General features: G+C 35.9%; 2 protein-coding genes and 1 long non-coding RNA gene across 4 annotated transcripts; all 3 read left to right on the top strand.

Annotated features, from left to right (window-relative positions):
• Positions 1-3,601: 3,601 nt before the first annotated feature.
• On the top strand, positions 3,602-36,020 carry LOC125667552 (uncharacterized). Of its 2 annotated transcripts, XR_008797270.1 has the most exons (5): positions 3,602-3,958; positions 20,073-20,711; positions 23,544-23,591; positions 28,509-33,161; positions 33,234-36,020. XR_008797270.1 is itself a non-coding variant. In XM_056145264.1 (4 exons), the coding sequence occupies exons 2-4, from the start codon at positions 20,099-20,101 to the stop codon at positions 32,426-32,428; spliced, it is 4,581 nt and encodes a 1,526-aa protein (XP_056001239.1). In that variant the 5' UTR covers positions 3,814-3,958; positions 20,073-20,098; the 3' UTR covers positions 32,429-36,020. The 2 variants fall into 2 exon arrangements, 1 of the variants encoding a protein (XP_056001239.1); XM_056145264.1 differs by having other exon boundaries at positions 3,814-3,958; positions 28,509-36,020.
• An 883-nt stretch (positions 36,021-36,903) lies between these two features.
• LOC130048757 (uncharacterized) lies at positions 36,904-42,558 on the top strand. The gene is made up of 3 exons (XM_056145803.1): positions 36,904-37,976; positions 40,234-40,545; positions 42,518-42,558. The coding sequence occupies exons 1-3, from the start codon at positions 37,721-37,723 to the stop codon at positions 42,556-42,558; spliced, it is 609 nt and encodes a 202-aa protein (XP_056001778.1). The 5' UTR covers positions 36,904-37,720.
• A 3,262-nt stretch (positions 42,559-45,820) lies between these two features.
• Positions 45,821-52,074, top strand: LOC130048478 (uncharacterized). Its single transcript, XR_008797273.1, has 4 exons — positions 45,821-45,996; positions 48,458-48,535; positions 51,117-51,207; positions 51,954-52,074. It is a non-coding gene; the product is annotated as an uncharacterized LOC130048478 (long non-coding RNA).
• The last annotated feature ends 15,670 nt before the right edge of the window (positions 52,075-67,744 follow it).

Genomic DNA, 67,744 nt, shown 5'->3' on the forward strand with positions numbered 1-67,744 from the left:
AATGAACTTGAAAAAAAAAGCTTTGGAAATTGGACTGACCTCGCAATAAACAAAGTTTTATCAATATGGGTTTTTTAAATTGAATTCATTTCGATTTTTATTATATTTTATTTTTCCAAAATATTATAGTGAAGAAATGAAATGATGAGTCCCTTATAAATATAGTATGAGTAGGACAATATTAGAAAGATATTTCATTTAATAAAATCAATTTGAACTAGGTAATGGGTGACATTAATTTTTATTTGCAATCGCAAACCCAATGCATACAATGTCGCATTAAAGCATTCAGTGGTGGATGTAGAGAGGGATGGATTGCATCCCCCAGTTAAAGTTTTTATAATTAAAATATCTCTCTCCACTTGTTTTGTAGAATGCCCCGTTAATCATCACTTTGCACTTTGTTTGGGATCAAACAGGATGATGCGTCGGGGTTGATGGAAACCTGATCCTCGTTAATTAAAGTGTCACTCACTGATCATCGTGTCTTGTCACAAATCTCAGTGTCTCTTTTCAGTTTCAGTGTCCAAATTCTTCAAAATTTAGGGCCTTTTGGGAAAAGAAACATACTTAATCCCTGTCCCGATTTCACATTGCAGTTCAAAGCAGCGCATTGTACCATAAATGCAGGGATTTTATATGTAAACACTATAAAAGCCTATAGCAATGCAATGGAAAGTTCATAAGCTACGAGCGATAACTCACGTCACAACACATTTATCGATCGCTCAGGTAAAAGTTTGATAGCGCCGTGTAATTCACGCCAAATGATTTTTATCAAAATTGCCTTCGAAATTAATCCATAAGTGTACGACAGACATTTTTCTGTATAAAACTCAAGTTTTAGGAAAATCATCGTACTTGACCTTTAACCAATAGAATGCTTTCTTTGTTGTTTCATCGGGTAATGAAGGTAGCTAGCACTGCGTAAACGGTTTATGCAATTTTTTTCTGCAGTGATTGCTACCTTCATCACCCGATAAAACAACGAAGAAAGGCATTTTATTGTTTATATTCATTTTTCATGTATCAATTAAAGATATAAACTACAGTAGATATCATATGGTTGACGCATCTGTTACGTAAAATAGAACAGCAAATGCACCCTTTGACCTTGATGACACTCCATATTTGGTGATTTTGCAGACAGATGGTACACAGGCACTTGTTTCTGTAAATGACTTATGACCTCTTATAGTATACAGAGGTCATACGTCATTTACAGAAACAAGTGCCTGTGAGATGGTACTAGAAAACCAGATCTAATTAGTTTTAATTTTTTGGCATAGAATTGTGATATTGATTTATTTAAGGTGAAACATCAAACATACACACGCACACACAATACACAATGCGACGTCAAAGTGAGATTAGTTTGGTTAGGCTGTCAGACTCTCGATCGAAAGGTCGTGGGTTCGAATCCTGGCCGAGGCAGGGCCGACGTTGTGTCCTTGGGAAAGGCGCTTTACACGAATTTCCTCACTCCACCCAAGTGTAAAAGGGGTACCTGGCTATAGACAGTGAAAGATATTGTCAGAATGTTAGTGCTCCAGCACCTGTAACGGCACGGCAGTTTGCACTGTATGCTTCCCAGGAGGCTGAGAAAGTTCTAGATTGATATAAGGTCTGTTGGGGTAATAATGTATTGCAAACCGCTTTGAGCAGCACACGCTGGAAAAAGCGCTATATAAAACCAATCACGTTTATTTCCCATCCCCGGGTCTGACTTTTGAAACAGACCAGGCAGGCAGGTGCGCATTTTTTTTTTTTGAAAATTTTCTTTGGAAACGCCTATGAAAAAGCAGCTGAGAGCACCGATAGTCATTTGCAATACTGTACATCAGAAGAAGAGTATGCCATGTATTAGTCGAGCTTGTTTTTATGTTGGTCACTGGATTGACATGTCTGCTGGCATTTATAATTCATATCCTGGACATGTTAGTGTGAATGCACTCGGTGGATGCAATATTTTGGTTTACTTTATGAATACAATGTACTTAAATAGAAACATTACATCTTTTCAAAGAAAACATTAAAAACAAAAACATTTATTTTTGACTTAGCAGAATCAGAAATGTACTTATTAAAAAAATAACATTTGTTCATGAAAACCTAACTCGAAAGTCACGCCGTTTGTTAGCTTATCCGACACAGTGACAGAGACCTCGTCCTACTTATCTATGTTGTGATCATCATCTGCGGTTAAATCATTAGAATAACTGTACAGTCGATTTACCACAATCGGAACCACTTTTGATGTTTGTTTCTTATCCTTACAGTATACGACAATGCGATCTCCGTGTCGCTCATCTTTGAAATCTCCCGACAACATTGAAACTTCGAGAGATAAATCCCGGCGACTTCCAAAAATAGGGAAAGTAAAATTTGGAACGGACACGATTTTTATTCCAGAAATTAAAAAAAAACGCGATTTTTTGGTAAACATTTTTTTTACCCGTCCGGGGGAGGGGAAACAAACGTATTTTTATTTTTAGCCTTAGTCATTTGTACTACTTCCATCATTTTTTATGAGGTGAAATTAATAAAATGACGCAAATTGTTAAGGGTTTTTGGAAAAAAAAAAGTTCTCCCAATAAAGTAATTGAAGAAATCTAAAGATTCTGTCATTTATTTCTCCGGGAGTGGAAAAAAATTGTTGCTTCTTTTATCGCTTAGTACATTTTTTTAAACAAGATACCACGATTTACCTTAGATTTGAAAATTTTAGAGGGGCGTCGGCTGTAGTACACGCACTCTTTTTCAATATTTCAATCCACTTTGATATACACTATAAATAGTGTGCTTCTTTTTAAACTTCGGTTATTGAAGCATATTCGTTATATAATTAATTGAATAATTTTATAATTCAGTTATTTGATGATGCATACGTAGCAGTCCTTTGTAATTTATCGAAGAGAAACGACAATTTTTAACATTATCATTTCATCACCAAGACGATTAAAGACGGCATTTATCATAATTCCTTTTTTATAATCAAAATGTAAAAGCATACGTTTGGGGGTACATTATATACTTTATGGAGTATAGTTTCTTTATTTTCAGAGTTTAGATTTTTATTCAAAATTGTATGGCTCTTGGGTGGCCAGAGCTGGGCAACGGAATCAATGATTAATTTTATAATTATTACTAATTACCGACAGACATAATCAACTATAGTTTTACATGTACGCGTACGCTGTTTAGGTACGAATTTACCAAACTAAGGGGACCTACTTGTTCCGATTAAAACATCACGATCACAAAATGCAGCAGTTTTTCTTATTATGTGGGCATAATCGATGTTATTCGAGCCGCGGAATTTACGATAGCATTTATTCCGTATGTGTGACCTTTAAAAACGGAATACACATAACATGATTAGTTAACATGTGTAAAAATTTAAAAATATTAGTATCTAGTTAGTCTGTGTGCCGACTATATATAATTATATATCTTTATACATATAACCATGATAATGATATTGTTAAGTACGGGGATCGAAGAACATGATTATGCCACTTTTAAAACCCAGTATTTACAAAGGGGCTGTGGAAATAGGTCAGTGTCTTCGACCGTGTTTGGGTTCCGACATTTACAAAACGTACTAGGTTTTCCGTTTTTTGGCAGGTGAAAACTCTGGTACGTTTGTAGAAGAATTTTCAGAAAAGTTTATGTACCTAGGTGACGAACAGTAACTTCTGCAAATTATGTGTCATTAAGAGAGAAATCTCAAAAAATCGCTATCCGGGACTTTCGGGTTTCGGCCGTACTACATTTAACACTCAGCATACCACCCACCCGTGGAAAAACCCGAATGCGTAACATTTACATGACAACGACAGGGGTGGTTCAAACTAAAATACCTTAAGTTTCTTGACGATCAGAACTTTATGAAGAACGCAGGGAACTGACTGTTTATGGCAAAAGGATATGCAGTTATCAATGAACACACAATCAGGTAAATATATCAATGTATATATACAATTTTACTTTCGGTTAGGGGGATAGGAAAACCCGAATATAGATAACACCCTCGTTTCCACAGAAGTTAAGTTTGATTCTTATTCAGACACGGTTTTACGTACCCTCCTGTGTGGGGGTGTTGCTAAAACGTGGAACGGAAAATGAGACGGAACGGAAAACATTATATGCATTAATGTTATGAGGTCAACATTTTGTAAAATAAAAAGTTCATCATGAACAAGGAAAGCAGAAATTACACACAGAGAGCGGGAAGTCATTCACAAAATCCACCGTTTCATATACTTCATAGTAATAAATATGTATCTTAAAATCATTAACTTACCATGAAAAATATTAATAGAGAAAATATTTTTTTTTAAATCATACTGAAAAAGACTTGAATTTTCAAATTTCATATTGATAAAAGCCCCCCCCCCCCCCTTCCCTCCCGAAAACAACATTGTAAAAGATAAAATAAATCTTTCAACAATTTTCCCCAAAGATAGCCTTCTTAAATCGAACTTGCTTTTATTTTTAATTTAGTTCTACTTCGGGTATAATATATGACTGTATGTATTTATGTATCACATCAAGTTTTAAAGCGAACGAGTCCAGTGTGTATTTAATGGTTTGGCTCGTTTGGGATGAATTTATGTGAAAGTTCGTATATTTACCGATATCATGCGGATTAGTGTTGAACCCGAAGAGATACAGCGGAAAAGAAAGATTGAAACAGAACTAATAAAAACTAAGGTGAAGTTTACGATCCACAGTATGAGGAATTAACAGATATGAAATAGCCAAAAGACTAACTGACAATTTCTGCTTGAATGGAATTAAAAGGTTGTGTTATCATTAATCTAAATATTCAGATACAAGTATTTAGAATAGACATAAACTGCTAGAAGTCCTAAAAAACAATATATCAAACACAAGATGTGTAACTTAATGCTGACTTAATAAGATCACGAATTGTCGTTGTTATATCCTGTTGTAAGTATACACATAATATTATGTGTAAATTTACACGTAAATGTGCGTTAATGACGTTTTACCATCAGATGGGGGGGGGGGCATATAAAGTACATGTGTTCTTTCCATTCTCTAGCTATAGGTGGCATTGCTCGCTAGCACATCTGTCAATGCCGACATTTCGAAATTCTTGCAAAACGCTTTATAAATTCTTCTACAAACATTTCACTTCGCTTAATCGATTAATGATGTAGAATTTTAAGATAAAATTGTTTTATCTCTTGTATACTCTTGTATACAAATTCCTAGAATTTGGATTTTAATCATAATAATGTATTTATTAGTGTCCAGGAGTCCGTGTTTGCCCGAGTATCTATTTCGTATTGCTTATGCAAGGTGAAGATAACGAACAGTGATCAATCTCATAACTCCTATAAGCAATACAAAATAGATAGTTGGGCAAACACGGACCCCTGGACACACCAGAGGTGGGATCAGGTGCCTAGGAGGAGTAAGCATCCCCAGTTAACCGGTCACACCTGCCGTGAGCCCTATATCCTGATCAGGTAAACGGAGTTATCCGCAGTCACAATCAGTGTGCCAAGAACGGCTTAACAATCGGTATGAAGCACGTCAGACAGCATTTGACCCAATCAAGGTTGTACTGACGCACTAGATCGTTATAACGACCATAGAATTTGCGAAATGCTGACTTCAATCGAGACTGTTGAAACCCTGTGCCATCAACTTGTTTGTCAGTAGCTTACCTCGATTTAAAAACTGACTAAACGCTGAACAAGCTCTTGCATATCGAATCAGTTGAGATATATAAAAACCATATGCAGGTGATAATGGAATATTGCTACATAAATATGGGAAGTTGACGATGGAGAAGATGAAATCATCCCGTTTGTCATACAGTTGTGTTGTCAGTTTGCCGTTAATGTCTACTTTCAATAAAATATCTAAGTATGAAGCAGAAGTGGACGACTCTGTGGTGTTATGAGATTCATCACTGTTCGTTATCTTCGCCTTTCATGAAAGCTTCCTGACAAAGTGCAAATTTGAGTGTGTTCAAATCATGGCTCCTGTGGTAGGTTGGGGCCACAATAGGGAATCAAAGTTTGTTCAAGTCATGCCCCCCCCCCCCCCCCCAAGTGGAAGTTGGGGTCATAATAGGGGATCAAAGTTTTACATGGTGATAAATAGAAAAAAAAATCTTCAAAAATCTTGTCAAGAAACATTGGATCAGAAAACCTGACATTTACTACATGAAAGCTTCCTGATATAGTGCAGATTTAAGTTTGTTCAAATCATGGCTCCTGTGGTAAATTGCCCGGGGCCACAATAGGGGATCAAAGTTTTAAATAGAAATATATAGAGAACATGTTTAGAATTAAAGAACCATTGCGCCAAAGAAGTTCTTTTACATGAAAGCTTTCTGAGATAGTGCAAATTCAAGTTTGTAAAAACCATGGCCTCCAGGGTTAGGTTGCCCATATAGGGACTAAGTTTCTCTCTCTCTCTCTCTCTCTCTCTCTCTCTCTCTCTCTCTCTCTCTATATATATATATATATATATATATATAAGCACTGAGAAGGCCACGACACTGTTGGTATTTAAAACTCAAATTTTTTACGCAACCCGCGTCTTTATCAAGAGACATATATTACATAAACAAATAACACACCACGAAAAACGACAAGTATCAATAAACTACATTGGTAACAAGAATAATACACTGTTGTACTAGGTGATAAAAATGGTGGTTTTGTTGTAAAGCGTGTTTACTGACGTCAGATGGTGTAGAAAGTTTGTACCATGGTCGGGTCGGGATGAAAATAGAATTATTCTTGAAATTACAGAAATCAGATAAATTTAGAGGGAAAACTTCTAAAACAATGTGATTATGAAATAAAATAGTGGGGAGATAATGATATGGAGTGATTAAGTTCAAAACAATAGTTGGTAGTCCGTACCATTGATGCTTCAGATATGGTAAATAGTGCTGGCAACGAAAAATAATATGATTGCTAGAAGAACACGATTAAACAACAAAGTCAATCAAAAGACACAGATCTCACATTAAAATCAACAATCCAAGAGGTGAATGGGAGAGAAGTCTAAGGAAAAAGATACTGTATTATCTTTTTCAAGTTAAAATATTTTTCAAGGTCAGACAATTTAAAGCCCATTCTAGAAATTCTAATATCGCAACATAAAGATCTATGCGAATTCGAACTTATGTTAATTTGGAATAATGTTTTAACATTGTTTAGAGGTCTCAAGATGATAAATAAATAATATACTAATCTTCAAGGTCAATACCTTTTTTCTTATTGTCACCCCCCCCCCTTTTAAAAAAGAGAAAAAAGCCGCAATGTCAAGACTAGAATATGAGAGAGAGAGAGAGAGAGAGAGAGAGAGAGAGAGAGAGAGAGAGAGAGAGGGGGGCAATATAAATTCATGATTGTAGTGATTTCTATTGATGTTCTAACATAATAAGGACGTATTGAATGCCAAACAATAATTGCTATATTGGATATATATATATATATATATATATATATATATATATATATATAATGTCTTTTCACCTTGGAAAAACCGAAACAATTTTATTTGGACCACCCCAAAAATTGAAAAGTGTTACGAGTTTTAAAATTCTATGTAATGGTCATGAAATCAAAGCATCTGATAGTGTTAAATATTTAGGTGTATAGATAAATTTCTATCATGTGAAAATATTGTTTCAAGCATCATTCAAAAGGTAAATGCTAGACTTCATTTTTTTTTTACAGAAATGCATCTTGCCTAAATTTACAGCCAATAAAGATCTTATATTCTGCATTAATACAATGCTATTTTAATTATGCATGTTCTTCTTGGTATTGTGGTAATGGCAAACAACTTTAACAAAAATTGCAAGTAAACCAAAACAAAGTTTTATTTCATGGTAAAGCCCCACATTATCTCTATGATCAACTTGATCTAAACAATAACACTACTAGAAGTGCTACAAACAAAATTTTTTAGCATACCTATATAAGATAAAAGGCAAATAATCTTCTTGTTTTTTTTTTACAATGCTATCAAGGATTGGAATAACTTACCATTAGGTGCAAAAGAGTTGTCAACTAAGCAAAGTTTTAAAAAAGCTGTAAAGTCCTTATTAGACGGCAAGGCAAGGGGCATAACCAGATAACATGTCCAATTTTGTTTAATACTTCCTAGTATTTTTTTTTTACAACTAGTATTTTTTTTATCACTTTAGTATTCTAGTATAAAATATGTCTGGAGCTTGTCATTTTTCACTGCATTATGCAACTATTAATCAAAACCTGCCAACATTCCAACTGTTAGTAATGTAATGGTTATTCTTTTTGTCTGTTGATCATATATATTGTATAAATATAAGGACCCCATTGGAAATAAACTAATTTCAACTTTTATGGGTTATCCTTAGGTTAAGATATCATTTGTCATGTTATTCATAGTCACTTATTCTTTAACTGTTATACGTGCATGGTGCTATAGATTATGACAGGTTTCAATTTGTTAGGTCACCTGAGTAAACTCAGGTGACCTTTAGATTGCAATTGGTGTTCGTCCGTCGTCGTCCGTTGTGCGCCGTGCGTTAACAATTGAACATTTCTAACTTCTTAATATCTACCAGTCCGATTCTTTTCAAATTTAATATAAAGCAATATATCATTGGGACAAGGGCGATATGAATTGAAAATCGCGGGACTCCAGCACCCCTGGGGCCCTAGTGGCGGGGCAAAAACTGCCCAAAATTGACGAATTCCCCAAAATCTTCTCAAGAACCACACATATAAGAAAAACTAAATGCATGGTGATGTAGAGCAGGAAGACCTCTGCAAAAATGGTAAATTTCATGATCCCCAGAGTAGGAGTTGTGACCCCAGGGCGGTGTCAAACTTGTTATATAGTGTTTATGTGTAAGACTCTTAACTTACATCTTCTTTAATGCTATTGATTCTAAATTGAAAGTAAACAGATGTTTAAGAAGAACAGGTAGTCCTTTACCAGAATTGTAAATTGATTATTCCAGGGGTAGCGGTTTTGGTATCAGGGCGGGGCCAAAATTGTCAGTTATTAATGTGTGAACAATAGACATTTTTAACTTCTTCTTGATAACCATCTTTCCAATTCTTTTCAAATTTGGCATGAAACATATTTGGAACAAAGGGACTATTAATTGTAAATTTCAATATTCCTGCACCCCTGGGGTCTTCGGAGCAGGGCAAAAACTTCCCCAAAATAATTTTTTTTCAAAAATCTTCTCAACCACACACATATAAGAAGAATTAAATGCATAGTGATGTAGAGCAGGTAGGTTTCTATCAAAATTGTAAATTTCATGATCTCCTGGGTAGGGATTATGACCCCTAGGGTGGGACCAAATTTGTTATATAGTGTTTATGTGTAAACCACTTAAATAACATTTTCTTTAGTGCTTTTCATACTAACTTGAAACTAAATGGATAGAGGAGGTAGTCTTTTACCAAAATTGTAAATTTGATTTTCCCCAGAGTAAGGGTTTTGACCCAAAGGTGGGGTCAAACTTTGTATATATAGTATTTATGTGGAAGTTTGCTGATACTTTATAAAATCTAAATGCATACTTGGGAATAACAGACAAGGATATTTTTTTTTTCATATCAGTCTTTAATTCCAAAATGCATTACTATTTCGGGGTAAAGTCTCCACAGAGACCCCCTTATAATCTTTACCTAGGGTGCCAGGGGCTCCCTGGATTAGATGTATATAGGCATAGGTATACATATATATAAATTTATACATATAAATATCTACATATACAAAACACAAACATATATGCATACTCATTCAAACACAGACTCATATAGTATACTGTTATATAACAAAATTTATTAACATGTTATGGCTAAAAAATGTTGTTATTTTTACGGAAAAACAAACCAACAACACAACAATATAATAATGTACATAAAGAACCTGAAACTGCCATGTGCGGGGTTAGCAATTCAAAAGTTCATATCACAAATAGCAGACAAGGATATACAAAAAATGGTGAATTCCATTAAGACACGTTAAAGGAAAGTTAAATAGAACAATTTCAACAATGCTTAAGAAGTTACTTGAGGAAATCATGACAAAAGCCAAATATGCAACCAACTGGTGCACATTGTCTAAAAGGCGTAATGAACCACAGTTCTGTTCAAAAAACAAATCAAGTGTCTGTTTCTATCCCATTTGTATTTGCTGGGAAGTCTAACAACAAATGTGTGTTCTGTAACTGTAAAACCGGCCTCAGAGTTGTACCAAGAGAGGGGAGAGTTCATGCTTTTATCATATCCGATATATTAGTACCAGTAGGTTGTATAAATGCTGTTCAAAAACATTTGTTGGGGGAAAACGGAATCCAAATTAAAGCATTTATACAGCACCATACAGAAAACGCTATTCCAAATTTGATTTACACCACAAAACATGTGAGGTTTCTCATTCACATCAGTAAATATGTCAATGGAAATGTGGAGAACATACTGTTGGATGTTGCGAGCATATATGCAGTGTCATTTGGTACCTTATGTACTCCAGGCATCAGTGTAATTATGAGTTTGTTAAATACCGCGTAATGTCTGATAAACATGATGCTGGCTGTGAAACCAATTCTGATGATGATCTGGATTCAATATCATTCTTTGAAGTATGATCTATATATTTGTTTTGAATTCTAAATATTTTGGACAGCGTTTTAGTACGGTACTGTGTAACTACGGTTACCATCAATGTGGATTTTAAACTCCCGATTCGCAATAGGTTCCCAATCATGAAAAGGCTATATTGTTCATCCATCTTCTTTGTATGCAGTCATCCATGATTTCTGCTGCAGTTCTAACTGAAAGCACTATTTTAAAAAGCCACAAATAAAACAGTGAACGCATCCGAGTTGGTGATGGCTGGTGAAAGCCGAGAAGTCAAATATATGGAAAAAAAGATGTGCAGACTATTTTTGAAATACAAATAAGAAATATTTAACTGAATGAGAGTTGGATCCCATTAGCATAAGTGCCAGGGGTCTGCCCAGACTGTCTGCATACCCTTGAACCATTTAGATTGTGTAAGTACATTCAGAAGTAAATATTTTTGATATATCAATAAACTTAAACTATATAAATAATGTTGATATTTTGGTAATGATTTAATTTTTTTTTAAATCATCACACCATTTTCCTGTCAAAACATATTCAATAGTAGTGTTGCTCTGACAACCAATTTGATTATAGATACTTGTATAGCATAGTGTCAGAAAGGAGTGTGAAACTTGTGAATTGTGTTTTATGCTATATGTTTCATTGAATAAAAAAACACAATACATTAAAAATTGTTCATTAGGTATATACATACATACAAACAGAGATACCAAGGATAACCAATGAAAACTCGAAAGCTTACTTTCAATGGGTCCTTCATTGCACGGTTGTTGACGCTAGGGGGTCATTTATATGGGAGCTAGGAATCAGAAGTACTCGGGGGAAGCCCGCGTGTCCGAGCGGACGACCGTCATACCCTCTCACATACAACCACTGCTGATCACGGGGATCAAATTCGGGTCAACGCGGTGAGAAGCAAGAGCGTTACCCGGACACCCCGTTTCTTATAAAATATCTGGACATGATCCTCATCAACCAATGATAGGTGAAATACATGTCTGATGATTGAAAGTTTACTTGCAGTCCAATTTAAGCAGAACTGATATTGAAAGTATGAAATTCGATAGAGCATTTATCGTTATAGAAATAATAGGGGGCGAAGCCCTCTCACGACCCGAAGGGTCGTGAGGAAGCTCTCACTATAAGTAACACGTATATATACGTATTTAAAAGGAAAATATAGAAAATTAATGAAAAATTAAACCATGCCTATTGAACTTAATGTTGGTCCCAATGGTGTCGATTCTAATATCAGCTTGGGGACATTTATTTCTCCATTTTGAATCTCGTGTACCCAAGTTCACCTCGTTCTGATATGTTACATTTAACGCGATTGTACCATGTCACATATGTTTGTGAATTTGCTAAACACCGACGCTAGATATCATATGACGTCACAATCCACTGTTTACATCAGTTTCCCACATTCAATGAATAAGCACACGTTAGGTACTAACTTCGGGGTGTGTTTTGTCCATTGTGGATCTAGATACTAATGCCAATACTTTTTGCTTTGCCCTCAAACACGGCCACGCCGTCAGACATATTAGGTCATGATTGATTAATAGCGAGCGAAGTTTGCGTCGCGACGACCTTTCTCCAATGATTACACATAAAAGTCGCGCGATTTGCTCTTCATCGGCTGAAAAAAGATGAGTATTATCCGTAATGCTTCTGGCAAACTGTCGCCGTCACTGTGGTATTATACTTCATTGACAATCCTGTAATTAAAATGTATTGATTAGATTGTTTAGAAAGTACCAGAAACGTTTTTAAATCCAAGACATACTTTCTCATAGATTCGAACGTTTTGTTACTGTTTGGTTTGAAAGAAGAAAAACAAGCATCGCAGCTAATATGACGTCACAATGAAACTGTTAACATCCACCGCGTTATGTTCCCCATGTTAAATGAAGAGGCCGATATAATGCCTCTAAGTCAGGTTACAAGATGTTTATGAGATTTGCTCGGCCCAACGGTCACATCTTACATCATATTAGGTTTAAGTTAAACTTGTTAGAGTTTACAATCTTTTTGCATATTCTGAAAAAAATAATTCTTACCTACCTACCCTATTTTTTTCTGGATCATTAGCGGAAACTCAACAGTTTTGTCTTTGGCCGACAGCTGATAAAAGATAAGTACTACCCGTAATGCTTCTGAAAAAAATGTCGCCATCACTGTTGTATTCTTTATGGACAACCCCGTCATTAAAATAATTTGAGAAAGTACCATAACAGTTTTTTTAAATTCCAGACAAGCTTTCTCATAGCTTCGTGTGTTTTCTTTCGTGGTTTAAAAGAGGAAGAAAAAAACAACAACAATGTAGCTAATATGACATCAGAATATAACTGTTTACATCCACCCAAACTCCCCTTCTAGGCCTCATTAGGTCACCTACGTATAGACCTCTCCTATGTGACGCACTACAATACACAGATTTGTATTTTATGAATCAGTGTTTATCATGCGGGCAAATAACACGAAAGAAGTAGTTCGTAGTTAAAGCTTGAAAGTATTGACATTAAAGACCCAACTTTAAGTTAACGCCCCCAAATTTTACCTGTGTCGCGATCAATGATAAGACGCTGGTCAATCAAACTTTTAACAATAGAGCTTAGATTGATTGACGTTTGCAGAGACCGTGGTCTACAGCTACCTGAGAAAGATGTTTAGAATATTTTAATTTCTAACGTCCCCTATACAATGCAATTTATCATTGTATTTTCTCTCTCCATCTTTATACATGTATTATAGGTTAAACAATCAGAAATCAAACAATAATAATAAAAAAGAAAAAAAAACCAAACAAACATAAGTTATTGGAATATTTTTTATTAATGATTTATTGTGGCTTTATATTTATAAAAACATGAACAATTCTTTATTGGCGCAGCACATCAACATGTATAATGGTTATATTGCCCATGCGTAAAACTGTTACAGTAGTTTAAAAAATGCTTCTGTTTGAGATACCACATGGAGTATAAATTACACAATCAGAAATCAAACAACAGTAAAAAAGCATAAATAAGTTATTGAGATATTTCTATTTATAATTTATCACGGCTTTATATTGAGAGAGAGAGAGAGAGAGAGTTACTGAGATATTTCTATTTATAATTTATCACGGCTTTATATTTATAGAGAGAGAGAGAGAGAGAGAGAGAGAGAGAGAGAGAGAGAGAGAGTTGTTGAGCTATTTATAATTTATCACGGTTTTATGTTTATAAAGAGAGAGAGAGAGAGAGAGAGAGAGAGAGAGAGATGTGTAAAACTGTAGCAATACTATAGGTGAAATAATATGGCATGGCAATAGTGTTGCATACGTATGACAATAATTACTCATTTAGTCAATGATTGAGAGTAAGGGAGAGAGAGAGAGAGAGAAAGGGGGTAGACTAGCTATGTGCCAGCTTTTGTTTGGGATACCATCGTTACACAAACACTACGTCCACAGAAACCCTAAAGAGAGAGAGAGAGAGAGAGAGAGGAGGGGGGTATACTTCGTGTCAGCTTCTGTTTGGGATGCCATCGTTACACAAACACTACGTCCACAGAAACCAGAGAGAGAGAGAGAGAGAGAGAGAGAGAGAGAGAGAGAGAGAGAGAGAGAGAGAGGGGAGGGGGGACTTCGTGTCAGCTTCTGTTTGGGATACCACCATTACGCAAACACTACAGCTACAGAAACCCTACAGACAGCCCATATTAAGGGGTATCTTGACCATTCTTCATTTGGTTGTACATGTACACAGATCTACTTGGATTTATTCATTCTCTCGAAACATGGATATTTTACCTACTATACCCACGACACCGCGAACTCCCAGGACACGCCGGGTAATATTATATTTAGGAAATTATTTATATACGATATATAACAATTTAATTAGAAGTTTTAAAAAGCAAAGGTTTAGAAATGGGCTAAAGCTGTCATTTGCAATCCATAAATATGACCAAGTTTGAAGGTTTACGGGAAATAGAAATGCGGTATGCATGTAGGTAGAAATTTTAATTATTTTTTTTGGCACAAATGAAGACACTAAGCATAATTTGTAATAACCTGGGAAATTTCCTGTGTATATCATAAAAATATACACAACAACTGATCTCTTGGCCAGGTAAATTCCAGGTAAATAACATTGACCATGGATAAGCTCCACCCACATTCAGTCATCCGTGGAGCAACCGTACGGTGTTTTTTTTTTTTTTTTTTTTTGGTCTTTAAGCTCTTTAGAGCTCTATAAATCTGTGGATTTTATTTTAAACATAGAATGATCAAAATATCATTAAAAATGGGGAGACTGTTCAAATTATAATGTAAAGTAATGAACTTGATGTTCACGTTCTTGTTTTGAACTGTTTACGTTTGACGTTATGTATTTTCGTCATTCTATAGTGCCGTCACACAGTATACTCGGCGTAAGAAATCCTCATAATGCCTAACTGGAAGAGTTTGGTTTGTGAGCAAACGAACTCTAGCGGAAGTTTGTACATCCCCCCCATTGATCACTGTTGTTTACCAATCTCTCACCAGAGGGCGTTACGCTACGCTCCACAACACCTCTGTTATCGTCTGATTTACAAGAATTTTGTAAAACAGAACGTCTTTGAAAATAAAATAAATCTGCATCATTTTCATAAATGAAACATAAATTTATGAGTTAAAAACACATTGGTAGGTATCGAAACGCTGTATTACGTTAGTGTAACCTCCATATTTATGGAACTATTTTGTCTTGTCAAATGTATTAATTTCTCTTTCACTTCGTAACTATGGACTCTACATAAAAGTACATTAGAAAAACTATTAGATTATAATGATGAAAATCTGACATTACACAAAGAACAGAAACGTGTTTTTCTGTTGGAGTCAAAGACGCTATTTTGTCCGTGAGATCATGTGGTTAGCCGAACTATTTATCAGACGATAACAGAGGTGAAAGTGAAGCTTGCGTAGCGCGCCCTCTGGTGAGGGAATGTGTTGGTTACCTTCACCTTTCATCCATCACGTTATATTTCCCGCGTTAAATGAAGAGGCGGATAAATTGTCTATAAGTTCCTGTTGCAAGATGTGTTAATGGGCTTTGCTTGTCCTAACGCTCACACCTTATAACATATCAGGTTGGTGGCTTGAAAACCTGGTATAGTATGGAAGTCTTAAATATGGCTGCGACGTGACGAGTTCGCTCCAATGATTACACATTTGAGTGATGTGATTTGCTCTTCATCAGCTGAAAAATGATAGAATATCACTGTCACTACGGTACACTTCATGGACAACCCCGTCGATAAAACAAATAAATAATTTGGAAAGTACCACAGACGTCTTTGTTGATTAGCTTGAAATTAAGAAAAGAAAAAAAAAACCCAGGTAATATCGATGATATCACAATGCATTGTTTACATCAACGGTGCTATATATTTCCCGCGTTAAATGAATAGGCGGATTTTGAAATGCATAATGTCGGGTTGCAAGCTATATTATGTGTCTTCGCTCGTCTTAACGGTCACACGTAATACCGATATTTGCTGAAAATTGTGAAATTCAATTTTATTTGATATTCAAACCTATTTAAGCAATTATTCTTCAAACGATCTGGAATGATTTTATCCAAAATATTCAGCTAAAATATTTATGGGGATATAGAATAGATGTTTGTTCACATCGACATTTATTTATTGTTTTAAAATCTTTACAAGTATGGAAGTGAACGTGGTTCTATTTGATTGACTATACCTAACATGGCTACGCCAAGAAATGAAATCATTTGAAGCTGTCAGTTTTCGGGTCATATGGGGTTTTGATGAATGTTTGATTAGAGGGTATGTTTGATTAGAAGGTATGTTTGATTAGAAGGTATGTTTGATTAGAGGGTATGTTTGATTAGAAAGTATGTTTAATTAGAATTAGGTATGTTTGATTAGACGGTATGTTTGATTAGAAGGTATGTTTGATTAGAAGGTATGTTTAATTAGAGGATATGTTTGATTAGAAGGTATGTTTGATTAGAGGGTATGTTTGATTAGAAGGTATGTTTAATTAGAAGGTATGTTTGAACACCAGTATAGTGGGAAGATGTATTAAGAATTCTTTCCTATTAATTTTTGAGACGGTGATGTAAATATACTATGACATAGTTATGTCCTGGCTGTGCAAATTTTTGCTGCCGTAATGTTTTTATAAGGTGTGTCTCTGTACCTGTCTGGCCTTAAGGTAGCTGTCCCTAATTTCCCAGAGTGCTTCAGATCTGCAGCTATGTATATCATAAATGCTAGCTTTTGAAAATTCCCATGAGGGGTTTGTACAAATCATCATTTCAAAGCAATGCTCTAAATGTGCGACATTTTGTTGTGAGATATCTATCTTTTCTGTAATCTATGCATGGCCTCAATTAAATAAATAGTTGTTGATTTGGTGATGCTGACCCACACTTTAACCTGCTGGGTGGGTAGATAGGAATATTTTTAGCTCACCCGAGGTGAAAGCACAATTGAACTATATTCTGATAAACTTTTTCTGTCTGTAAACTTTTTCTTCTTCTCTCAAGCGACTCGGCCAATTTCAATCAAACGTGGCACAAGTTATATCCTTCGCTGAAGGGAATTCAGGTTTGTTGAAATGAAGGGCCATGTCCCCTTCAAAAGGGAGGTAATCACAAAAATAGGAAGGGGTCCTTTAAAAATCTTCGTGTCATTAGAACCACTGAGTCAGAAATGGAAGTTTCCTGACATAGAGAAGATTTATTAATAAGTTTCTTTTTTGCTGGGCCAAGGTGATTCAGGTGAGTGATGTGGCCGATGGGCTTCTTGTGGATTTGTGTGTGTGTGGAGATCGCAGGACTTACCTTAAAGAAAACTCTGAGATAATTAAAAACTTATAATACAATATTTTCTTTGCATTATCAGATTCTTTTATCGCAATTAATTTTACTCTGAAACAGAAAATTAAGTGAAAACTTGAATAGAAAAGGACCAATGCGCTTCAATTGATATGAAAATAGATATTTTGAAATGCTAAACATGTCATTAATGGAAAATATTCTAGATGAAACTGTAAATGATACATATATGTACATTTTTTCAGACAAGGATTTGGCATTCAAATGAACTTTTCTATATATATATCTAAACATGAATATTAAACACCTTAGGCTTCATTTATTCAGAACACAACTCCGGAAATCTGCCCTATTATGTGAAATATAAGGCCAATATATATATATATGTTGGTTTCCACTTTCCCAACCCTAACACATTTCTGTCGACCCTAACACATTTTTGTTTTTTTCATTCTCACACCTAAATATCAAACATTATATAGATATAGTAATCGGTATCTTACACACAAGTGCCATGAATATGGCTAATGATAATCATGGGGATCATTCGGCTCGGCGGAGTATTTGGAAAAAAAACCGTTGCCGAATATTGGCACAGTGAGTCCTTCATAATTCTTTATAAGTCAACTAAATTCAGCCAATTTAATGCAAACAATTATTGTGCACCTTCACAACAATGTTGTCTGCTTCAGTATAAAGCTATTTGTATAATGAACTAATTTTTCATAGCTATGTGCAATACATGTCTCACCGTTTAGTTAACTTAAAAATTAACACAACCAGTATTTCTTTTTCATTAAAAAATGGCAATATCCATGACAGTACATGCATATCAGGACGCACTAAATACCTGAAATTTTAAAAACCCTAATTTGCTCCAGCAACACAAATTTTGTCTCATATTTATTTTCAAAGTTTTATGTATGCAGTCAAGGAAGGCTATATATAAAATTCATGAACCCTGTCAAGCAAAATATGAAGCGTATATTGGTCAGGTATTAAATATTGGTCAGGTATTTTCATTCCTGGTTATTGGCATTTATTATCTTGTTGGTTTTTTTTTTTGTTTTTTTTTTTTGGTTTCTTCGGTGATTGTGTTTTTTTTTGGGTTTTTTTAATGATAGAATTTATACAATTTGATTAAATGTGTACATGGTACATGAGTTCCTTATAAAGTTAAAGAAATATACATTACCATTAAAATATTTCTTTAAAAATTCATCAATAAAACATCAAAAGTGTATCAATGACAAACTTTGTGCTTGGTAAAGTTGAGTCAGGGTCTTCGTAGTTCAGGTGATTAGTGCATCACGATATACGTCATGGAGACATTTTTTAATAGAAAAATTAAGTTATTGGCTTTATTTGGGGAGTTACATATCTATATGTTAAGTAGTGCATGACTAATAGTAATGGGAAGTTAGTTTAATAAACAAATATTAACTTATTGGAAGCAAATAGCATCCTTGCCAAGGTGTACAGTAATTGCTAGTACCGGCTGAAGTTGACTGGATTTCCAGACATGAAGGTTCATCGACAGAGTCAGTCCAAAGAATCTCAGCCGAGATTAGTCCAATGACGCCATGGAACTTTGTGCTGTCTATTAGATTTTACGAATGTCATGATACTACAACAACGGTATATATTTACTGACTTAAGAAGTCATTTAGTATGCACTAATACTAGATAGATTCCAAAACACAGAAACAGTTTTTGTTTACAGTACAGTGGAATATTTGTTTTGATTCATCATATAACTTTTATTTGATTACTAGATAATCACTGTATTTTATGCATATTAGAATACCGAATCATTAAAAAATAATTCAACGTATAGAATAAAAAAAACCAACTTTACATAACTACCGGTCCTTAAAAATGTGTAGGTAAAAGTGCATGAGAACCAACATACACACTTATTTGGCCTAAATGTAGATTGTAACCAAGAATTATTTACACATTCACTGATTTTGACTAAATGGTTAAAGGTCAAGGGTCAAACTGGACATAAGAATATACCATCCACTCGATATCTTGAGAACCCTTTGCTTGACAGGCATCAACCTTGGTACACTGGTACATCTTCGGAAGTAAATGGTTCCTATTTATTTTGAGGTCACATGGTCAAAGGTCAAACTGGACATAGGAAAATACTGTCCTCTTGATATCCTGAGAACACTTTGCTTGATATACATCAAACTTGATACACTGGTAGATGTTCAGAAGATGACCCCTATTGATTTCAAGGTCATATTGTCAAAGGTCAAGGGTCAAACTGGACATAGGAATATACTGTCCACTCAATATTTTGAGAACCCTTTGCTTGACAGACATCAAACTTGGTACACTGATACATCTTTCGGAAGCGATGACCCGTTTTGATTTTGATCTCATATGGTTAAAGGTCAAGGCTTTAACTGGACATAGTAATATATTGTCTCCTAAGGATTAGTTGCATTCTATGGGATAAATGATTGATTTTCTTTCAATAATCAGTGGTCATACCATATATATATATATAGATAGAAATCACATGTACATTACAATATTCATGTTTTCATTTCGCCCACAGATTAGTGCCTGACTTGGTAGAAGGTGATGGCTAGTGTATATGCATCGACGCTAGAGACAACAAATGCAAACAGAGCGTGTCGAGGCATACTCGGTTCCTGTACGGATGGTCTACGTGACTTACTGCGTCACCACGTCCCACTACACACATTCTCTAATGTCATAAAACAAAACAAACTCAATATTCCACATCTGACGGCTGTTCAGCGTGACCTAATTTTACCAAAGCATGGAGGTTATTCCGGAACATATGATGATATAGACATCTCATTATTGTATATCTTATTGAGAAACATAGCCAAGATATCTCCTCACTCCAAGGGCTGGGGCAAAGATCCCAACCCCCATGACAGGAGTCTCTCGGCCAACATAGAGAGGATTCGATTGGTCCGGAATCGTTGTGTTCACTCATGTGATCCATCCATGTCCATCACAGACTTTAACTCCATCTGGTCCACCATTAAATCGACAATGGTGGATCTTGATGCCTTCCTCATGAATGGAAACAAATATGAAAAGGCGGTGGATTTCCTATGTCACGAGTCGATGGACCCGCAAAACGACCTACATTACGAAGAAGAACTGAGGAAGCAGGTAGAGGAAGATAAGACAACCAGGGAAATGGTGGACAACCTTGAGAGTAAGTCAAGATTCTGTACTCAGTTTTGCAATACCAGAATATTACTGTATCATGTGATACTATATTGGTAAGTCATGATCAACAGTATATTTGACTCCACGTTTTTGGTACACTGTTTTTCCATATAATAGCTCTAAATCTTCAATGTTATTTCGGATTTCAAACATTTCGACTGAGCATCACTGAAGAGACATTATTTGTCGAAATGCACATCTGGTGCATCAAAATTGGTACCGTATAAGTTTTATATTAGTACTACCTATCATTGGGTCAAATGCTGCCTGATATATGTTTCATACCTATTGTTAGACCATTCTACACACGCCAACTTTGACTAAGGATTGCTTCGTTTATCTGATCAAAATATCTGGCTTACTCGTCCTAGGCACCTGCCTGATCCCACTTCTGGTATGTCCAGGGATCTGTGTTTTATCCTAATCTTAATTTTGTTTTCTTTATAGGAGTTTTGAGATTGATCATTGTTTGTACATTAGTATCAAAATCACTACTCAGCATATCATCAACTCAAAGGTACATGTATCAACATTATTATCTCGGCATATCATCAATCAATAAAGGTCACATCTGCATTATATCATGCATAGCTTTACAGCCGTACTGAATGAAATATGACATTTTCTCCAAGGTACAGAAACTGGGCATTGACACTTGACCTATTATAGGATCAAAAATGTATCATGGACAAAGTGCTGTGTACCTAGCATTCTTACATGTATTTACGTAGACCATCTGTCAAACTTCCTGTCAACATACTACATGTATTACAAATAGATTGTTGGTGAAGACACCCTGATGGTGTTTCCCTGGGTAATTTAACTCAGCATTTCACAAATTTATTTTACAAAAACAGCCTGTCTACAGGTTAAATGCTGTGTTTGACATATTTTATTCTATTTGTTAGGCCGTTCTTTCATATTAATTTTGACTACAGGTCACTCCATTTATCTGATCAAGACATAGGGCTCACGGTAGGGATGGCCGGTCGACAGGGGTTACTTATTACTCCTCTTAGGTACCTGATCCCATCTCTGACTTATGTCCAGGGTACATGCTTGTCCTAATCTTAAATTTTTATTAGTCCCCTACCGACGGAGTCGAAGGGGACTTTAGGTTTGTACTTTGTCTGTCTGTCAGTTTACGGATCAGTTTTCTGCACTGCAATATTTTCTCAGTTCTTGTAGATATTTATTTCATATAAAATTTGGTACATTACTTTGCCATTTCTGTAACAGAGCAAGCTTGAATTTGGTTTCGGTGCGTTGATTTTTACTACGTTAGGACCTTTGGACTTATAAAAATAGCATGGATTATCAGTTTTCCGTACTTTTGAGCTAACCTGAGCTAAAGGTTCAAGTAAGCTTTTCTGATCACTTACTGTCCGTCGTCTGTCTGTCCGTCTTTTTGTAAACTTTACACATTTTTGATTTCTTCTCCAGAACCGCTGGGCCAATTTCAACCAAACTTGGCCAAAAGCGTCATTGGGTGAAAGGTTTCAAGTTTCCTCAAATGAAGGGCCATGATAGGGTGGGGGTCATTTAAGAATCTTTTTAAGAACCACTGAGCCACAAGAGCTGAAATTTACATGAAAACTTCCTGACCTAGTGCAGATTCAAGTTGGTGAAAAATCATGACCCCGGGGGTAGGATGAGGCCACAACAGGGGATCAAAATTTTACATGCAGATAAACACTGTGTAGGTAAAAACTTTGAAAATCTTTTCAAGAACCACTGGGCTAGGAAAGTACAAGTTTACATGAAAATTTTCTGACATAGTGCAGATTCATTTTTGTTAAAATCATGGCCTCCGGGGGTAGGTTGGGGCAACCATAGGTAATCAAATTTTACATACAAATGCATAGAGAACATTTTTAAAGATCATTTTCTCATGAATCATGGGACCAAAGAAGTTAACATTTACATGAAAGCCTTTTGACATAGCGCAGAGTCAATTAAGTTTGTAAAAATCATGGCATATGGGGGTAGGTTGGGGCTACAGAAGGGATAAAAGTTTTACATATGAATATATAGGGAAACTATATTTACATATAGGCCAAGGTGACTCAGGTTAGCAATATAGCCCATGGATCTCTTATTCTTTGTGCCTGCAGATTTTCATTTGACATTTAGTATATTGCTTTTTCAATTAAATGTAGCATGTTGCACATCAAGTATGGATTTTGTGATTTAAAGGGTTATTACCCTTTGACTTAAAAAAAATAGTACGAATTATCAGTTTTTGGACTCCTTTTTGTACTGTTTGCAGATATTCATAATCATAATTTGTACACTTTTAGTTTGCCTCTACAAAGTTGATAAGAACTAGTGGAGTGGCATCTACACCAGCTTAAAGTTTACATGCAAATTTCTTATTTCTGTAGATTGATTGTATCTTGCTTAACCTCTCACTCGAGAATTTTCACTGATATGGAGACGTCACCAAGACCGACGAAGGGCTTCAATTTTAGGCCTATGCTCAGCACTTAAGGCCATTGAACAGTGAGGGTTCTTTAGCGTGCCACACCTACTGTGACACGTGACATTCATTTTTAAGGTCATCTCCGAGGAGCTGTGATATTCCCACTTGATACCGAGCATTTGGCGATGGAACTGTCACTACTTAGCCTGTTTTAACGACTTAGGTTTGTCGCAGCCAGGATTCGAACCCTGGTCTTCCGCATGCGGGGCGAACGCACTAACCTCTTGGCCACCGCTACTTGTTACATTCATCTTTTCATAAATAAGAGGACATGAATGTGTTTGATTAGATATATTGTGAATAATATAATTTCATTTTATTTTCTTTGTGTTCTAGATAAACTGGAGAAACTGATAAAGTCATCCATTCCCCAAAATGTGAGAGGTATGTCACTACAGAATAGCCACTCATTACTGAATGCATTAAGTTGGAATGTCATTTTATGTTAATGAGTTACAGATTAAGGCCATGACGCTTTCTCTGCATTTATTTACATCAACGTTTTGGTCCTTCAAAAAAAAAAACATTAGAATAATTGATTCAATGTTAATTTCATGATTAAAGACAAAAACATTTAGAAACTATGACATTATTTACAGTGTTTTAGAATGAATATTAGTTGCGTAATAGTGTTTTTAGCTCACCTTTGCTGGAGGCTCAAGTGAGCTTTTCTGATCAAAATCTGTCCTTTGTCGGCGTCGTAATTAAGCTTTGCACTTTTCATCTTTTTCTCCAGAACCACTCGACCAATTTCAACCAAACTTTGCACAAAGCATCTCTAGGTAATGGTAATTCAAGTTTGTTCAAATGAAGGGCCATGCTCCCTTCAAAGGGGAAAGGATCACAGAAATGTAAAATTAGAGTGGGGTCATTTTAAAATCTTCTCAAGAACCACTGGGCCAGAAAATCTGAAATAGGGGATCGAAGTTATTCGTGCAAATATATAAAGATAATCTTTTTAAAAAAGCCTTCTCAAGAACCAATGGGCCAGAAGAGTGGAGATTTACCTGGAAACTTTCATCCTGATTAGAAGTAGATTAAAATTGGCTCAGATCATGGCCCCCAGGGGTAGGGTGGGGCCACAATAGGGGATCAATGCCTGACATGCTGATATATATATATATATATATATATATATATATATATATATATATATACAACGGGGGATGCTTACTCCTCCTAGGCACCTGATCCCACCTCTGGTGTGTGTCCAGGGGTCCGTGTTTGCCCAACTATCTATTTTGTGTTGCTTATAGGAGTTATGAGATTGATCACTGTTCGTTATCTTCACCTTGCATATACAAAGCACTAAATTTACCAACGACACGAACAACCAGATTGCCAAATTTTCGGGACAACCCGTCCCTTCTTCAGGACAAACGAAGATAATTACATAATGTGGCCAATATTAACTGAGAATAATAACAAAAACTACATATAAATACATCTAGCACTACATAAAAACTAATCTACAAAGTTAACATATTTACAACACAGACTAGATGTTTTTGGGGGTTTTAGGCTTGCCAATCAATATTATAAGTGGATCGAATTAGGTCATGCATTATTCGTCCAAAGAGCTGATCCTGAATAATTATAATCTCAAGTGGAACGAGTTAACCATATTGTGTTGACAAGTAAAGCTAACTCGTACCCAGAGATTCTATTTTAACTATGCATTAAGAATAAACAATTTATAACAGATAAAATTAAGAAATAAATATCAGCAAAAAAAAACAAACTATATAAATGAATGAACACTATGAAAAAGAAATAAGAAATGAACAAACATTTAAGAGAAAAAAATAATGTAAATAACAAGTTTGAATGGGTAAGCAAAGTGAACCAACTCCAAACAAAAACAAAGAATAAGCAGCCTAGGAAATTGAATAAATATCAAACATTCCCGTACTGATCATGTCTAGGGTAGACGTGTAAGAAACATAGAATCACGGAAACTGATAAATGGGTACATGTAAGCAATTGGTTATGAAGGTCAAAGTAATTTAGAATGGGGGGGGGGGGATTGTAAACAGAGTTTTTTTGTATTTGACCTTGTATCCATATATATATATATATATATATATATATATATATATTTATATATATATATATATAAAGCACTACATAATCACAAGTAGGTACCGAAAATTTTCGCCCCAGCCCGGGGTCGAATCAGCGACGTACGGCACCCACCGCCTAGCAAGATTGACAAACCAGTGCGTAAGTCCACTCGGCCACAACGACTTCCCTAAAAAAGGAAGCTTTGTTATGCTCCTAAAGCGCTACTTACACACACTGATGCAATCCCACACAGTCGCTGTGTCATTCAGTGTTTAAGATATTTTATAAGGAGAGTGGATCTCTCGATGCAATTGTATAGAATATTTAATATAAAGCACAAACAAACAATTATAACACCCAACCTTACGTTTACCCCTAGGATCTAAACGATACATGTGAAAATCAATTAATTAATATATAAAGCACTAAATAATCACAACTAGGTACTATTGTAATATTGCTATATTTCATTCCAGCACATGTAATGTTCGACTATGTAGTTATTGGTATTCAGCTATGGGAGGCCAACAGAATCACGATTCTATCCCTGTAACTATGTGTTCATAAGTATACAATTACAGCATTTGTTCGTTGTGAGAATGTAAATGTAGAAAATAATGTTAACACTATTATTAGTGCAATGTCAGACCAGTAGGTTTGAACGACTGTAAATGTTGTTACACAATGCATTGATTTTTATATCTGTAGAATGTTAAAATGCGTACATAAAATACATCCTCAAGTATCAACAATCGCAAGCCAAAATAAAAAAGAAATGAAAAAAAAAATTGTCCAAATCATGCCCCCCCCCCCCCCCCCACACACACACCTGGAGGTAGGATGGGGCCGCAAGGGGGAATCAAAGTTTTACATACAAATATAGGGAAAATCTTTAAAAATCTTCTCAGAAACCCTGAGCCAGAAGAGCTGAGATTTACATGAAAGCTTTTTAACATAGTGCAGATTCGAGTTTGTTCAAATCATGGTCCCCGGGGGTAGGATGGAGCCACAATAGGGAATCAAAGTTTTACATACAAATATATAGAAAAAAATCTTCTCAAGAACCACTAAGCCAGAAAAGCTGAGATTAACATGAAAGCTTCCTGATATAGTGCAGATTCAAGTATGTTAAAATCATGGCCCCTAAAGTTCGGGTAGGGCCACAATAGGGAATCAAAGTTTTACATACAAGTATATAGGAAAAACTTTAAAAATCTTCTTCTCAAGTACCACTCGGCCAGAAAAGCTTATATTTACATGAAAGCTTTCTAACATACTGCAGATTCAAGTTTGTTAAAACATGCCTCCTCCCCCCGGGGGGGGGGGGGGTAGGATGAGGCCACAAAGGGGGATCAAAATTTTACATACAAATATAGGGAACATCTTTAAAAATCTTCTTCTCAAGAACCAATGAGCCAGAAGAGGTGAGATTTATGTGAAATCTTTCTGACACAGTGCTGATTTAAGTTTGTTCAAATCATTTCCCCCAAGGTTAGGTTGAGGCCACAATAGGGAATCAAAGTTTTACAGTGAAATATATAGGAAAAGTCTTTAAAAATCTTCTTCTCAAATACCAATGAGGTAGAAGAGCTGAGATTCACACGAACGCTTCCTGACATAATGCAGATTCAAGTTTGTTCAAAGTATGGCCCCGGGGATAGGTTGGGGTCAGAATAGGGGATGGAAGTTTTTTTTACATAGAAATATATACGGAAAATCTTTTCCTCAAGAACTATTGGACCCGAAAAGCTGATATTTACATTAAAGGTTTCTGATATAGTGTAGATTCAGGTTTGTAAAAATCATGACCTTCAGGGATAGGTTGGGCCCACAATAGGAACTAAGGTTTACATGCAAATATATATGGGGAAAGTCTTGAAATATGGGCCAAGGTTACTCAGGTGAGCGATGTGGTCCATGGACCTCTTGTTACTTTTGCGAAACCAAATCCTAAATCTTGGCATGGGGGGGGGGGGCACACACTCTATAGAATTTTCAAAGATTGATGTGATTATGTGACCCATAATAGAATACAATAATTATTTAACTCAATATTTATTATGGATTTAATGTATATAACAGACACTTGCCATCATTTTTCAAATGGGGGAGGGGGGGGGGGGGTGGTGACAGGATGTAAAAATTAAAATCACCAATGATTGCAAACTATTCCATTGTAAGCTTTTCAGAACAAATGACAGATTTACCCATACCCCAAAACATGTTTTAAAGAACAAGGTACGATTGTATACATGAAAAGGCCCAACAAATTTCTCTCTATAAAATGTGTCTGGAATTAACCTTAATCAGCGTTTTAAGAAAGTAAAATATATGCCAGGTATACTATGTCAACAAAATCATTATGGTATTCCTAATTGGATGACATTATGACATCATGAATATGACATTTTCCGCCTTTTTTTCAAAATAAGCCTGAATACTGTCAAATGTCATACATATTATTGCTCAGGAAAAGCTGTGTGCATTTGTCGAGCAAAATGAAGATGTTATATATATATATATATATATATATATATATATATATATATATATATATATATATATATATATATATATTGTGTATTATTTTAAGATGAAAAACATTCTTGAATATGAATTTGCTCGAGGCATGCGCTGAATGTTTTCGGAAAGGAAAACCACCTGAATTTATGAATATTTTCGTTGAAAATGGCATTTTTGCAATTTTATACCAACTTCTAGCTCTCGTCATATGATACAAATCATTTTGCTGATCAAACTGAGCGGATTTTGGGTTTGCTAATCCATTCCTTATTTCAATGTCAGGGTTTGAGCTCCAAGGGAAGTCATCGATATTTTGGGCCAAATGACTTTAGAAACTGTACCTACTTCTTTATATTTATGAAAAACCAAATTACACGTTGACATTAGTTACAATTTTTGTTCAAACATTCTACAGATGATGCATTTAGTAACAACATTTGTAGTCATTCAAACCCACTGGATTTACATTACATTGACAATAATTACTGCAGTTGTCTCGCTACATTTAACATTTTTACATTGATATTTAATATCTTTACATTGATATTTAACATTTCGACATTTACAATTAACATTTTCACATTTATATTTAACATTTCTGCATTTACATTGAACGAATGGTGCATTGTGTAGTTACAAATACACAGTTACAGGGATAGAATATTGACCCTGTTGGCTTTCCATACTTAGTTGCTTCTTCACATGTAATTTCAGAGCAATATGATATTGACGTTGAGAAATGGAGAGAGGAAGACAAGCTTTACTATGAAACCCACAGCTTTCCATCAATGGTGGAGAAAGTGAGGAACCAACCTTGCGTGACGTTTGTTGGTGTGCCTGGGTCCGGGAAGTCTGCAACGACTCACCACATCGCCCTCAAGCTCCAGGAGGAAGGTTACGAAGTTGTACCAGTTGATGAAATCAGAGAGATAAAGCAATACTGTGACACAAAGAATCCACAGGTTTTTGTTATTGATGATGTGGTGGGTGTCTTTGGCCTCCAGAAAAGTAAATTAGATGTGTTGACTGATTATGAAGAGAAAATAACACAGCCTTGCATGGCTAAGTCTAGAACTTTGATGACATGTAGAGAGGCTGTGTTCAATGAGACACTACCTTACAAACCATTCCTTACAAAAGAAGAGACTGTGATTAAGTTACACAGTTCTGATCATGCATTAGACAATCATGACATAAAACAGCTTCTCCAGAAGTATGGTTTGAATGTTAGTCTAATATCACCTGCATTGCTGACATCAACATCTCGCATGTTTCCTCTTCTCTGTAAATTGTTTTCAAAGGAACCAAAATTCCAAGCTCTTAGTTCAAAGTTTTTCCTGAATCCAGTCCAATGTATCATTGATGAACTTGATAATATGCAAAGGCATAACAAACTGAATTATGTAACACTTGTTTTGTGTATGCTAAATGAAAACAGTCTCTCCAAAGATAATCTTGAACATAAAAAGTTTATTGATAAGAAAAAGAAAACTTTGGAAAACTGCAGATTAGAGCTTAACACTGATACTTTCAAGTTTATGGATGCTTTGTCAGCAATGAAAGGGACCTACACAAAACAGTGTGGTGCACAATACATATTTATACATGACTCCATGTTTGAAATATGTGCTTATCAATATGGTAAACAGTTTCCTGACCAAATGTTGCAGTATATGAGTAGTAGTTATATTGCTAATAATGTCAAAACACAGACAAGTGAACCAGGAAATGTTAACAAAGTGAAAGAGAAACAGGGTGATTCTCAACCTATTGAGGGGCATGAGAGTAGTGAAGGTAAAGAGAAGGAAAGCGATGATAAAAACAGTGAGGGAGAGGAATCGTCTGATCTGTGCATAAGGTTATGTGAGGATCAGTACCCACTGTTAGCAGAGAGATTGTACAGAGACATACAGAACATGGAGCTGTATGATGTTTTCAGGAATCAGGTTTTAAAACATCCCCAGGTGTGTCAGGCTTTTATTGGTGTGTTAGAGACAAAGTCATACGCAGAATTAAAAGACTTGTTTCTGTCCAGCCAGGGAGAGGTAGATAAGATAGCGAGTAAACGAGAGCGTGTGGAAGATGAGGGTGAGAGGAGTGAGTGGCAGAGACAGGAGGTGCTGATAGGAAGGAATAAACGAAAGGGAGAAACAAATAGAGAATACAATGTGAGAGTGGTCAGCTGGGTGATTTACTATGGACATCATCAGATATTAGAGTACATAGTACAACAGACTGAACAACACGATGAAGTAAGTGAATTATTTGGGATAACAGAAAATTATCCACATGAATCTAGATGTGAGATGGAGAGATCTGGAATAGATACATGTAATAATCAGAACAATAGGCCTGTAAAACAATCTACATCTGGGATATATACATGTAATGCAAAGGGAAATGAAATCAATAGGCTTGTAGAACAATGTAGATTACTCTTATTGAGTTGTTATAGTGGTGATGTACAGACAGTCAGAGTTCTGCTTCCTCTCTGTAAAAAAGCAATCAATGGGATAGGTGGGATCTGTAGAGGTATTTATTGGAATCGTGATACACCTCTTACTACTGCATGTTATAGAGGACATGTGAGTATAGTGAAGGAGCTGGTGAAGGAAGGGGCTGGTGTCAATCTACAGGATATCAAGGGGAATACAGGACTGATATCTGCATGTAAGGGAGGACATGTGAGTATAGTGGAGGAGCTGGTGAAGGCAGGGGCTGATGTCAATCTACTAGGTAAGTACAGCAATACACCACTGATAGCTGCATGTAAAGAAGGACATGTGAGTATAGTGGAGGAGCTGGTGAAGGCGGGGGCTGATATCAATATACAGGGTCATTGCAGGAATACACCACTGATAGCTGCATGTGATGGAGGACATGTGAGTATAGTGGAGGAGCTGGTGAAGTCAGGGGCTAATGTCAATCTACAGGATACATGGAGGAATACACCACTGATAGTTGCATGTGAGGGAGGACATGTAAGTATAGTGGAGGAGCTGGTGAAGGCAGGGGCTAATGTCAATCTACAGGATGATGACGGGAATACACCACTGATAGCTGCATGTAATGGAGGTCATGCGAGTATAGTGGAGGAGCTGGTGAAGGCGGGGGCTGATATCAATCTACAGGATAGGGGAGGGAATACACCACTGGAAGCTTCATGTAAGGGAGGACATGTAAGTATAGTGGAGGAGCTGGTGAAGGCGGGAGCTGATGTCAATCTACAGGATAGGGGAGGGAATACACCATTAATAGCTGCATGTAACGAAGGACATTTGAGTATAGTGGAAGAGCTGGTGAAGGCGGGGGCTGATATCAATCTACAGGATATTAAGGGGAATACACCACTGATATCTGCATGTGAGAGAGGACATGTAACTATAGTGGAGGAGCTGGTGAAGGCAGGGGTTGATGTCAATCTACAAGATAACAGTATACAGGGGAAGACAGCACTGATATCTGCATGTGAGGGAGGACATGTAAGTATAGTGGAGGAGCTGGTGAAGACGGGGGCTGATGTCAATCTACAGGATAGGGGAGGGAATACACCACTGATAGCTGCATGTAACGAAGGACATGTGCGTATAGTGGAGGAGCTGGTGAAGGCGGGGGCTGATGTCAATCTACAGGATGATATCGGGATTACACCACTGATAGCTGCATGTAAGAGTGGACATGTGCGTATAGTGGAGGAGCTGGTGAAGGCGGGGGCTGATGTCAATCTACAGGATGATATCGGGATTACACCACTGATAGCTGCATGTAAGAGTGGACATGTGAGTTTAGTGGAGGAGCTGGTGAAGGCTGGGGCTGATGTCAATCTACAGGATAGGGGAGGGAATACACCACTGATAGCTGCATGTAACGAAGGACATGTGAGTATAGTCGAGGAGCTAGTGAAGGCGGGGGCTGATGTCAATATACAGGATAGGGGAGGGAATACACCACTGCTAGTTGCATGTGAAGGAGGACATGTAAGTACAGTGGAGGAGCTGGTGAAGGCGGGGGCTGATGTCAATATACAGGATATTAAGGGGAATACAGCACTGATATCTGCATGTGAGGGAGGACATGTAAGTATAGTGGAGGAGCTAATGAAGGCGGAGGCTGATATCAGTATACAGGATATTAAGGGCAATACAGCACTGATATCTGCATGTGAGGGAGGACATGTGCGTATAGTGGAGGAGCTGGTGAAGGCGGGGGCTGATATCAATCTACAGGATATTGAGGGGAATACACCACTGATATCTGCATGTGAGGGAGGACATGGAAGTATAGTGGAGGAGCTGGTGAAGGCGGGGGCTGATATCAATCTACAGGATATTGAGGGGAATACACCACTGATATCTGCATGTGAGGGAGGACATGTAAGTATAGTGGAAGAGGTGGTGAAGGCGGGGGCTGATGTCAATATACAGGGTAATTGCAGGAATACAGCATTGATAGCTGCATGTGAGAATGGACATGTGAGTATAGTGAAGGAGCTGGTGAAGGCGGGGGCTGATGTCAATTTACAGGATACATGGAAGAATACACCACTGAGAGCTGCATGTTGTAGAGGACATGCGAGTATAATGGAGGAGCTGGTGAAGGCGGGGGCTAAGGATAGACGGGGGATACACCACTGATAACTGGATGTGAGGGAGGACATGTGAGTATAGGGGAGGAGCTAGTGAAGGCGGGGGCTGATGTCAATCTACAGGATAGATGGGGGAATATACCACTGATAGCTGCATGTTATAGAGGACATGTGAGTATAGCGAAGGAGCTGGTGAAGGCGGGGAGTGATGTTAATCTACAGGATATTAAAGAGAATACACCACTGATATCTGCAGTAAGAAAATTCCCGTTATCAATGGTGAAATGTCTAGTGGAACATGGAGCTGACTGGGTAACTCAGGTTGTTGATATCGATGTGTCAGCAGTATATAAAGCATTAATACTGAACAAAACAGATATAATGAAATATCTCATACAGGAACAAAATAAAATCACTCCAAGTCAATGTAACGGAAATGTACACCTATTTAACTGTCTGGTGGACATCAGACATGCTGGAGTTAAAACAGACAGTAGGGATGATGTGGTGCTGACAGACAGATCAGTGTGGTGTATGGATAGATGGGGAGATATGTGGGAGACAATCAGTGAGAGAGACTGTGATGTACTGAGGCGTCTGTTGTGTGTGGGTCTGGATGTCAATCAGTCAATACAGTTATATGATATGTTCAATGATTACAAGCCTGGTGTGACACCTCTATTGTATACACTGATTGATGAGAATGGTATTAATGTTAGTCAAATAATGGAGAAGGTGGGGATCCTACTGGGGGCGGGGGCGGACGTCAATATCAGGGTGAGGTATAGAGAGTATAACACTGTGTTAGACTGGGAGGGGATTTGTGAGTATGATTATATGTTAGACAGGGCGAGGTATAGAGAGTATGACTCTGTGTTAGACAGGGAGGGTGTGTCTGTTCTAGAGAGGACGAGGCTACTGGTGTGTAAGTACAGTAATAGTGAAAAATAATTTGACAGAGAGTACAAAGTTTCAGAGTGCAAGAAAGTGATGCGTGAAATAAAGAAACATGTTAGAAGATACTTTGTATAGTTCCTGATAGAATTGTAGAGAGATGTTGTTACTGAGTACAAGAGATAAAGAAACATGTCAGAAGACACTCTGTATAATCCCTGATAGAATTGTAGAGAGATGTTGTTACTGAGTACAAGAGATAAAGAAACATGTCAGACGACACTCTGTATAGTCCCTGATAGAATTATAGAGAGGTGTTGTTCTGAGTACAAGAGAGTGATGTGTGAGATAAAGAAACATGTCAGAAGACACTCTGTATAATCCCACATAGAATTGTAGAGAGATGTTGTTACTAAGTACAAGAGATAAAGAAACATGTCGGAAGACACCCTGTTTTGTCCCTGATAGAAATTAAGAGAAATGTGTTACAGTACCTGCAACGTTATTCTTGACATTCCTATCGTGCTCTATCGTGCGTGTATCCTATCGTATCGTGCGTGTATCCTATCGTATCGTGCGTGTATCCTATCCTATCGTGTATCAGATTTTCCGTTTTCTATCGTGTTTTGCGTTTATCAGGTCTATCGTGTATCGTGTTTTGCGTGTATCAGGTTTTCCGTTTATCGTGAAAATCGTTTATCGTGTAGCTTCGGAAACTATCGGGATCGTATATAAAATATAATGAAAAAGTACGATACTTTCCGAAACCTTTATTCGTTTTGCTAAAGAAGCTATTTTTAGGAATCGAGGAAAGACGGTATATTTGAAGGAGAACATAAAGTTGTCGATTTTAAGGCAGAAGAAGAGCTATTTGTCTGTCCAGAGAGAGAGTGAAAATTTATCACAATTTAATTCTAAGTAGTCTGGAAAGTAGGACAGTAAACCGAGCACAGTAAATCTGAAAGCTCCTTCTGAAGTTCATAAACATTTGTTTGTCTAGAAACAGTTATTTGTAATTAACACTAACAGAAGAATAGGGAGTTCCGATTTGAAAGGAAAAATCAGTAAATTACATTGTTTATCACATACATGTATATTTTAATAATGGCTCTTTTTCTTCCGATTTTTTTTCACGTGTATGCTACTTATATAGCAACTGCTGAACTTGTGCGCGTCCTTATATCTGATTTTGTGTATCACCCGTGTTTTGACAGCTAACATTCTCAGGGACATTGTATTTCACACATTTAGAAGATTAAGTTTTAAAAGGGTGCAAGGGTGTTGCATCCCCCAAAATTCTGCTCAACTGGGCACGATTCCGCTGTCATCGTTGTTTTTTGTTTATACCTTGTACATGTACACATGTACCAATACTCGTACGTGTAGATACTGGAAATTTATGTTGGTTTTGATGATGATTTGAATTTTTTTGTACACACTAAGCGTTTCAAAATTGCGAATTTAAAACAAGCCGGGTTTTGTTTATGTTTTTTAAACAGTATATTTATGTTTTGTTAACAAAATATCAATTCAAATAAATATGTTCCAATTACTTATGACTATCAATTATCAATCATAGTGTAAAAATATCTAACAGGTGTAGTACGGTTGATTTTTTTTAAAGCGGTCGTTATGAAAATAACTTGAGATGTTGAATGAGCCGTGAACTTAGAGCTTGATGCAAAATAACCCCCTCCTCGCTACACGCACAATATTACTTGGTTTTATTTCATATTCAAGGTAATATACATTAGCATAAGAGAACTACTGAAGCATGATATCACTACATTATACTACATTTAGTTAATTCCCTGTATAATCTATATATTAAACATTAGGTGACAATATAAGTTTTAGAATCATTGGCTGATAAAGTTCATATAGATATCAAATAATGAATTCAATGCCGTATATATTTTATTTTTATTTTTTTTAGATTTTAGCTGTGATGGCATTAAAAAAAAAACAAAAAAAACGTACGACCGTGGATTAAAGAAATTATATGGTACAAAACCGATCAATGTTTTAAACAAATGTTACCGCGACGGGGACAGGTAGCTGATAGTCATCCCGCGATGAGAACGCGGTTTTCCTGAGTTACCTATAGATTACCGCGTTAGATTTTTTCCCATCGCGAGAACACGGGAAACAAGAAATCCGCTTTGTCCGTAATGTAGGTATATAATGAACATTGAAATCCTTCAATATTATTATCAACATAATGTAAACATAATGTAATTATGTTGTAGGTAACAAAATTTCGTTCCGTCTAAACCGTTTCTAAATTTACAACATTTCTATCAGGTTTTCCGTTTATCGTGAAGATCGTTTATCGTGTTTTGTGTTTATCAGGTCTATCGTGAAGATCGTTTATCAGGTTTTGCGTTTATCAGGTTTATCGTGTATCCTATCGTATCGTGCGTGTATCCTATCGTATCGTGCGTGTATCCTATCCTATCGTGCGTGTATCGTGTTCTATCGTTTATCATGTCAAGAATAACGTTGCGGGTACTGTACTTTGTCAGTAGATGTGGTGAGTATAAAACCCAGTAGGTTACCAGTATCTTTGTACATAATAAAATTTACTAGAGTGTACGCCCGCTCATCTCTCTCGTTGTTTCCATTTGTTTGTGTACAGTAATATAGTGTTTCACATGTATCTATTCTGTAAATATTGGAACCTTTCTGAAAATACCGGTATGCTGAATAAAATCTGTGATTAATATTAAATGTTCACAGCGACAGTTTATTGTCTTAGTCATTGATTATAATTAAGTGGACCGCCGTGGTGTTCTGGAGGTAGAGCAATTGCCCTGCATGCAAGAGGTCGGGGTTCAAATCCCGTCCGCGTGAGATTTAAGGTCGCTCACTACACTAAAGCTTATACTCTGTATGACATCACATCACAAGATGGCAATTATGTTTTGTGAAATTATTTGTATCGATCGATTTGTTTGTCTATCATCGAAGCTCAGTAGTTGAAAGAATTTGTTTTTAAAATCATGTTTTTATCTAAATTTGTATATATTTTGCCTTTTTGGCATATATACTTGTATATTATCATATTTTTATGCCCCCGAGATCGAAGATCGGGGGGCATGTTGTTTTTGTCCTGTCTGTCATTCTGTCACTGTCTGAAACTTTAACTTGCTAAGAACTTTTGAACAGTAAGTGATAGAGCTTTGATATTTCACATGAGTATTCCTTGTGACAAAAACCTTTCCGTGGGTACCAACGTGTTTGACCCTGTGACGTTGACCTTGGAATTTGACCTACTTTTTGAAAACTTTAACTTTGCTAATAACTTTTGAACAGTAAGTGATAGAGGTTTGATATTTCATATAATATTTCTTGTGACAAGACCTTTTCGTGGGTACCAACGTGTTTGACCCTGTGACGTTGACCTTGGAGTTTGACCTGCTTTTTGAAAACTTTAACCTTGCTAATAACTTCTGAACAATAAGTGATAGAGCTTTTATATTTTACATGAGTATTCCTTGTGTCAAGACCTTTCCGTGGGTACCAACATTTTTACCCTGTGATTTTGACCTTGGAATTAGATCTACTTTTTGAAAACTTTAACCTTGCTAATAACATTTGAACAGTAAGAGATAGAACTTTGATATTTCACATGAGTATTCCTTGTTACAAGATATTTCCGTTGGTATTGAACCTTTTGACCTTGACATTTGACCTACTTTTAATTTTTTTTTTTACATTGGTCATAACTTCTGAATGGTAAATATTAGAGCTTTCATATTGTATATGAGCATTTCTTTTGAGAAGATCTTTCTACTGGTACCAAAATATTTGCCCTTGTGACATTGGCCATCTTTGGAATTGGCCATTATCGGGGGTACATATTTGTGTTTCACAAACACATCTTATTTATAATTAATCAGAGTTAACTCCTTAGAGTTCACTCCTTTTATGCCGACCAGCAACTCATCATCAACATATATAAAGAAAGATAACTCTCATGTAATGAAAGTGACATGCACGTCTTCAGTACATGCTTACAAGAGCATGTGTAACGAGGAAGCTTCCTTTTCCAACTTGTAGCTGCTGCGATTAAGACGTGTTTAACATTCGAATCTGCAGGCAATCTCTAATGCGTATCCTTGTCGACACCAACAACGGTCTCACTTGTAGGTATACTGTAGGTAAAACTGGACAGTACGGTAGGTCCCTAATTTTCCTTTTTAGTTCGATGATGCTGCATTGAATTCCTGATGTTTGCTTAAGCCTGCGTCTGAGTTTCGGTCATGCCTCATGGCGTCGCCATTTTGAAAAAACGTGCGAATTCAATTTCATTTACAATTTAGCTATTAGTTATCAATTAATAAGTATTAATTACAATTTCCTTTATGATTACTGGAGTTAGATATAATTATAAATATAAACAGATACATGTATATATAATTTATAAAAGTTACTGTAGTTCATCATGATCCGAGTTAAACGGAGGGCCAGGAACGCTCCATATATTGGTCCAGTGGCTGGGACTAGAGGAGCCGCATCCAGGACTACGACGGCTCACGCCTCAGCCAGACCTACAACGGTGACAACTCACATGGCCACTGACCTCCCTACTCAGCCTAGCCTGCCAGTTATCCCTCTAAGCACTCCGCCAGTTGTGGACCCTCATCAACAGGTTATGGCTAACTTCCCAATTAATGAAAACAGGGGAGAACAAATTTCAGGTGAAAATGTTACCAATACCATGCACTCTTATCATGAGCCTGCCATAGCACCACTAGTTAGTGTTGGCGACGAGTTGGCCGTTCACATTGAACAATCAAGGAAAAAATTTGGAACCGAGATTACATTGAATTATGTAAGTTAATACAGTCTGAATTTGAAATTTCCAATGAACAACGGGTTTCAGTTGTCAATGGCCAGCTTGTCATCCAACCAAAAAATCCACCTAAACGAATTACATCAATACATACTTGGACAGATGCATTTTTAATCTTCGCAAGTATATACTTAACGAGGCACCCTGTTGATCTCCAGGGCATCCTCAAGTATATGCACATAGTTAGACTGGCAGCAAACAGATCAGTTAGTGGGTGGATCGAATATGATAGGCAATTCAGGCTACGCCTGTCAATGAATCCCAACATTTCCTGGGGTTCCGTTGATGCTGAGCTATGGCTCTTGTTTATTTCTAACCAAAGCCAGTCACCCCCACTCAACCGACCCATAAATGTTTCGACTTTAACTTTAAGGGTTCATGCCTTCGCCAGCCCTGTAATTACCTCCACTTGTGCATGTATTGTAATAAGTCGCATCCTAGACTACATTGTTGGGTCAATCAAAGTAATCCATCTCCTCAGGCTAACATCCCAAACCCAACATCCAACCCTCAACCCAGGCAACCGTTAAGTCAGCACAATTTTCGTCCCTTCAACCCCCGAGCACAATCCAATTCCCATCAACGTCAAAGAAATATGGGACCTAGGTTTAACACCCATTAATCATTCCATTTTGAAAAATTACCTTCGTGATCATCCTGATACTCAGTTAGTCCAGCACGTTGTGAATGGTTTTAGACACGGTTTCAGTTTAAATTACACAGGATTAAGACTCTTGGTTTCGGCAAAAAATTTGAAATCTGCAACTCAGCATCAGGTAGAATTACTCCAGATAATTCGTAAAGAAATTAGTTTAGGTCGTATGGCTGGTCCTTTTCATCATCGTCCTTTGTCAAATTTAAGGTGCAACCCAGTTGGGGTTTTGCCTAAAAAAGATGGGAGTTGGCGACTAATCACCAACTTGTCTGCTCCAATTGGAAATAGTGTAAATGAGTTTATCGACCCGAAATTGTGTTCAGTTGCTTATGCATCATTTGATCAGGCTATCCAAATGATTCAAAGGTTAGGGCAGGGGGCATTATTGTGCAAAATGGATTTATCTAGTGCCTTTAGGTTGTTACCAGTACATCCTGCTGATTTTTCTTTGTTGGGTATTTGTGTAGGTGATCAATTCTTCATTGATAAATGCATGTCATTCGGTTGCTCTATTGCTTGCGCAACTTTTGAGAAGTTTTCCTCATTACTACATTGGATAGTAGCTACCCAATCACACAACAGTAATATTATTCATTACCTCGACGATTTCTTGTTTGTTGGTAAGCCATTGTCTGATCATTGTTATAACCTCTCTCTAGTTTTCAGACAAACTTGTAGAGCAATCGGGGTTCCAATCAATGACAAAAAAACTGAGGGTCCAACTACCAAACTTACATTTCTAGGTTTGGGCATTGACACAATTAGCCAAACAATCTTCATCCCTGAACAGAAGTGCATTGAGCTCAAACAAGCCTTGGTCTATTTATCGTCGTCCAAGAAGGTCACACTTACACAAATGCAGTCTTTGTGTGGTTCTTTAATTTTTTTTGCAAAGGCAGTCCCAGGTAGTCGGGCATTCAACCGTCGATTTTATAATTCTACCATTGGTATCCGTAAACCACACTTTCGACTTCGTGTTACAATAGGCATGAAACAAGATGCAAGGGTTTGGTTAGACTTCCTTGAAAACTTCAATGGCCGTGCTCCATTTCCAGATCTCCTATGGTCATCAAATACTGTGTTAAACCTATTTACGGATAGCTGCGCATCTTGCGGAGGCGGTGCATTTTACAACAGTTGGCTTGTTATTAAGTGGCCTAGTACCTGGGACTCTCAGGTTCTCCGAGACATAACATTCCTCGAGTTAGTTCCTATTCTGTGCGCATTCTGTGTATGGGCGGGTAGCTTTGAGTCTAAGAAATTGTTACTACATACAGACAATTTGGCTGTGGTCCACATCTTAAATTCACAATCGAGCAAATCGGAGAGGGTCATGCAGTTAGTACGCCCATTAGTGCTGCTCTGCTTAAGACACAATATACAAATAAAAGCGGTTCATATTCCTGGATGTCGGAATTCCATTGCTGATGCTATTTCTCGCTTTCAGTGGGACCGCTTCAAATCCCTTGCCCCACAGGCAGAGAAATATCCGTCACGGATACCTCCAGCAATATGGCAAGTCTTGAGTATCGAATAGAAGCACTTTTAGCAGCAGCAGTTTCCAAAAACACCGCGACTACTTATAGCAGGGATCTAGACTCATTTACAGAATTTCGATCTAAGTACAACCTTCCATCATATTGGCCACCTTCTGTGGACCAAATTGTTTATTACTTAGCTTATCTACCAGCAAAGAACATATCATTTTCCACAGCAAAATGCTACTTAAGCGGGCTAAGTTACCATTTGCAAATTCAAGGTAAAGAAGACACAACTAAAGTTTTCATTGTTAAGAAGATGTTAGAAGGCATGCATCGTTTAAACCCATTAAAGGACATAAGGGCACCTATTTCGTTGCCCCTATTAAATCGGGTTACATTGGCACTTCCTTCAGTCTGTAAAAATTATTACGAGGCAACGTTGTTTACTGTTGCTTTTCATTTTGCCTTCTTTGCATTACTTAGAGTTAGCGAGCTAACAGTCTCTACAAACACTTCATACGCAATTTCCATTCATGATCTTGGGTTCTATAATAAACAAATTCAACTGCGTATTAGGGGTTCGAAGACTGATCAGTATGCAGTGGGTTCCATTGTTCAGATAGATCTCAATCAGGAAACCTCTACACTATTTCAATCGTTACAACATTATCTGCACTCTAGACCAACATCACCTGGCCCTTTATTACTCCACCTAAACGGTAAGTCACTCACTTCTTATCAGTTTACTTCAATCTTGCACAAAGCATTACGTTTCATTCAAGTCGACACATCTACTTTTAAATCCCATTCATTTAGAATAGGGGGTGCATACCATATGCATCTCTCGGGGGTCCCAGAAGAACATATCAAAATTAAGGGTAGATGGAAGTCTAACGCAGTTAAATCCTATATTCGTGTATGAATTGTCATTATAGGCTTGGTGCTTGCAACATTATACTGGTAACTAACAGTATGTTAAGTTTGCAGGTATCCACACAGTCGTATGGATAGTCGGATCATCTTTGATATATCATGCATGTAACTACACTAAACCCTATTTTGGTAATCAGCACCTCAACCTACTATCCAAGAACATTGCCATTAGATGGTTTGGTCAGAGGGGCATGACCTGGGAGCATATGGAATCTAAGATCCAAAGGCTAGTTGTTCAATTTGGTCCTCCCGATGTTTTGATGTTACATTGCGGTGGTAATAGCATCGGGACCATGTCACTTAGACAATTGCAAAGATTTATGAAGCAAACCATGTATACACTTTATCAATTATTGGCAAATTGCAGATTCATTTGGTCTGAAATCTTGCCTCGTACTTATTATCGTCATATGTTCTCATTCAATTCAGCAGAAATGTCCCACAATAGAATAAATAGTGCAATGAGTGCATTTATTATTCAACGGGGTGGGGGTTATATTTCGTACCCTGATCTCAAATCATGTTTCCCGGTCTTGTTTCGAGACGGGGTACACTTAACTGACATTGGTCAAACTATATTCCTGAACACCATTCAGGGGAGCCTTTTCACTATTATTAGGGAGGGGGTTCAGCACTTTTCGCCTCGAGCAGTTAATTGAGGTCAGTTGATCCATACTGGGCAGTTCGTCATGGCAGGGGCCAAAATTTGCAGCATGTGGCTGATGTCTTTGCGCACCTTGCTTCACTGCAGGTACTCGTCGACATGTGGCCGAATTTTGAACTTTGAAGCCTGCCCTAGATTTCTGTTGTTTTCCAGGGTCTGGGGCCAATAATTGGGCTTCTGTCATTTTCTCATTTTCATTGATATTGCTATGCCATACACTGTTGACAAAGTCGGTGTAGCTCATTGTCGTTGTACATTATTGGTGTTTATATTTGTCATTGATTCACCTTGTATACTCATTTGTCATAACTCGTGGCACCGTTGTTATTGTCAAGAATTTGCTCTCTATATATAAAGCCATGACAAAAACTGCCAAATCAGTCTTGGGTTGATGTGTCGTCATCAATCAATTTGTATTGATTTGAGAAACTATTTCTGGGTGTAGTGAGCCAACTTAAGTCGTTAAAACAAGTAGTGACAATTCCGTTGCTAAACTCTCGGCATCCAGTTTGAATGACATGGGTCCTTGGAGACTGTATTTTTTTTTGTATATCGGACACTTGAAATAAATAATAATTGGACTGATTAAATACATTACAAGTGTGTTACATCTTTCCCTTTTAAATTTCGTACTAATTGAATTTTAATTTCAGGTAAATACCAGCTTAGTATAGTGTCTCCCTCAAGAAAATGAGTCCCAGTCAGATTGTATGCCTGTTCTGGGAGGGGGGGGGGGAGGGGGCAATACATAAAGCCAGGGTAGCTCTTCACATAACACCCCCATGTAAGCTAAGATTAAACAGACTTATTGACACTTTGTCTTTTTGTCTACATACCAGTGGTGCTAGTAAATACATTCAAGTAAACAAACTGAATCCTAGAATTTGTTAGTTGAAGGTTCCCCTTAAAGTTTTCAGTGATAAGAAATCCATGTGCTTAAAACGTTAAGAGACACACACAGATTACATGTACCTTGAAATTTCAAACAATATATCCCGTACGTAAGGGTGAGACCTCCAATGTTTAGTCCACTCCTTTATTCTAAAGCCCCATGTAGACTAATATGCATTTTCACAGGCTTAAATGTATATACATGTATCAACTATGGTTGACTAATGTTGGTGTGCATTTTTAGATTCATACTGTCACAGTCGGTGTGTCTAAAAATTAGATTATAGAGAACTTGTACCCTATGATGAAACTAAAGTTGGTTATTCAATATGTACTCTTTTATAGAATGTAGTATCACCCTTTCTTTGTTAATGTGTAGAGGGTCCTGAACAAAAATATACCAAAAATACAGCTCAGATGAAGATTAAAACATTGTATGTGTACCAAAATTAAAGTACAGATGAAAAAAAAAACGCGGCGGTTTTACCCCTTGGTCCCCAAGCAGGGCTTTTCCCTGGACTCATTGGAGCCTTGAAGATAACCACTAGGCCCCTGAGGATTAGTCTCTCTCCCCTCCTATACTGAAGTCCTGCATCTACCCCTGGGGGTTGTACTAATTACATATGTATGGGTATATTTTACATTCGGGCTGGTTTTATTAAATGATAATTTGAGTATATAGATTGAGGAGGGGGGGGGGGGGTGCTACACCACTAACCTTGATTTGCATGACCCCCCTCCTTTCCGTTTTTATGTGTTTATAGTGTCAGTTATACTCTCAATTCTTATTACAATTTCTTTATAGCTAGAATTTTAGAATTTTAGTGTAGAAAATACCATATCCGTTATTGGTACTAGATAATTTCTTTATATTTAAAATGTTAGTGCAAAAAAAAATACCACATCCGTTATTGATACTAGACAATTTCTTTATAACTAGAATTTCAGCGTAGAAAATACCACAACCATTGTTAGTACTAGACAATTTCTATAAAACTAGAATTTTAGTGTAGAAAATACCATATCTGTTATTGGTACTAGACAATTTCTATATAACTAGGGTTTTAGTGAAGAAAACATGTGACGGTTTATTTACAATGGATACAGTTTAATCGGTTAATGATTACATTTTATCAAATTATGTCAAAGTAGTTCATCCAATGGAGAGATTGCTGGAATAAGGGAAACCAGCCCCCATCCTACCACCACAAGAAAACTTTCGTGCAACTGGGTCCAGGATAGGATTACCCTTGATACAGTTTTCAAGGGCATATGGAAAGGGTGGGGGTCAATGAAAATGTACCAAATCGAGGCAGTCTACTTACAGTCAAGTTGATGGTACAGGGGTTTCAACAGTCTCGTTTAAAGTCAGTATTTCGTAAATTCTATGTTTGTGATAACGATCCAGTTTGCTAATACAAGCTATTGTTGAGTTGAGTCAAATGCTGTCTGACCTGTTTACCTGATCAAGATATACACTGTAGGGTTCATGGTTGGTGTGACTGGTCGACAGGGGGATGCTTACTCCCCCAAGGCACTAGCTGAAGAACTGTAACTTTCTGATAAATATTGGGACAAATCAGAGAGCTACAGATCCACCCCTTATAAAAACCTTCGATTTACGGCTATTTATCTCCCATTAACGTCGACAACTCACATTCAAATTACTGAAAACTAGAAATACCTTAGTTACGTATTCTAAACATAAAAAAATGGAAGAAAAAAATTGAAAATTGAAAATTTTCAGCTCAAAATTGTATTCATGTTCCTTTTTAGCTCACCTGAGCTAAAAGCTTAAGTGAGCTATTCTGATCACCCGTATTCCGGCGTCCGTCCGTCAGTTCTTCTGTCCGTCCAACCGTCTGTAAACTTTTAACATTTTTGACTTCTTCTCAAAAACCAATGGGCCAATTTCAACCAAAGTTGGCACAAAATATTCTTAGGCAAAGGGAATTCCAAATTGTAATAATAAAGGGCCATGTCACCTTCCAAGGGGAGATAATCAAGAAAAGGTAAAAATAGAGTAAGGCCATTAAAAATCTTCTCAAGAACTATTGGGCCAGAAAAGATGAAATTTATAGATAAACTTTATTAGGTAGTGCAGATTCTAAATTGTTAATATCATGGCCCTCGGGGGTTGGATAGGGCCACAATAGGGGATCAAAGATTTACATACAAATATATAGGAAAAATCTTTAAAACTCTTCTTCTCAAGAACCACTGAGGCAGAAAAGCTGAAATTTATATGAAAGCTACATCATGGCCCCCGGGGGTCGGATGGGGCCATAATAAGGGATCAAAGTTTTACATACAAATATATAGAGAAAATCTTTAAACATCTTCTTATCAAGAACCACTGGGCTAAAGAAGTTCACATTTATATGAAAGTTTTCTGACATAGTGTAGATTCAATTTTGCAAAAACCATGGCCTTCAGGGGTAGGTTTGGTGCCATAATAGGGACTGCGGTTTTACATGCAAATATATATGGAAAGTCTTCTGATATGGACCAAGGTGACTCAGGTGAGCAATGTGGCCCATGGGCCTCTTGTGTGATATTGAGAGAGAACTTTCAATTGTGTGGTTTCTTGACAGTTGGGGTAGTGAAAATTGTTACACTTAATCAAGTACACTGCGGTCGTGGTTTGATATTGTAGCATTTTCAGTACTAGTACTCTCGATCATGTGACCCAGAACTTTATATAATCGATGTAGACTTTTTATTTTTTATGTATTTAAATATATTTCGGCAATTGTTATCCAGTTTGTTGTCAACCTATACATGTACAGGACATTTGTTTCTGTGTTGACTCAAGTTTATAACTATTAAAAGAAATTAAAAAGTCGAAAGTCCGGACTTTACAGTAGAGGGTCTTTGGGGTTATTACATTGAGTTTACTCCAACTGTTTCTACGAAACAAAGAAGAGAGAAATCATTTAACCAGTCTAGAAACCGACGCATTGTGTTTCTCAACTAGTGTTTATTTACAAAGATAAAACAAAATTAAAGAAATAATAATAATGATTTAAAATTAAACCACAACCACAAGATATTTATTGCTGAAATACCGTTCAATGCATTGAAGAAATGGAATATAAGAATTCTACGTCCAGTGATCGACATTGTCAGAACCATGGACTTCCCTCCAGTCCTCTACACTTTATTGTAACGAAGAAAATACACATGATTTCTTTATTTGTTCTTTATTATAGCCCTCATCCTCTGAACATCGGAAAAACAGGTATCAAGTTTATTTGACTTTACTTAGAAGCTAAAATCATTTTCGAATCAATTAGTCTTATTTCATATTAAACTCTTGGAAACAATTAAACGCATTTGTTTTTCTTTAAATTATCAAATAACTCAGTGTGCCATGATGTACATAGGATTGTATCTGTGTACATGTGTTAGTGCGACACGTCATTTAATCTCAAATTAACCGACCAATGCGATTATCTCATTTATATGGTGGCATGCTTCTGCCATCACCCGTCCTATCAATATGACTTTGAGCACTTCTCAGGGGCGGATCCAGTAATTTCAGTTACGGGAAGCGCCACTGTATTAGGCAGGGGGCGAAGTCCTAGGAAGTTCATGATTTTAGAGATTTTACAGGGCTTGAAATATGTCTCCTATTTAGTCATTCGTAGTATTTTCTATCATTTGTAATAAGGTGAAATTAATGGAACGACGCAAATTTTAAGGGTTTTTGAAAAAAAAAAAAGTTCTTTCAATAAAGTAATTTAAGAAATCAAAAGATTTTGTCATTTATTTCTCCGGGAGTGGAAGAAATCGCTTCTCGTATCGTTGAGAACATTTTTCTAAATAAGATACGCCCCCCTTAAATCCGCCACTGCTTGTCGAATGATCAAAAGTTGAAAATTTTAAGGCCAATTCAACTTAATTAGTAGATTATCATCCGGGATCACAAAAATCAAGGGCGGGTGGGAGGATTTTATTTTTCAAATTTTTATTTCCCGAGAAAAAAATAATGACAAAGGGCATCACTCAAAGTATTAATCAAGTTAACATTCAAAGAATCCTTGGTAGAGGATATAAAACCAACATTCTGTGACTTTAACCATTCACTCATATGTCACTGGGAAGGAAGTTTGTTTTTAATCGTAATTTTTGCGAAAATAACCCTGAGGGGCGGCTGGGGATAATAATCTGTCAGTTAATTTTAATTGGCCTAACCGTAAAAATCCCCGAAATATGTTATTCAATTATCAACATAATCTGAAAAGTCGACATAAATGTATGCCAAATAGTGAGAGGACTGTACCACGGTGACTTATCATAGAATGACACTATAGACACGTGACTTATCATACAATGACACGCTATAGACACGTGACTTATCATAGAATGACACACTATAGACACATGACTTATCTTACAATGACACACTATAGACACATGACTTATCATACAATGACACACTATACACACATGACTTATCATACAATGACACGCTATAGACACATGACTTATCATACAATGACACACTATAGACACATGACTTGTCATACAATAACACACTATAGACACATGACTTATCATACAATGACACGCTATAGACACATGACCTATCATACAATAACACGCTATAGACACATGACTTATCATACAATGACACACTATAGACACATGACATATCATACAATAACACACTATAGACACATGACTAATCATACAATGACACGCTATAGACACATGACTTATCATACAATGACACACTATAGACACAAGACTTATCATACAATGACACGCTATAGAAACATTGCCTATCATACAATAACACGCCATAGACACATGACTTATCACACAATGGCACACTATAGACACATGACTTATAGAATGAAACGCTAGAGACACGTGGCTTATCATACAATGACACGCTATAAACACATGACTTAACATACAATAACACGCAATAGACACATGACTTATCATACAATGCCACACTATATAGACACATGATTTATCATACAATGCCACACTATAGACACATGACTTATCTTACAATGACACACTATAGACACATGACTTATCATACAATGACACACTATACACACATGACTTATCATACAATGACACGCTATAGACACATGACTTATCATACAATGACACACTATAGACACATGACTTGTCATACAATAACACACTATAGACACATGACTTATCATACAATGACACGCTATAGACACATGACTTATCATACAATGGCACACTATAGACACATGACTTATCATACAATAACACGCTATAGTCACATGACTTATCATAGAATGACACGGTATATAGACACATGACTTATCATACAATGACACGGTATAGTCACATGACTTATCATACAATGACACACTATAGTCACATGACTTATCATACTATGACATGGTATAGACACATGACTTTCCATACAATGACACGGTATAGAAACATGACGTTCCATACAATGACACGGTATAGACACATGATTTATCACACAATGACACACTATAGACACATGACTTATCATACAATGAATTGCTATAGACATATGACTTATCATACAATAACACGGTATAGACACATGACTTATCACACAATGACACACTACAGACACGTGACTTATCATTAATGAGGTTCTTTAATTGTGTTTGTCTGTTTGTCACTAGCTAGTATATTCAATTAATATTCATATCTGATGTTAAATTTAGATTCAAGTTGTCCCCTTCAGTTTTGACTATGCTGGTCTGGATGCAAGGTTTTTTAATATGACCTGTATCCTGTCCCTGGTAAGTATAAATATGATATATTGGTTTTTTTTCAAGTCAAAAGGTCAATATTTTCTAAGCTTTATTTGAAAGATCAATGGCTCACTAGGTTTCAAGTTTAGATAATTTTACATGTGGAAAACATTTCCTTTCTTCCAATAATAGTTTAACCATTTTCTGCAGAGAAAGTTGAATTTTCATTTATTTCTCTGTAATGTAATATTGAACATGCTTTTTCTCTGAATTAGATAAATAGGGTTGTGCACTTGGATACGTGATACATGATATACACACTACACAGAGCTACAGGGAACGTGCGATTTCTTTTTCTCACCTTTTTCTATATTTTATATTGTTTGTATTTTGTAAACCTAATAAAAATATGTACATTTCTAATAAGTATCGAGCGTTCTACCAAAAAAGTTGCTACAGCCAATAACGAGGGATTTTGTATATATTATTAGATTGATGAGTGTTTTTCAAGTTTGTTTTAGTAGAAACATCAATTGTAAAATCAAATCAATATCAGCAATTAGAGGGAAAACATGATGCATTATTTGATAGTCTAAACAACCATTGCCCTTCTAGGAATTTGAATTAATTAAAACATCGATATTTAGATGTGAGGCATTCTACATTATAACGTGATGCAATATTCAGATGACGGCTTTCGTTGACAGATGTCATTAATGTGTTTAATGACGGTTGTCCTTATTGTATCTGTACAACCTTTTCAATTTTCCAAAAACAGAAGGAAAAAAAAAACTAGAAGCAATGTCACATTTGATTAAACTTTCATCTATACATGTCCACGAACAAACGTTTCAGGGAAATAACAACACAATAGGGCTTGAAATTAATACCAATCTATAATTGATGTTATTGGAAACTCCATGGAATCGCTGTTGCAAATATCTTGAAATCTCAAGCTTTCCCTTTGGCGTAGATAATTATAGAAATCTAAAACATAGCATGACAACTGAGATAATAAACCGTTGTTCAGATTAGGTTAGAAAATGACACCGATAAAGCTGTTTTGTCCGATCTTTTTCCTGAAGGTTATGGTATATATCACACACCGAGAAATTATCGAGGTGGAGGCAGAGCTCTGATTCACAACAAGAGCCTGTGTGTTAGATCCCTGGTATCTGAGTTGAAATGTACACAGTTCGAACATCTGGAATGCATTATTTCCTCTCAAAACTCAATACTGCATATCTGCATTGTATATCGGGCATCGGTCAAAATGAAATAAACTGAAAGTACCTGCATTTTTGATAAATTGTCACAATACTTAAGTCAACATGCTTTAGCACCGGAAGAGCGTGCAATTACCGGACATTTGCACTTTAATTTCGACAATACAACCTATCATGGGTCAAATGCTGTCTGACGTGTTTCATAACGATTGTTAGGTCATTGTAGGCACATTGATTTTGACTACGGATAACTCCGTTTACCTGACCAGGATATAGGGCTCACGACAGGTGTGACCGGTCGACAGGGGATGCTAACTCATCCTAGGCACCTGATCCCACCTCTGGTGTATCCAGGGGTCCGTGTTTGCCCAACTATCTATTTGGTATTGCTTATAGCAGTTATGAAATTGATCACTGTTCGTTATCTTCACACTTCGTTGTTGACAAAATAAATTTACTACACTAAATCTGTTGTAAAACATAACACCATCCCAAACTTCGGACTACTGCAACACCTTGGGGGATGTTTGCTGTTGGTACATGTCCATGCTGTAAACTCAAATCTACTACTATATGTATGTATGTATGTATGTATGTATGTATGTGTGTGTGGGGGTGGGTGGGTGGGTGGGTGGGTGGATGGATGGGTGCGTGCGTGCGCGTGCTTGCATGCGTGCGTGCGTGCGTGCGTGTATGTATGCATGTCTGTCTGTCTGTCTGTCTGTATGCATGCTTGTATGTATGTATGCATGTATGTACATGTATGTATCTGTGTGTGTGTGTGTGTGTGTGTGTGAGTATGCATGTATGTATATGTGAATGTATGTATGTATGTATGTGTGTGTGTATGTGCATGTGTGTGTATGTATGTATGTATGTATGTATGTATGTATGTATGTATGTATGTGTGTATGTATGTATATATGCATGCTTGTATGTATGTATGTATGTATACATGTTTGTATGTATGTATGTATATGTGCATGCTTTTATGTATGTATGTATATATACATGTTTGTATGTATGTATGTATGTATATATACATGTTTGTACATATGTATGTATGTATGTATGTATGTATGTATGTATGTATGTATGTATGCATGTATGTATGTATATACATGTTTCTGCACGTATTAACTGCACTAAGCGAGAGTGGATGTTTATGTTAATGATTCCCGTCTCTCGTAGCTTACTGTTGTTGGTCCATGCACATATTCATGCTGTAAACTCGTATCTTACTTATTCCGTTACTCTCCTTTATTGGCATGTATATGTAACGGAGGAATATTGTTTGATGCAAAAGTGGACGCAATAACGTTCTTTTGCACCTACTAGTGTTGTGTTTCTCTGTACATATGTACGTGCATGAATGTTTACTTAAGATATATCTTATTTTTCAGTACCTCTATGCATAGTATTTCCTTATCATATATGAGCAGATTTGAGCACGGTTCCAAGTATGTTTATCCATCACAGCATATAACTTAAACTGTAAGTCACTTTCATTACTTCAATGTTATAAACTTATAAATAATTACATTAGAAAACCCCAAAATTCATATGATATTTCATATTATGGAATCCAAATAATAAATAATAAACAAAATTTATATAGCGCCGTATATAAAACAAATTATTCTAAGGCTCATTACAAGGGTAGCGGTGAAGAATGCAACAATTAAAAACACAATTAAATGAAATGAAATGACAGTATGATATAACATCTTACATTTATTGATCACTGTTCGTTATCTTCACCTTTCATCTATAAAATTATCAAAATAAAACATCAGTGTTTCGCAGATTTCTAGCTGTAAATATATCATGAAATGGATTTACAAAAGTAATTTTTGAAGGTAAGAAAGTGTACATATTAATTACAATTAAACCTTTTGTGTTTTCATTTTAATCGAATGTTTCTGTTGGTAGCATTTTGTATTTCGTATTGTTACATCTTTGAATAGATGCATTTGTTTTACATTGGTGCCGTTTCCCTCACTGAGTGTAGGTACACCCTGTTCCACTTAAACACTCAGAGTAGCACTGATACATATTTTACACGAACTCAAACTGTACGCATAAATACCTCATCTACTCATTTTTTATCATATAATACATGGGTATACACGTATACACAATTTATAATCCAAAATTATACATTGAACAACCCTCCCTATTTTGTATTCCTTATAGAAGTTATAAGATTGATCACTGTTCGTTATCTTCACCTTTCATAGTCTGACTGCGAATGTGCATTAGGAGCGATGTCAAGTTCAGTGAATTAAATCAAAAGTACGGTAGCGCATGAAAAATTCCAAACTTATGTAACATGAAAAGCTGAGGATAACAAAGAGCAAGGTACATTAAGGCCCAAATTTCGCCACAAAATTAGGATAAATTTAAAATGTGGTTTCACTTGGTTTAATCATTATGATTATACACTAGGGCATTGGCCCTGATGATACATGTGGAAATTAGTGACGTAATATGTTCTGTGACGTCATTTTCCTTATCTCCGATTGACATTATTTACCGAAATCACCGAGATTAGCCGTTTTTTATGCCTTTGAATCCATTTTTAAGATCGAGCACATGCAACAACCACAAAAATGTTTTGTGTACAAATTAATCATGTTGAAAGTCAGTAATGAGCAAAATTTCGACTTGGTTGATAAATGAGCAGACTATTAAATTTAACGTTTAACCATTTCCCGCGTTCATCTGTAATACAAATTTCAACGTTGGTGGTGTTCATATATACAAATTTGATGAATAGATAACATCCATATGTACAGCATACTAAATTTTATAAGACTCTACGTAGTTTGCATTGAAGAAGATAGTGTGTAATCAGAGAATTGGAATCTTCGACACAGATATTTCCGATTCCAATTTTACTCGTTTTATGTTTGATATAGATACGCAATGATATCAACGCAATTAATGTAACACATGGCAAAGTTCAATCACATATTCTTTTTTATCATAGATAGTTTATGATATGAATTATCCCTCTAAATTGGTGTGCATATACTGTGGCGGCTACAATGCGTATCTAAATACATGTCTAAATACGCCTTGTCAGTCATAATATTCTAGCGTACATGTAGGCTAATTTATAACTTATTGGGTATGTTGCATGTGTAATTTCAAATGCTATTCTAATATTGTATTAAGCAATATGTCAGACACATCTAATGATAAATAATCATAAGGGGGGGGGGGGGGGGTAAATCAAAATTCGCATATAAAATTTATGGGAAAACTACATTCTCAAAACAAAAGAATGTGTGGGCCAAATTTTCCTGTTGCTATTTGTTTATAGAACCACCTTACATTTGTCGATAACTGACGCACGTGTTCTGTGATATAGTCTTATTTAAGAATACATGATAGCTAGTCATTGGTTACTATTTTCATCATTAAATCGTGGAACTGGTGTTGAAGTATTAGAACGCGATTTTTACACATAAGGAGAACTTTCTTTTCCTGCATTTACACTCTAACCATTCCACTCACCGTCGGTCACTTAGCATTTAGTGGCATGTGCACAAAACATCGCTTAATGACTAATCCGGACCTCCACTCTAGATCCGCGCATGATTCGAATATAGTGACTATATCCGAATCATGCGCGGATCTAGAGTGGAGGTCCGGATACCCCCTCCCCTCTGGAATTAAAGTTGCATGTAATGTGTACGTAAAGCAATGACGACTAAACTAAATCAGATCACAATATTATCATGAAATCATTTGTATAAAACTTCAACGATTGTTTGAAATCCTTTTCCCAATCTACATAATTACCGGTGATTGATTCTTGGCTTTTTTCAATTTCACTAGAAATCTATGTGGAAATATAATGCAAGTTCTCAACAAAGCACAGGAATTTGGATACATCAATAATATATTAATTTCAGCAAAACATGATATTTTGTAGGATTAAAGTCGATATTTTCTTTGTTTAAACTTCAAATAATTCAAATAGCCGATGTTATAGAAATAAAGTAAAAATATTGATCAATTGTTCAATGTGTTGTAATCGTACACTATCATTATTTGGAGACGGTAGTGAAATGAAGAATTTTCGTTGCATTTAACATTGTAGATAGATGAAGTACATCAGTCGCGTGTCATTTACTACAAAAGAAAATTGCATATTCCCAGATCCATGGAAATCGTGCATCATGCTGAAAGTACCCTGAAGAGGTGTCTGACAAAATCAAGTGACGAAGCCCTTGTACACAACTATGGCTTCGAAAAACATGTGCTGGTCATGGTCACGGTGTGATGATATCGTGGCACTTATGTACGATGATGAATATATAATATGAATTTAAGATCGAATGAAACTTAATTGGCTGTTTTATAATAATTTAATTATTCACATATTGTTAAGTATAACATTTTCTACAATTTTACGTTCTGTAGTAATTTTCTTGAGATCGATTAGGTGAACAATGTGAACAAGCATATGATATGTCTCCAAGTGAAACGTACTTAACCGCCTAGTTTCACCTGGGAAAAAAAAACTATTTGGTAAACAATGCGCACCCCTTTCTCACACCAGAAATCCTTGAAAAAAAGTACATATCTTATTCGACAAAATACGGTACTATGCTACATATCGACGTATTCTTCATGATATTCAAGCATAAATATGATGGTTTGATGAGAGAATCATGAAAAAAGAGGCTAGATTTGGTCATCAAATTTTCATTTATTTGTCTCAAATAAACAATTTGCATCTAGATTTTGAATTTTTTCCCAGACCCCCACCCTCTTTAAAAGGGGACAAGCCCCTCCCGCACTCTTCCCCTTGTCGCATCGCGAATCGGCCGTCTACTTTCAGCAGCCGGACTAGTCAAAAATCAGCAGGACTCGTAAATTATAGATTTTAGTAGTCCTTTTCACTAGTATAGTGAAAAAACCTAGTGTCAAAAACTGATTAGATCTTACACCTTTCATTATTTTGACAATTGCTGGAAAATGTAAATACCTTTGACTGACGGCAATATATATGCTGATGCACTGTCATAGTGATTGACTTTGGTACTGTTAATAGACAATATCTGCTTCATTCATCATTAGAAACTGGCCGAAAAGGAATTGTTGAATTATTTATTATACAGGGAAACCAAGGTTATTTTCATGATGTCTCTGACTAAATCGGCATGTAACAAAGGGTAGAGGGGGGGGGGGGGTGTCACAATATACGATCCTCTCCCATGCGGACTTCGGACGTGGTTTGAGACAATGAATATGATTTATGATTCAAACTTTTTTTCCTTTGCGTAAATACTAATGCGTTGAAAGATTTGTTATATAAAGATAATTGTCAGTAGCATGTGTATTTTCTTCAAATAATGAGTGTAAATAGATGCAAATGTATATGCTAAAACGTTGAGGATAATACCGACAAGATTATTTTTTGTTAGGTTTTTCATGGTGTCAGTGTCAAATCTTGTGTAGAACTTATCACATTCTTTGTAAATCTTATCACATCCTATAAGGTTCACATTCGGTCCCATTGTCGGGTGTTGAATTTAAAAAAAAAAATGGAATTGCAAAGACAAGAACGGTATATTTCAATAGCAGTGTTGTTTTTGACATTTCTTCAGCGCGAATTAGCTATTGACGGAGTGACAGATTTGTCTACTGAGTCCGTGTCATTTTAGGAGATTAAATGAGCATTACGTCGTATTTATCTTCATAACCAGAATACATTGATTTTTATATGTGCTAATTGGTATTCTCAATAATTAACACATTTGAAAAAGAAATTAAATATACCTAAATCATCAAGCTAGTTCATCATTTAACAGAGACTTGGCAATCCCTAGTACTGATTAGAAAATATAAGGATGCCATATTTGGCATCTAATGCATTCAATTTGCACAATACGTTCATTATATATTCATTTCAAAATAGGTTGGTGGCAATATAGTTTTTCTTCGAAACATTGCTTGGTCATGTGAGATTTCAATGGGATACATGTGTATATTTTTGTGCAGCAGGATACGGACATGTAAGGTACTAAAATCGATGCTAGGCGTTTGATAGATGCATTCCTGTCAAAACTGCTGGAAGCAAATGGGACTAAACATTTATTATTAATATAATTTGGAACAATTCTAGATATCTACTATTGTTGTGAGAGTAAATATTATTTCCATACAGTAGGACCAGCAGGCATGTTCACGAGGCTATCTTAGGGCTAAGCCGTGTCGTAAATATGCCTTAAGATACTACATAATCTTAAATCAGTTTCCGGAATTTTTCCCAAACTTAGGCCTCGCCATGAGTTCATCCGAACTTTAGGACAGTCCAGCCCTTGCCCTAAGGTCCTCAAAAGTTTGTTTAAAATGGCGTCAACCATCATATTGAGGCGAAGGGTTCAAAGAAACCATGAAAAGATAGATGTATTTAAAGATATTGACAGCCCACAAAGATTACTTAGTTACGAGTAAATATACAGATTTTCGTAGCTTCCCAGTGGTTTTGGACTTGGATGCCTTCTTCTTAATGTCACTAGGATAGGAAGGATAGGAAGGTCACTTCTCCCTACTCTGACCCACAGTGGATGAAATAATCTCTCTCAATCTCTCTCTCTCTCTCTCTCTCGCTCTCTCTCTCTCTGTATATATATATATATATATATATATATATATATATATATATATATATATATATATATTAACACATATGGAATGTTTGAGTTTCCCTATGCGTTTCTTGTACTTCTTTATTTTAAGCAAGGTTTGATAGGGAGAAGTTGAACTGAATCTCTAGATTTTTAATAAGTGCAAAAAGGTCAACTACTTAAATGAAGATTGTTTAATATATATAAATATAAATATATATGATGTATACGAATATATTACCAATCAATGATTACAAGATTAAAATTCATGAAAAATTACTAAAGCCTATATGAACATTCAGAAATAAATTTCATGGGTTTGTATACATTCTATGTAATAAAGGCAAAACAATTATTATGTAAATCATTCAATACAATTTTAGAATGTTGATTTTGGGGTCATTTTTATACACAGGATTTGAAATAATAGTCAATCAACACACATAACAAATTAAAATGATCAGTAAAGCAATTGCCTATCATGAAGAATCTTAATTCATTCACTCACATTAATTAATTTTGGCAGATCCAGAGGAGGGTCCCCCCCCCAACTTTCTCTGGGACATTTATGTAGCTGTTTAGCATTAACTAGAAATTGCCTGACTCTCTTGTAAAGTATTTCCATTTGCATTCATTAAATGACACACCAAATTCCATTTTCTGCTTGTATCAGATTCACAGGACTTGCTTTAATGCATGCTTAATCTGATGTTGAAATAGGCATTGAAAAGATATATAAAACGTATGTTCGTTTTATAATATTTCTTTTCACATATCTTCTGAATGAATTTCATGTTCTGTTTACTACAATCCAAGGTAACATTGGTTAGTGCGTGTTCCTTCGCTCAAAAAATATTTAGTGTGCTCGAAAAAAAAGAAAGAAGAAGAACAAAGTGTACATATACACACAAGAATAACTTAGGGTAACCACGCGCTACGTACATATATGATATTCATTTAATTTAGATTAAAACAATGCAAATGTAAATACAATGTTAAAATTGAATGAATACATATGGGTTGCTCTACAATTCTTAGATACAATTACACTAATCGTCCTTCAAATCACAGCACCCGCTGCATCGAATCATCTACAATTGATTAAAACTTTCGGAAAAAATCAATTAGAATTTTGAAATAAAAATCATAGTGTACATTTGTTTAATAAAACTTTAAGCATATGGCGACATAAATTGGATTATTTTCATATTGAGTTCATGACATAGCTTTCTTGTTCATGACGTCGCATAAAATAACGTCAAAATGGCACAACGTTATCGTAAACTATACTGTATTTACATATGTATTATATATAAGTAAAACTTTTTACGAACACATCATAAACATTTTATGGAAATATACACCATATGAAAGAATTTTGAGGAATATCATTTAATTTGGACGCGGGGCCAAATTTGGCCCCAAACGTACCTTGTCCTTAATCACCAATTGGTATGGTGTTCTTTAAAAACCCTGATTTTGACTACACATTTCCCCTTTTATCTGATAAAGATATAGGGGTCACGGCAGGAGTGACCGGTGGGATTCTTACTACTCATAGGTACTTCATCCAGTGGTCCGTGTTTGCCTTACTCTTACCTTTGTATTGTTTATAGGAATGATTGTTGTTCGTTTTCTTCACCACTTTTTCTAACTGTCGCATTGAAGGTCACAGCAAGATATTTTTTTCTTTTCAAGCATATGGTTTTGAGAAAAACAGGTCAGCTAATAATGGAAGAGAATTCCTGTCCATGTGAATTCCAACAGATTGTTTGAGATCTTATCTCTAAAGACCACTTACATATTTTTAAAGAAGGAATCCAGCATCTTATTATACCAATTTCAGTATACTTGAGCGTAAATTCAAAGTAGTGTTTAACAAAGTATTGAAAAATAGATGTATATTATGTAAATCTTATATCACTAAATTCAACATCACCAGTAATGGCATGTCCAGCAGCGAGGCACTAGGACTTTTGGCTTTTTTTATTGAAATAAGTGATTTCTGATCGCTATTTTCAATTACATCAACCTCACCAGTATTGATATGTCCAGCTGGACTGCATTTGAAAGAGCAAACACCTGTATGTAGATTATGTATATGATGGTATATAGCTAGGCACTGTAAATTTTGTTTTGGAATTCAAAAAAAGCAGGAATATGTTTGTAGAGATATGTATGTAGGAAATAACAAATTATCGCCCTGAGATTTAAATATGATGGAATACAAGACCGGTCTTTCTTGGGTCGAAACGTTTGCTTATGTTGACGACAATACTTCTTTTCTGAATAAATTTAAGTTAGGGGGGGATTTTTGTGAATGGTTATACAGTTTATCCCTGATTTTAACCATTATTTGATTATTCTTCATTTAATATTGCTATCGAAAATATCCAGTCGATATTGTATCAAATACATAAAGAACGAAATACTTCACGAAACGAGGCACAATGCGAAGGAAAGCTTCAATTTCTTAAAAGGACAATCAAAATTCAAACATTTTCAACTGCTTTAATATAGTGAAAAACAAATAAATGCATAACAACAATTGAAGCACATTTTCATGATGGCGGTTGTAAGCAGACGACAACAAGATGATAAGTCATGTTCAATAAAACTAATCCTGTGGGGATCCGGGTTAGAATAGGTCCTCAATGACCCTTGCTTGTCGTAAAAGACGACTAAATGGGACTGTCCTTTGGATAATACTTAAAACACCGACGTTCCGTGTCACAGCAGGTGTGGCACGATAAAAATCCCTTTTTACAGCTCTTCACCGGCAGTGGTGACGTCTCCATATGAGTGAAATATTCTCGAGAGGGACGTTGAACAGCATTCAATCAATCAATCATTTTTTAAATCACTGATTATTTTTCAAACATGTCATGGATCTAAAAATTAAGTCATATCTTTATTATCTCTCCGTGGTACTGCTGGCTTCAGTTTGCATTTCAGTCTCTATTGTTAACTTAACCACCTTCAGCTTGTATGTTAACTTTCGTTTCGCTTACGATATATTGATGCTCTAGTGCTTATGGTCTGTGTTCCATATATTATGTGGTTTGTGTTAGCTTAAGTTGGAATAAATGCAGCATTCATTACAATTTGGATTCTAGATGTAATGCGGTAATAAAGGAAAATAGATGAAATGAAATGAAAATGTAGTGATAATGTATATACACGGTGACGTTGTTGTTACTAAACCTCTGGCTGGCTGGAGTAGGGTACATGTGTGTCTATAAGAAAGAAAATCAAATTTATGTGTCTTGTTGCGCAATAAACAACTGTTAGTATCTAATTACATTTGTAATTACTAATTAGCAGAGTGTGATCCTACTGTACTGTGTCAAGGTGGATCGTATTCAAAGATCAGGACAGGGAATGATCTGTGTGGTTAAGATCTGGTATAGGAAATTTAAGGATAAGCATACACTGATACTAGTATCGGGACAGGGAATGATATGTGTGGTTAACATCTGGTATAGGAAATTTAAGGATAAGCATACACTGATACTAGTATCCGGACAGGGAATGATCTATGTGGTTAAGATGTAGTGTATGAAATTTAAGGATGAGCAAACACTGATAATAGTATCAGGACAGGGAATGATTTGTGTGGTTAACTTCTAGTACAGGAAACCTAAGGATAAGCAAACACTTCCACTTCACAGAGATTAAGGATCTCAGTATGTCCTTCCTTTGCTTGAATTGTGATTGTGACAGCATCACCGATGATTCCGTTTTTGCATAAAAACAGGAGACGGTCTCCATTGCCTCCTGGTCCAGGGTAAAAGCCACACAGATGATTTATTCCATTTCCGGTGACATTCACCGAAGCATCGTGCAGTCTATCACCTGTACAGGAGAAAAAAGAGTGTCTTCTTAAACAAATATTTTACTCCAAGATGTGTAAAAGAATGTATGCCTGTCTGAGACTGAACACGCAAGAATCAGGAGTGTAGATGAATTTAAGAGAATCATCTGTACATGCTTCTTGTCCTTGCTTTTTAACATTTATTATTTCAATAAAAAGACAGGAATAGTGAAAAAAATAAACTACATCAGAGTTTGCATTTGCCTTTGTGATAACGTTATGATAAACAAGCTGATGAATTGAAAATAACAAAGAGCGAAAGCAGTCTCAAGAAAAATTACCCTGAATAAAAATGATATGGTAAACTTACTATTTACTTAGAAAGATGTATAACAATGTAATTTCACATGGTAAAAACTTGTTCATCAATAAAGTTTTGCTGAATATCAAAGAGACATACCATGCACTGATGCGCTTAAATATTGAATATTGCTGATGCATGATAAGTGTTGTTGAATACATATATTTATCACATGTTTACTCCTTTATCCAGTAGATATTACGCATTACATATATCTTCGTATTTTCACCGTTTTCTTACGCCGCGTTTGACATCATATATGTACGTACATTTTACATAGGTTGTTTACTAGCATGTCAGAAAGAGAAAGTCCGAATTCGAAATAAAAGACATCACAGAGTCGTCCACTTCTGCTTCATGAAAGGTGAAGATAACGAACAGTGATCAATCTTACTCCTCCTAGGCACCTTATACCACCTATGGTGTGTCCAAGGGTCCGTGTTTGCCCAACTATCTACTTTGTATTGCTTATAGGAGTTATGAGATTGATCACTGTTCGTTATCGTCCCCTTCCATAGTTGTTTAGATCGTGCTCCTTTGTTAGCTGACCTATTCCTCTATTCTAATCAAGCAGAGTGTATTCAAATCTTCTACATGAGAACAAAACATATCTTGCTGTGGCCTTCAACTCGACATTTAGATGACGTTTTATTTATTAATAGTAATACTTTTCATCCATATGTCAATTCTATATATCTTGTGAACTTGAGAGAAAATACACCACAGAGTCTTTCACATAGATCTGCATCATACTTAGATATCTTACTGAAAATAGATATTAACGGCAAACTAACAACTAAACTTTATGACAGACGGATGATTTTGGCTTATCCATTGATAACTTGCCATATTTATGTAGCATTATTCCATTACCACCTAAATAAGGTCTTGATTCGATACGCACGAGCTTGTTCTGCGTTATGGTCAGTTTTTAAATCGAGGCAGGCTACTGATAAACAAGATGATGTTACAAGGGTTTCAACAGTTTCATTTGAAAACAGCATTTCGCAAATTCTTTTCACAGGGGATGCCTACTCCTCTTTGGCACCTGATCCCATCTCTGGTATGTCCAGGTGTCCGTCGTTGTTCGACACTTTATTTTGTATTCCTTATAGGAGTTATGAGATTGATCACTGTTCCTTATATTCACTTTTCATCGACGACTTTTATCTATTAAAACAAATCATTTTCATTCCGATGTCGATTCAATATATTCCAGTAAACAGGAAATAAAAGATACCAGAGAGTCTTTAAAATCTTCCAAGTACTTGGAAGTTTATTGGATATATGTATATTAACCGCAAACAAACAAATCAAATTTATGACAAACAGGATGACTTCAGTTTTTCTGTCGTCAACTTATATTTATGTAGCGAGTTTCCATTATTGGTTTTTGCTAATAGCTGAGGAGTTGTTTTGAAAAGTGACGAAAGAAATTCAAATAAAGCAAACATTGTTTTTTCCTAATATATCTAATGTAATAATGCTATCTTTTGCCTTTTTATGTTTATTTGCTTATTTAGTCTGACTTGTTTAAATTCTTTCGCTGTTTATTTGTTTATTCAGTCTAACTTGGTTAAATTCTTTTGCTGTTTATTTGCTTATTCAATGTGACTTGTTTAAATTCTTTCGTTGTATATTTGTTGTTTTTTTTCAGTCTAACTTGGTTAAATTCTTTTGCTGTTTATTTGTTTATTCAGTCTAACTTGGTTAAATTCTTTTGCTGTTTATTTGTTTATTCAGACATCCTGGATTAAATTATTTTGCTGTTTATTCAGTCATGCTTGGTTAAATTATTTTGCTGTTTATTCAGTCATGCTTGGTTAAATTATTTTGCTGTTTATTCAGTCATGCTTGGTTAAATTATTTTGCTGTTTATTCAGTCATGCTTGGTTAAATTATTTTGCTGTTTATGCTGTTGTTCGTTATCAGCTTTTGTAGTTTAGTTTTACTTTCCTTTTCTATTTAGTTTTCTTTTCTATGCAAATATTCCTTTGTCCTGAGGAAAGGACAGGTTGTCCTGAAAATATTACAATTTACTGTTGTTCGTGTCTTTGGTCATTTTTAGTGCTTTTTATATCCATTTGCATGTTGAGTGTTGTTTGTGGATTAGTGCTTTATATATCATGTACTCCTTCTAGGCACCTGTTCTATTAAGTATATATATATATATATATATATATATATATATATATATATCACGAAATTAACAATGAACTCTTAAAGACCCAACAAAAATACTGTACAGTTTCTTCACGGATAATTGGATTTGGGCGGAACTCATCTATGGTCCTTGTTATTTACCTGGAATTAACTGGCCAATACATCTGCATGTATTATATAGTTTTCATATTCACAGGACCTGTTTCAGGGCCCTCTGCAGAGTTTCTGGGGTCATGGTATTTGAATAATGGTTGTTTTCTTAAGAGTAGCTCACACAGTCTACACTCACCCCTACTCTCTCTCTCTCTCTCTCTCTCTCTCTCTCTCTCTCTCTCTCTCTCTCTCTCAGTCATTGACTCAATGAATAATTTTTGTTATGAATATAGAGGTATCATAGATTTATGACATAAATTATTTCAAAAAATTACAAGTTTTAGAAATTAATGTGCAAATTATTGTTTGATTTCTGGTTATTTAATTTATAATACATGTATATAGAGGAGGGAATTACAATAATATTAAAACTGCATTGTTCAGGAGTCTTTTTGAAAACAATTGAATTACGAGAAAATAGCAGTTTTGGACAGGTCAATGCTTTCAAAACTCTAGGATGGAGGGCTTCCTAAAAATTTAAAGAATGCCTGTATGTATTGGCTGTTAATGCTATAAAACACCTCTCTGGGGTAGCTCCATACCACAGTTTCTGCAGATTTCACTCCAACTGAGATATATTGTTAAATGTTAGATTGACAGACGGGTTACAATTTGGGGGTGTTAACTTAAAATTGGGTCTTTAAGTAAACAGCATGCCCTAAGTGAAGAAATATTTCACAAAAAGCACGACAAAAATTCACTTTATTTTATTTGGATACCACCTAACAAGGGTTAAACTGATAACCTGGGGAACCAAATCAATACAATCAGTGCGTTAGACCGGTCGACCATCTAGGCAAGTCCAGGCATATCCCGCTTTTTCTCTTGGATCTTAATTGGCAAAACTACGTTGAAATCCATCCAAAGATCAGAATTAAAAATTCTCTGGTATAATAATATTTTGCTTGTATATGTCTAGACTTGCCGAGAAGGTCAAGCGGTCTAGCGTGCTGGTTACACAATGCTGAGTGATTTGGTTCCGCCGGTACACACTACATCTAACAGTTTATACTACAATAGATACTGAATCTCGTACACACTAGAGGTAACAGTTTATACTACAATAGATAGTGAATCTCGTATACACTAGATCTAACAGTTTATACTACAATAGATACTGGATGTCGTACTCATTAGATCTAACAGTTTATACTACAATAGATACTGAATCTCGTATACACTAGATCTAACAGTTTATACTACAATAGATAATGGATGTCGTACACACTAGATCTAACAGTTTATACTACAATATATATTGAATCTCGTACACACTAGATCTAACAGTTTATACTACAATAGATACTGGATGTCGTACACACTAGATCTAACAGTTTATACTACTAATATACACTGGATGTCGTACACACTAGATCTAACAGTTTATACTACAATAGATACTGGATGTCATACACATTAGATCTAACAGTTTATACTACAATAGATACTGAATCTCGTACACACTAGATCTAACAGTTTATACAGAATACTACTAATAGATACTGGATATAGTACACACTATGTGTAACAGTTTTATATTGATCGTCATAAATAACCTTCAAGGCAAACATCTGATCTCTAAAGCTAACAATTAGTATATTGGTGTAACTACAACAATTTGTGCAGACGATCAAAATTTTAAATATCTCTCTCTCTCTCTCTCTCTCTCTCTCTCTCTCTCTCTCTCTCTCTCTCTCTCTCTCTCTCTTTCTCTCTCTCTGTATATGAGATTGGACAATGTTGGTTATCTTCACCTTTCATTGGGATACAAGGATGAGAGTATGAAGTCTAATGTTGAGGGGAGAACATATTTCCTTTTCCCATTTGCTAAAGTAGGTTTTTGTTAAATTCTATTTCAAATTTTATTCACAAAAGTAAAAGGGATTAAGCAGCAGGCATAGCCTATTTTAGCCCTCTCCCAAAAGCAGATAATTGAGATCCTGAGAGTTCCCTGTATTTTTCCATCATGCTTATAATATATGTGTATATTAGTTAAATGCTTGTCTAATGCACATAAACAACAATTATCTAAGCAATAACAAATAAACACCTATCACTAGATACTTATATGGCATAGACGAAATACTTGGCAATTACTGAAAACAATCAGCATGCTAACTCCCCTGTTAGATCCGTAACCGCTTTTGATATATCTTTCAACTGCATCTTCTCCGTGCGCTTTCCCACAGCAACACGTGATATCTCCTTCACATTTTCCAGCTGTCCGTATTTTTCTCTCCTAGATACCGGTACCAGAAAGCCCCTTTAAACTTTGTCTTTTCTTCAATGTGACCGGCTGAAGCATCTAAAATGTAAATCTAACTGTATGCCTAATAATGTATACTGTGAATAACATAATAAAATATTATGAATACTTATGCTGCATACATTGTATGATTAACAAATGGTCTCCAACACACATTAAACATCATAATGCATGCATTTAAAGTCAATAATTGTCGCTTGCATTTATTCAATCCATGGACAATATGATGCTAGATTAATTGTAGAGAACATATTCCAATTTTACGTTCCTAATATTTCACTTAATAAGACCAAATTTGGCTGTGAATGTAGGTCATTAGAATTGATCTAGCGACGTGTGCATTTGTACTATCTAGATACCAGTCTGTACGCATGTACATTATGATTGAATTAATCAAATAAGATATATTTACAACATGATAAATGAAAACAACTGGTACCACTTGGACATCAGCTATTGCACACACAGCTTGTGTGTGGGCGTGTGTATACAACACAACATGTCGGCTATACATGCAGTATTTAACCAAACGGCTAATGATCGGCAGAGAATATGTACATGAACTAAGAAGTATTGTGTAAAGGTGTAAAACAAAGTAAATGTTGTCTACTTTAATTATTAGGAATTTTGATTTTAGATATTCAGACAGCACTGCGTTGAATTACAAGAACTTACCTTGATTTTTCCCACTGCAAAGTTCCACAGCTGACATCTTCACGTCGTATTTGCCATGTGCGCAGTAAGCGCTTTTTGGACGTGGGTTCTAGCCATCCGATAAACTTTACCGGGTTATTTCTAGTCATAATGCTGCAGCACGTATAGTCAAATCACGGAAATTTGACGCGTTTTAAGAATATAATAAAAGCAGTTTTTACATTTCAAAACATGTGTTTTCATTATCCTAAAACAGAGTTACAAATTCATATCCATATAAATTGAACAAGGCGGAACAACTACCATGGTGTACTAGTTCATTATGACCCCATTCTCATACGAATTTTGTTTGTATCTTGTAGAAGTACATCTACCTAATGTTTGTTTTGTTTCTGCGCATGCCCACAACGTCACTCGTTTTCTGCTGCATTATTCATATTTATTATTCTTAAGTTATTTTCTGATATACCTTTACGTGCATGTAAACTGTCCCATTGACATAAAGAAGTAAACAAAGAAAGTAAATCGCTTCAGATTGGAATCAAAGCGACTTATTGAATATAGCATCAGGGATTCAGTTCGCTAAAAAAGCTGTTATCTAATAGAATAGAAGTGAACAAAGTTGAGTGATGAACAAAGAAGAATATCACTGTAAATAAATTCTAAGATTCGGTTATTCATGCCATTATGAATGAGTTAATGGTTATCAGAGAGAAGAAAGAGCAATGTTGTATGCCCGCTGGGTTTTTTTATGTCTGATTTTAAAAGCAATATATTGCCAGTTTTTATTTAACAAATATATCAACAATCTTGCATATCATACCATAGGTCTGTCTGTTGTATAGTAAGATCTTCCAAATCCTAACTTTTTCTTTCAAGCCGATTCTTAGCCATGGCGCTTTTTCTGATTTGGTGGCTGCTATTAACGTATGTGTTTTACATGACGTGACACCATCTACAGCATTTAATCCATTGAGAAGATTTCCCTCATCAAAAATTGTACTCAATTCACCGGTTACTGCAACTGTTAAAATCAGAGAATCATAGAATATGTCATAACACAAAACGAAAGAGACATTGGTGTAAATAAGATTGTTTTCTAAAAACGAAGTAAAACAAGACAAAAACAAAAACAACACACTCGAAATTTGAATTTCGTTTAAAAAGTCATGTCTATAGATGTGTCTATTATTGATACAGAATATTTCCAAGAGAACTACAAACCCTTAGGCATCCTGTTACCCCACAGCATATCGTTATAATGATCTTGTTTGTCAATACAGCCTATCTTTGGGTCCAATGCTATCTGACGTGTTTCATATTGATTGTTTGCCATTCTTGGCACACGAAATTTGTTTAGGGAATACTCCGTTTACCTCATCAAGATATACGACTCACGGTGGATATGACCGATCAACTGTGGAAGTTTACTCCTCCTAGGTACCATATCCATGTTTTCCTCACTCTATTATATAACTTATACGGTACCAATTTTGATGCACCAGATGCGCATTTCGACAAATAATATCTCTTCAGTGATGCTCAACCGAAATGTTTGAAATCCGAAATAACTATGAAGTTTTAGAGCTAAATATAGCCAAAAACAGCGTGCCAAAATATCTATTCCTTATAGAAGTTATGAGATTGATCACAGTTCGTTATCTTCACCTTTCGCCATTTAGACCGAGCGGTATGAACAGGAATAACATTTGGTTACAGAATGCATTTTTCATATATCACTCCCTTGAAAGTGTATGATATAGACTAATTCCCAAAAGTTTTAGTTTAGATTGATGAAGAACATAAATTAGTTGTTTTGAAAACTGTTGTTACTTTATTTAATGTGGATGAAAGGTGAAGATAGCGAACAGTGATCAATCTCATAACTCCTGTAAGCAATGTAAAATAGAAAGGTAGGCAAACACGGACCCCTGGATATATCAGAGGTGGGAGCAGGTGGCTAAGAGCAGAAA

Source organism: Ostrea edulis, chromosome 7 (genome assembly GCF_947568905.1).
Source record: "Ostrea edulis chromosome 7, xbOstEdul1.1, whole genome shotgun sequence".
Lineage (NCBI taxonomy): Eukaryota > Metazoa > Mollusca > Bivalvia > Ostreida > Ostreidae > Ostrea > Ostrea edulis.

What these genes read in the sequence shown, in the direction of transcription:
- LOC130048757 (XM_056145803.1), top strand. Translation starts at nt 37,721, where the DNA reads ATGATCCGAGTTAAACGGAGGGCCAGGAACGCTCCATATATTGGTCCA. An exon ending in CAGGGGAGAACAAATTTCAG is followed by an intron (nt 37,977 to 40,233) that starts GTGAAAATGTTA and finishes TCTCGCTTTCAG; the next exon opens with TGGGACCGCTTCAAATCCCT. An exon ending in TTACCATTTGCAAATTCAAG is followed by an intron (nt 40,546 to 42,517) that starts GTAAAGAAGACA and finishes TTTTAATTTCAG; the next exon opens with GTAAATACCAGCTTAGTATA.
- LOC125667552 (XM_056145264.1), top strand. Translation starts at nt 20,099, where the DNA reads ATGGCTAGTGTATATGCATCGACGCTAGAGACAACAAATGCAAACAGA. An exon ending in AATGGTGGACAACCTTGAGA is followed by an intron (nt 20,712 to 23,543) that starts GTAAGTCAAGAT and finishes TTTGTGTTCTAG; the next exon opens with ATAAACTGGAGAAACTGATA. An exon ending in CATTCCCCAAAATGTGAGAG is followed by an intron (nt 23,592 to 28,508) that starts GTATGTCACTAC and finishes ATGTAATTTCAG; the next exon opens with AGCAATATGATATTGACGTT.